The following is a 60,948-nucleotide window of genomic DNA, read 5'->3' on the forward strand; positions in this document are numbered from 1 at the left end:
CTGGCTTAACCTGCTGTCTGTTAAAAACAGTCCCACACTCCTCTGTTTAATCCTTCTGATCAGACTCTTTGATTTTGTATTGTTTTTACCTGAAGTTGTGTTTTTGACATGCTTCTGTCTGTGAAATAAAGCTCACACACACACTGCTACAGTCCTTCATACACTTAGAAACGAAGCTGCTCCTTTCCTCAGTGCTGACACATAAAGAAGAGTTGGTTTTATATCCAACACGTCTCTGTTCCAGAAAACAGCTTCAGCAGCCTCTGAGTCTGAACTTGGAGTTGGTTATAAGCCACAGGCCTGTGTGCACAGCAATGAGGAAATATAATGCAGTAAGTGAAACATGGATGTGTGGAACAGATTATCCCAAAGGTTGATTCTGTTCATCTGGACGTTCTCAGTGAAACATTTGGTCTCTCGGTCAGGTGACTCCTTTAGTCTCAGCTGACTGCAGCTTTCCAAACCTTTGTCACTGGATCACTCACTTCATCTCCAACGTGTCCCTGACACAGACAGCTGGAGCCGTTACAGCAAAATCATTGATCATCGTTTTTAGAACATTAGCTGGTGTTGGTGGGCAGGCTAGCAGTGCTAATTGTTAGCACTAGTTCTGCTGCTCTCCCTTTGTCTCTGTTATTGTTGGTCTTTAGTGAACAATAGAAAGTGTCTTCATGAGACTGTTGCCTAATGTTCAAATGTAGATAACACCACCTGCACCAACCTGTTACACAGCACAACCCTCTGGTGTAGCTTTGGCTGGAGCACATATTGGCAGCTCCAGTGACATCACCACTCCATGGTGACATCATCTCTACAGACTGTGGCTGTTACATATCCTCACCTGGTAATAATAAGACTGTCCTCAGCTGCACACAGCTCCAAGATGAACAAACTGAAGTAAATACAAATTAGAGTTACGATAGATTGAAATCTTGTAATCAGAGCTAATTCTTAGTGAAACTCTCACAACATCATATCATGATCCTGGGTTAGTGTCTCGGTCTCAGATCACAACATCAGCACAGGCTTGGCTTGGGTGAGGTATTGAGTGGTTCTTGTCCATGACAGCTGCAGGTACAGTGCCATCAGCCATGCTGCACCACATGTCTGCCCAGGAACATTAGTGTGGCTGAGTCTCAAGTAAACATTGTGCTAAAGTGGTGGGAAAGTGGCTGCAAGCTGGCTGCACTGTGTCCAATACTCTCAGTATGATATCCACAAACCTCTGAGTGTCACAGAGTGGGCCTGTGCTCAGCTCACTGTGCCCCATTCAATTCTACTTGCATAGTTTTACAAGTAAAATTAAAAGTTGCTCAATGATAAGTTATTGTAGTAACAACTAAGTCCATGGTCATTATTTGTTAATAGTAGCTTAAAGCTTCTGCACCAATCATGGAGCAGCAGGTTTAGAGCATGTGGATCTACAAAAGTAAGTCCCAGTAAGATGGGCTGAGCCTTACATACTAGAAGAAACATGTCATTCCCAGCAGATGAAGCGCCCTTTAAAGCAGGATCTCACTTTAAACCTAAAGAACTTGCTATGAGCATGCAGTGCATTCATGCTTATTATTCATACGATTGTGGGGAGCTAATAAAGTGCAACTATCACATTACATTTTATTATTAAATTGTTGTTAACAATCCCTTCACTTCTGCTTATCTAATTCATGGTTGCAGGATGGCTGACAGCTTCCATTAGGCAGGAGGTAATGTCCATTCTGGCCACAGTGCAACCCACAATGTGTAACTGACACTATTATATTGCATTATGTCACATTGTTACATCTTTTTAATAAATGATGACAGTCAGCTGAATTTGCTGCCCCCTTGGTGGAGGACATCAGGATCAGCAGCTGCTGCTCCATCACAAACACCACAGAAGAAGAACAACACTGGATCAGATTATCTGGACGTGTTTGACAGGGACAGTGTTCATGTTCATGGACATCAGGACAAAAACAGACGATGGAAACCTGCCAGATTTGAGCTAAACTGCTCGTTTCCATGTGTAGTCCCTGGGAGGTCACATGACCAACAAAGACACACAAGCTGTGTCCCAAAACGTCGGCTGCATCCTCCGGAGGCCGCATTTGAAGGCCGATGACGTCACAGCCAGGCGACCAAGGCTGTCCCGATTCCTCGACTCCTTCAAATGCGTCCTTCATTCCCCCGAGTTTGAAGGATGGGTCGGGTGTGTCCTTCGTGGCCCACCATATCCCAGAATTCATAGCGCGGCCCAGCCAAATTTCAGCTGCCAACAATGGCGGCCGCTACTAAGTTTTAAAATTTAACGAGGGAGTACTACTTACTTACAATGAATTCCTTACACTATATAATTTTCCCGTCAGTGTTGGGGAATTCTCAATGGTGCTTGGTGCCATACCCTCAGGGACTTTAATGTTATATAAAAACACTGACAGCTCAATATCTGCCTCAGTCACTCTCCCTGATCCAGCTGAGTCAGCAGTGGGAAAAATCTGCTTTTCACAGGAACTTGGTAACAGCAATAAGAGAATACGTAGTTTATTCCAAGAAGATATCATGTCTCTCCCATATATAGAATATCTTACTGGAACCGACATGTTCCAGATATCACCTGGAAGACAGTCTGGATGATCCCATAAATATCTAATTGTGAACAAGGTGAAGGAAATCTCATATAAAATTCTTCATAAATGTGACCCAGCCAGTCACTATATGGTAACATTTAAAAGAGACATAAATACTAATTGAACTTTCTGTGGGGATCATCCAGAAACTGTGGCACATCTCTTTTGGTTCCTCTACACAGAGATTCTGGAAGAATTTAGCAGTTTTGTTATTGTCCATATTTTAAGGGAGTTTTCTTTACGATGGGAAATGTTTTATTCTGTTTCTTTAAGTTCCCCAGGAAGAATGATAAATGTTTTTTATAAAATATTTGTTAATACTTTTAGCTATTTTATATCCATAAATGTAAGTTTATTAATAAAACACCATATTTCTGCCTTTTTATAAGGATATGAATTGTACATACAATCAATTTCAGACTCAACCAACAAAAAGCCTCTCAGAACAATATTTATATGTTGAATTTTTTCGCCTACTCATTTCATCATTTTTTTACTCCTGGTTCTGTATGTTCATGTTCTGTTCTTTTGTAAACTTCATCTGTTTGTATGTTGTATACTCATTGTGTTTCAATAAAGTTCGATTTAAAAAAAGGTACGTTCTAAACGAAGCTTCAGACGTCACTGATCACGTGACTCTGGCCAAACGAATCAAGCCTCGACACGGTGCTTCTGAAGCAGCGCGTTGATCTTTCTGACACACGCACCGGAGCGTCAGCTTCAAGCGGACCATCACTACGTCTCACATCTAAAGGTGTCAAGGTAACTTTGAACTGAGTTCAGTCAATCTGGAGTTTTTCCAAGTTTTCTGTTGCTCTCTGTGAGAGAAGAGCGTTAAAGGCGGGGCTCTCCAGAGTCCAGCAAAACAGGAAACCACAGCTGGGTGTGTGTAAGTGTGCAAACCAATAGAATGCATCGTGGTGGGGGGGGCATCACGGGCAAGAAAAAAATAAAATAATCGGTCGTACCCATGCTTCCCCGACGTCATGCCAGCGCATATTGGGAAATTCGTAGGCACCGATCGGTTTTCTATCAGCCGTTTGCTGGGAGTAAGGGCGCCCTCCGTTTGCGAGGTGCGCCTGCTGCTGGCGGCACAGGGAGGAGAGGGCGGGGCGGCGGGGAGTCTCTGGCTGGCTGGAGCGGCATCTAATAACCAACTCGCAAAACAAAATAAAAACAACACAACAAACAGATATTATGATACAGACTTATAATCTGCACCCATGTTTTTTCTAAATTCTATAAAGTGAGCGCGAGAGCCCTCGGTGCGCCTGCGCGCTGCTGAAGTCAAAGTAAACTTTATTGTTATCTCCGCTACAGACAGTCCAGCATATAGAGAGACGAGACGACGAGGCTGCAGTTACAGCGGTGCAAGTAAACAAACAATAAATATAAGAAGTGTAAGAAAATAAATCTACACTTTAGGACTCGGGGTAAAGGATCAATAACAATTTAAATTTATAATTTACAGTTTGATGATTTAAAGTCTCACACAACCCGTCAAAAGGGGCGGGGCCGGCTGCTTCCAAGTAGAGCACATTTCATTTATAATGATGTAAATCCAAGCCCATCATGGATTCACGATCTGAATCCTGGGTTGTGTGAAATCCCAGAAATCAACCTTAGACAAAGTGAATCTGTGAACTAAGGTGTAGGTCTGTTAGGCAGGGCTGTGCAGAGAGGTTTAAAGGGGCGGGTGCTCAAAGTTAAAAAGGGGCACATTGAACCAGGCTGAATAACAACAACACACTTTCATCAAGAGTCTAATATGGGCAACAAGGCAAAGCAAACGTAGCCGATGCTTTACCTGATGGGTACAATGTTGCTGTTGAGGGGTTGCTGTAGATAGTGCTGGAGGGCAGGCAGGGCTGGACTGGGACAAAAAATCGGCCCGGGCATTTTGACTGGAGACCGGCCCACCAAAAATGTGACGTCATTCATGGATAAAACCGCAAAGGATTCTGGGAACTTTTGGCAAGCGGTACTAGCGCATGCAGGCTTTCAATTGAACTCAGTTACACAGCGATAAAAAGAAACACAAAAAATGGCAAGAAGCTAATTAACATTAAAAATGTATTTTGTAAGAAGTAGTTGGACAGCAGAAATGGCTCAAATATTACAATTATTTTTCCACTACTAATTAATTACCGTTGAGCTCAAAGGTTATATTAATACACGGTTAACGAATGTGTACTTATGACGACGATTTGTGAGACGAACAAAGGTAAACTTACGTTTGTTTGTACGATGGTCTTTCGGTGCATTTCAAGGTCCTGCACCCATCCGTCGGTAAACTGTACCTGGGCTTGTTGCAGTGAGCTGAAGTTACTAAACTTCATGAGTGTATGCACTCACTCCAAGAACCGTATAATTATAAATCTGAGCGTGGTGAAAGTTGGGCAGCACGCTAACGTCTTTTGTCCCTCTGTGTGCTCGTAAGGGTCTGACCCTTTCACTCCTTTGATTTTTTCCTCGTATCTTTTCTTTGTCTTTTCGTCGAGTCTGTCTTTGTACGGACCGGCATTGTTCTCCGTCGTTTTGTACATTCCTTTTTTGTGCGGCAAAGAAAAATCAAGAAGGTATTGGAACCGGAGAATGAACGTTTTGCGGTGCTGCAATTGCAAATGCTTGTATTTGATGCGGTACTTGGATTGTTTTGCCAGGAGTTCCCGGCATGCAATGCGCAAAGTCACGTGGTCTGTCAATCGCTATAGGAAAAACCATAAAGCCTTTGCATGAAAACAACTGCTTTGATGTACACTGCCTTGTTGGTATATATGTATCAATCTGATAAAGTTAAACCTACACCATTCTCCCTATTCGGGATTTTAAACAGTACATAGCGGAAACAAAAAGACTGCTTGGTAGAGTTAACCTCCTGAACTATCTACAACACATGGTAGAAACCTGAAATTAAGACCAAGAACACTAGAGGTGAGACATGATCATTAATTAATATTAAAATTAATAAATGACAGATTTAGGGATATTTTCATAAAGTATTTATTTACCAAAACAATAGAAAACAGCATGGTAGCACAATATATTTTGTTAACACAGCAACCTTTAAATATGAAAGGAGACAGAGAAAGAAAGGTGAGAAAGAAGAATAAGAATAACACTTAATTGAGTTTTTGATGGCATTTTACACACAGTACTAATACAGTATCTAGAAAATATGGGAAAATACTGGCATCATATACAGTACTTACTTCTGAAGAAATTATATGGGACCCTGAAAAACAGGACACAAGTGAAAGGACAAAGAACTGTGAATGGCAATTGATGGACTTGCTCAGATGATCACAGTACTGGCATCTTTATTCCAGAAAGGAATTAGAGAAATCATATACACTAGTACTTACGTTGATGAACTTAAAAAGTTGAATGGTCTCGAACCTCTTAAACAAACAATGTATGATCAGACCCTGACAAACAGGACAGAAAGGAATAAAGATTAGATGAATATTAAAATCTATAAAGGACAGATTATGATTGAATTGTATCACCAAAGACTATTCACTCATCAATAAAAGGTCACCTACAACACTTCCACAGCAGCAACACTGAACATATCTTAAGACATGGAAACCTTTATGAAGTGAAAGGACAGACAGTGAAGGTTGAGAAAGAATTGTACTTAATAGATTTTTTCAGACGATGACAGTACTGGTATGCTTACTCTAGAAAAATGGTTGAATCATATTCCATATAGTACTTACTTAAAATGAACACACTTCAGTCCTCCTAAAATGACTGACAGCATCTGAAATGAAACAATGACAGATTAAGACTGTAAGAATATATGTTTATAAATGCCTAATACTCCAATCTCATATTTATTCTATCTATTAAGATGGACAAATTCTAAGCATTTACCAATCACTTGACTTGTTTGAAGTGAAGGTAGATACTAAATGTATTCATTTAGGCAATAACAATAAAGCTGAATCTAATATTAACAATAGATAATTAGGAATGTTTTGCTCATTTTTATTTCACCTCACCAGGTTACAAAAGGAGCTTTCTCAGCAGGTCACTCTTCTCAGCTACCCTGTCAATGACCATGTCAGAGTCCAATGACATGAGAATGTCCTTTTCAGTGGCCATCAGCATAAACATCTCCAGCTTGTTTGCAGACAGGCTGCTTCGGAGTCTGCTTTTAATGAACTTGAGTGTAGAGAATGTTCTTTCACAGGCAACCTGAGTGAGGGAGAGGGTCAGCAGGTACTTGTATGCCAGCCCAAGGAGACGATAGGCATCAGACAGCATGTTGAACCGCCTGAGTATTTGATAGCAGCACAGTGGGCAATTTTTGCAAGAACCACAGCTTTCGGTCACAATTTCACTTTCTTCGTCCCATTCTTCAGATCTGTCCTTTGCTGTTCTGGTCGTGTACTCATCTACATGTGATGTCTTAAGCCTTTCCCACTGTTCAGCAAAACGTTTCAGTTCTGACTGAAGGTTATTAACTGTAGCCCTGCTGTCAAATTTAAGTAGACAGGCGCTGAGGTTCTGAAATGCATTACTTGGAAGAGAAACTGTTCTGACCTGGCTAAACTTCCTGGGGTCCAACCATGCCAAATCGGCAAGAAGAGGGCCATGTATGACAAATCGTCTGTGGATTGCTTCAATAACTGTGTCCAGGATGATGTTGTGCACTTTCACCTCATATGATTTCTCAGCATTGATTTGCAACTCATCTTCAGGCATCTCTCCGGCCATGCCTTTTCTCCTTTTGGCTCTCTTTTTAGGTAGTTCAGCCTCCACTTCCATGTCTGTGTTGTTCTCCCTCTCCTCTAGTTTTTGATTTGTCTGTTTCACAAATGTGTCTGCAGCTGTCTTCACAGTTGGAAAGTCCCTGGCAATACTTTTGAGGCCATCTTGTGTGGCAGTCACCATATGATGGGCAGAGAGAATGTCCATCCCCTTTGACTGGAGGTACTTTGACAGAGGAGTTGTTGCTCAAACACTCTAAGAAATATCTGTGCTGTTAACACAGTTTCATGCTTCAAGAGACACTCTTTAAAGCCTCGTGCTTTGGCACAAACAGCTGGCTTTTCTTTTTCCCTCTTTTCAATGGCTTCCATCGTCAGCACTACATCAACGAAGAGGCCATCATCTGGTTTTCCAAAATGTCCAAAGATTTTCTGGAGGGCATCGTGCTTGGCCCACCACCGTGTCTCACCTATTGGACTGAGGCGTCTGTGTCTTGTGTTTTCGGTTTGTTTCTCCCACAGATTAAGCCTGTGATAGGACTCCTTGATGAACACAGCTATGTCATTAAGTAAATTAAAGAGTGATCCACTTTCAATGACACTTTGTGTTGTGTCAGCAATCACAAGATTAAGTATGTGTGCATAGCACCACACATGCACATGAGTTGGAGACTGGGCAGTCATAAGTGCTGAAAAGCCTTTGTACTGGCCCTGCATATTTGAAGCACCATCTGTTGCATTCCCAGTGCACATGGCCTTGTCTAGATTCAGATGCTCTAAAACTCCGGAAAGCAAGTTTACAAAGTACTGCCCCGTGGATGCTTCGCACCTCACTATGGAGACAAGCCTCTCCTGCACAGACTCAGTAACATACCTGATGATTACTGAACACTGATCATAACCTGTGATGTCTTGGGTTGTGTCTAGCTGAACAGAAAACATCCCAGCTTTCTGGACATCACTGGCGATGCTCTCTTGAAGGAGATGGCCAAGTGCATCAATCACTGAGTTGACAGTTGTTTTGGAGAGTAGGGTGATGAGAGATCCTCTACCTCTTGATCCACTGGTCTGATGCAACTTCTTGCTTTTTTCAATGCAGTCATTCAAATGTTCTCCAAGGCACATATCATACTTGCCTAATAACACAATCAGTTCCAGAAAGTTACCATGATCGATGGTGTTATCACCTAAAGTGTATGCAGCCTCATTCTCCACATGCCTATAGCTGAGTCCCCTCTTCCCAAGTACTTTGATCACATCCACTATACGCTCTAAAACTTGCCGTCTCTTTTTCACTTGTGCTCTGTGAGCTGACAACTGACTGCCAGCAAACAAGCTCCTGATGTTGCCTTTTGAGCACCTTAAGAAAAAAGCTTCAGCACAGGTCTGGTGTGTGTTGCTCTTTTCATGCTCCTCTGTGCGCAGATGTATATGTCGCCAGTCACTCATGCCTGTTATAAATGTGCTGGTGTCAGTCAGCCTTGCAAATGCCAGACACACAAAGCAGAACAATAAATGGCGTTCTTTGCAATAAGTAAGCCACTTCCTGTTGGTGCCATCTTTACAGCTGAACACCCTCATCACAACTGCACTGCTACTGTTCTGCTGTGGGTGGTAATCTAAGAAGGCCTGTAATATGGCAGGTTCAGGGCGAGCAAAGTAATCGATGCCCTGGCTCTCACTCTCCTGCTCTTCCATCTCTCTCTCCTGCTCTTCCATCTCTCTCTCTTGCTCTTCCATCTCTCTCTCTTGCTCTTCCATCTCTCTCTCTTGCTCTTCCATCTCTCTCTCCTGCTCTTCCATCTCTCTCTCTTGCTCTTCCATCTCTCTCTCTCTTGCTCTTCCGTCTCTCTCTCTTGCTCTTCCGTCTCTCTCTCTTGCCCTTCCGTCTCTCTCTCTTGCTCTTCCGTCTCTCTCTCTTGCTCTTCCATCTCTCTCTCTTGCTCTTCCATCTCTCTCTCTTGCACTTCCATCTCTCTCTCTTGCTCTTCCATCTCTCTCTCTTGCACTTCCATCTCTCTCTCTTGCTCCATCTCTCTCTCTTGCTCTTCAATCTCTCTCTCTTGCTCTTCCATCTCTCTCTCCTGCTCTTCCATCTCTCTCTCTTGCTCTTCCATCTCTCTCTCTTGCTCTTCCATCTCTCTCTCCTGCTCTTCCATCTCTCTCTCTTGCTCTTCCATCTCTCTCTCTCTTGCTCTTCCGTCTCTCTCTCTTGCTCTTCCGTCTCTCTCTCTTGCCCTTCCGTCTCTCTCTCCTGCTCTTCCATCTCTCTCTCTTGCTCTTCCGTCTCTCTCTCTTGCTCTTCCGTCTCTCTCTCTTGCCCTTCCGTCTCTCTCTCTTGCTCTTCCATCTCTCTCTCTTGCTCTTCCGTCTCTCTCTCTTGCTCTTCCGTCTCTCTCTCTTGCCCTTCCGTCTCTCTCTCTTGCTCTTCCATCTCTCTCTCTTGCACTTCCATCTCTCTCTCTTGCTCTTCCATCTCTCTCTCTTGCTCTTCAATCTCTCTCTCTTGCACTTCCATCTCTCTCTCTTGCTCTTCAATCTCTCTCTCTTGCACTTCCATCTCTCTCTCTTGCACTTCCATCTCTCTCTCTTGCTCTTCCATCTCTCTCTCTTGCTCTTCAATCTCTCTCTCTTGCTCTTCCATCTCTCTCTCTTGCTCTTCCATCTCTCTCTCTTGCTCTTCCATCTCTCTCTCTTGCTCTTCTGTCTCCTCTGTCACAGACTTCTCCACTTTTGATGATAAATCAGCTGGTGCAACATGGATTGGCACAATTTGTTAAGATTTTGAGAAATTTGAGAAACTAACCTTAAGCATAAAATAAAATTTACTATCAGTAACTTCATAGCACCCGCCCAGCAGTATATAAACTCCGTCATGCTAGTTACGCTGTACGAGTTATTAACCTGTGCAGTTAATAAAAGGACAGGTAATGTTTGTCGCGCTGTTGCACACACAGCACGCTCGTTTGTTTCAGTTTGTCAGTAGCAACAAGACAGCTTACCAACGTGTACGTAATAAGCTAATACTCCTGTGTGCTACACACTACAGTGTGCGCTGTACACCTACTTACTGGTTGTGTCGCATCAGTCTGTGTCTCTGAGTTAACTTGTGTTTCTCCTACAGCTCCGGACCGCAACAAATGCGCGTGCTCTTTGTGAGCTCGTTCCCGGCTCGTAACCAGCGCGTTCTGCCGTCAAGGGCGATCATTGGTTAAATGTGATCATGTGACTGATGCAAGCCAGATCCTTTTATTTAGCGAAACTGTGATTAATAGTTAAATATTATTGTTGAGGGGCACAGACAGGACTCCGCACGCACACACACATTAAAAAAATAATAATAATATTTTAAAAAAAAAAGTTGCCTCAACAAAAGGGCACCTTGGGCACCCATCAGGAAAGGGGCGGGTGCTCAAGCCCCTCTAACCCCCCCCCCTGCACGTGCCTGCTGTTAGGTTAATTGTGCTGATCCTCAGGTTGGGGGATTTGTGTTTGTACTGGAGCGCAAAATTCAATCCAATGGAAGATGGACAACAAAAGTTCAAAGCCATCAGGTGCTCAGGTTAGAAAAAAGAGAAAAGATGCAGGTAAGCAGACGTGTGATTGGATAATGGCAGGTCATCCTGAACCAGTCAGACTAAACTCCAAACAATACATTATGTTACAGATTTTAATATTAATTAGTCATTGTTACTTGTTGATTTGTCCTTTTCTCATTGTGTGACGAATTATGACGACTGTTTGGTAGCTGTTATTGTCTCTCTCTCTCTCTTCATGTGTGTTTCTCTGGTGAAACAATAGTTTTGTGTTAATGTTAGGGCTGCACGATTTTGCATAAAATGAGAATCACGATTTTTTGGCTTAGAATTGAGATCATGATTCTCTCATAACAATAAATAAACATAAAACAACAAATGTCTCACGTTTTGTTGTTGCAGCAAAATGTTGTCCTGCTTGAAATTCCGTCTCCACCGTTGCTCGACGCTGCGTGTACAGAGCAGGTAGTGCAACAATAGAAAAATAGTTGCTGGACGGCACTGTGTAGTGTTTGTCTAGGGTGTTGATCGTTTTCCTAAATCCCTCGTTTTGCACAGTGTTGATGGAGCCATATCTTTGGTCAGGTGATAAGTGATAGCCTCCGTAATGTCTTTGTGCCTGCGGGAGTTCGACGTGTATAGGGAAGCGCTGTATAAGGTTCCCGTTATTGATGTTTGGGTGGTTGACCGGGACGGATTTTCGCCTGTCACTTTCTCGTCATCCCTGACGTGCTCTCCGTGGTTTTTTCCCTGCTAATTTTAGCATCACACGGCACAGCTTCTGTATCACGTGGTATAAGGCTCCGCCCTTGTCATTTGTTGAGCAGGAAGAGTGAGCGCTTGTTTTCATGCAGAGTACGTCCCGGATCAAAATGCGGTACATTTGATCTCTGTTGTTTTTGCCTGATGATTGGTTTGAGTCTTGACAATCCACATTGCTGGCGTTGCATCTTTCAATGCCAGCAATGGCAGGTATCAGTGCTCAAAGCTTTTGTGTTTGTTTCCAACAAGTTACCCACCTCGGGAAACAAAAATGTGTTCTTTTACTTGTCAGATGAACATATGAGACACTTTGACTCTTCAGTGCAGTGTGGAGCCTAACAAAGATCTGTTTTGTGTCCCAGCTGATCAGCAGGAGGAGGAGAGTCTGACGGAGCAGCAGAGGAACATTTTCAGCTACTTGGACTCAGCTCAGCCACTACAGAGGAAACAATGAGCTCAACACAGAAGGTGACAGACAGAGCAGGACCATATGACCAAAGATATTTATCACCATATACATTTGAACATTTGCCATAACGATGTAGCTGACGATAGAATTGACACCAGATAAAATACTTTACAGCTGCACAACTTTATTAAAAAGCCATCAATGTATTTTCACTGAAACAAGCAGCTGTTGTTTATGTGCATTAAAGTTATATAAAAATGTAACAGTGCAAATGCAAATTCCTCGCTGACAGTTTAACCAAAAGGCGTTTCCAGTGGAAACTGGCCGACACATCCTGAGCATAACCATGTATAATATCCACTAAACTTCAGAAGAGGTTATACAGTCGTGGCCAAAAGGTTTGAGAATTGCATAAATATTGGAACCTGGAGAAGTTGCTGCTTAAGTTTTTATAATAGCATTTTGCCTGCACTCCAGAATGTTATGAGGAGTGATCAGATGAACTGCATCGTCCTTCTTTGCCATGAAAACGAACTTAATCCCCAAAAAGCCTTACCACTGCATTTCATTGCTGTCATCAAAGGACCTGCTGAGACCATTTCAGTGATCGTCTTCTTAACTCAGGTGAGAATGTTGGCGAGCACGAGGCTGGAGATCATCATGGCTGTATCCCGATTCAGGTTCTGCAGCTTTAAAGTCCTCAAGGGCCGCGTACTCAAAGGCCGCTAAGGCCGAAGTGCGAGGCTCGTAGGCTCGTGAAATGGGACGTCTAGCCTCCGTCGCGCTGCCCAGGTTGCCTAGCAACCATGATACTAACAGCTGGAAACGTAGTGTATAATGTAGAAAATCTCTTAACAGTTTCATACAGCTTTGTTTGACAGAAATGAAGGAGAACATATTTAGTTCATTTGTTTCTACATGAGCTCTGTGTGATTTGATGAGTATCTGAGGCTGAGACCACAGGACTGTGAAACATGATTGTTGGGCTTCATTTCTGTGCTGAACAGTCGTTTAAGATTAGCTGTAAATAACAATTAGCTGATGTTGTTCATGAGACTAAAGTCATCTCACTGTGGTAATGTAAATATAATATGGCCAATATTATAGTTATTATATTAATCACTTCACTCACAGACAAGTATCTGTGACAGTGTGTATACAGATGTATCATATATAAGAGACAAATATTGTTCTTTTAATATGTTGGTACTAAATGTGGCTCAATGCTTACATATATGTGTAAAAAGCAAATGTAGGAGCTGTGATAACTGTGTCTGATAGAATGAAGAGTCGACTGATATATGAAATATTCCTTTATTGGGTGAGAAAATCAGACCATGTCATAACTGCTGTAAGTCACACAGAATAGATATCAGAGCCTTAAACAGGCTGACTTCTGCTAAATGGGTCAAACTGGGCAGAAAGTCTACAAACACATAACATCCTTATAGAATATGATGTAACACTATAGATCAACTTAGCTCAGAATATATAAAGCATATAAACAGTTACAGCAATATGATGCAACAAACACAGCAGCTACTGATCCAAAATACTCAAAGCTTCATAGAACTGAAACCAACATTTATTTTTAGCTCCATTCTGCTGCTGATACAGACTTTAGGTTTCTGAACATTAAACTTGTTGCTGTCTTTCATAGTGTGTAACTTGAAGGCCCTGAGTACTTTCTCCCACACTGAAAACACTGGGATGATCACATTATTTGAACATTACCTAATAAGACTGATTCAGCACAGACAGTTATGTTAAACTTTCCTAGCAGTCCTTCACAAACAGGGAACAGTCTGTCTATTCTCTCCATCTGTCAGCTGCTGCTGGCTCTTCCTCCTCCTCTTCCTCACACACTGCTGAGTTTGTCCTGGTGGATCATCAGGGCTGCAAAGCCTCACAGATGATGTGCAGCAGTGGCTCCCTCAGTCTGTCCTCACTCTGGACACTTGCAGTCGTCACACATGGAAATCAAATGTGTGATAAGCTGCAGGATTCAAACACAAGTGTAACTTATAAACACATGTTCATACTTTTATTCCACAATCAGAGAGAAAGAAACAGAGAGAGAGTGCAGGACAGACAGACAGGTGACAGTCTCAGGTGTACACACTGCTACACAACAGCACCAGAGAAGCAGGATTTAGTGTTTGTGTTATTACGAGTGTAAACAAGAAGAGTTCCAGATGGTGCAGTGGACACATGTGTGACTGCTGTGATTAAAGCATCTTTCTTTCAGCTTAACGAGTGAACTGTCAGCTCGTTCAAATACACGTTAAAGTGCGTTTGGCTCGACACCACCGAACAGAGGCAGCAATATAACACAGCTAACATTAACAGTGCAGTGAATCCTGCTTGTGCCGTGATGTTCAGGACTGCAAACCGAGCAGCATCACTGACTTTCAGCTTGTTGTGTTTGTGGATATATGACTGACTTTAATTATCCACAAAATCATCACATTCTCTGTCAGATTAAGGTCGACTATTGAACGGCGTATATTTTAAAGGCTTTAAAACCAAGTTAACGCTGAAAGTACAAACATCACTAATGTCACATAACTCTGCCGACAAGGCATAGCTATGGCTATGAAATGCTCTTTGTGTATCACTTCTTCATTATGAAAGATGTCATTAATGCACTAGTAATGTCTCATCTGGAGTATTGTTCAATCATTTGGTCAGCAGCTAATGAGACAGATCTTAACAGACTTCAGTTAGTCCAGAATAAGGCGTCCAGATTAGTGTGAAGATGTTCATACTATACTAATATTGATAAAATGCATAATAACCTTTCTTGGCTTCCTGTACAGGCTAAAATATTCTATGGCTTACTTGTAGTTCTAAAGAAAGCAATTCTGTTAAACACACCACATTTATTCTGCTCAGCTGCAGTATCCAGATGAAATACATCATCATATTACACAGTTTTCAACAAGCTGCAATTTAGTAAATGCTCGAGTTAAAAGTAACGTTTTGTTAAACTGTTACATTTAGAGCAACTTTTAAGTGGAATAAGTTGCCTTAAAAAATTAGAGAATTATTCAAAACTTCAATGAAGACTTAAAAGCCGATTTACAGAGCTTTTAGTTGTTGTAAATATTGTAAGACATGATTTGTTTTTGAAATTTGTGTAATGTGCCTCAATGTTATTGATATTATTATTATTATTATTGATTGCTTATATTTGAACAATTGTGAAACCTCACTGTGGATGTAAGAGTGAAATTATGTGGATATCTTGAATCCACTTTATTGTGTAATATTTTATGTGAGTATTTGACGGAAGACGAGCAACATCTGTTGTGGAAGCTAACGGGGTTCCTTTAGAATAAACAAACATAGGATTTATTATCACTGAATAATTCTGTATAAATCTATACAAATTATAGAAATATGTAATAGGAAACAACAAAATAATCTAAATTATAAAATAATGTGTGTGTGTGTGTGTGTGTGTGTGTGTGTGTGTGTGTGTGTGCATGATTTTAGTGTTTGAACAGTCATGAATTATCTTTAACAGCAGGTTGGATGTAATGTGTTAGAACTACCAGCAGGTGGGGATAAGAGACCTTTAAGGTGTTTGGTGCCACGCTCCACCTTCAGGTTTAAAACTAGTGTTAATGGAGTTTGAAGGTTGAGTTTGTTCCACGACTGCATTTCACTCACTGCCTCTGTTTGTATCTCTGTCACTGCAGGACCAACATGGAGCCAGAAGTCAGCGCTCTCAGGAGGCCGACAAACCTCACAGAAGAAAGGGAGAGAAAAAACACACCTGTGACGAGTGTGGGAAGGGTTTTACTGTGAGGGCTAAACTAAAACAGCATCAGGTCATCCACACTGGAGAGAGACCGTTCAGCTGTGACGAGTGTGGGAAGGGTTTTACTGAGAAGGCTAAACTAAAACGGCATCAGGTCATCCACACTGGAGAGAGACCGTTCAGCTGTGACTTGTGTGGAAAGTCTTTTTCCAGGAAGGGTCACCTAAAAACACACCAACTCATCCACAGTGGAGTTAAAGCGTACAGCTGTGATCAGTGTGGCAGAGCTTTTACTCAAAGTAGGAACTTACAGAATCATCTAGTTACCCACTCTGGAATTAAGCCATACAGCTGTGACGAGTGTGGGATGGGTTTTACTGTGAGGGCTTCACTAAAACAGCATCAGGTCATCCACACTGGAGAGAGACCGTTCAGCTGTGACTTTTGTGGGAAGTCTTTTTCCTTGAAGGGTTCCCTAAAACAACACCAACTCATCCACAGTGGAGTTAAAGCGTACAGCTGTGATCAGTGTGGCAGAGCTTTTACTCACAGTAGCAACTTACAGAAGCATCTAGTTACCCACTCTGGAATTAAGCCATACAGCTGTGACGAGTGTGGGAAGGGTTTTACTGTGAGGGCTAAACTAAAACAGCATCAGGTCATCCACACTGGAGAGAGACCGTTCAGCTGTGACTTGTGTGGAAAGTCTTTTTCCTTGAAGGATTCCCTAAAAAAACACCAACTCATCCACAGTAGAGTTAAAGCATACAGCTGTGGTCAGTGTGGCAGAGCTTTTACTCACAGTAGCAGCTTACAGAGTCATCTAGTTACCCACTCTGGAATTAAGCCATACAGCTGTGACGAGTGTGGGATGGAGTTTACTCTGAAGGCATCACTAAAACAGCATCAGGTCATCCACACTGGAGAGAGACCGTTCAGCTGTGACTTGTGTGGAAAGTCTTTTTCCTTCAAGCGTTCCCTAAAACAACACCAACTCATCCACAGTGGAGTTAAAGCGTACAGCTGTGATCAGTGTGGCAGAGCTTTTACTCACAGTAGCAGCTTACAGAAGCATCTAGTTACCCACTCTGGAATTAAGCCATACAGCTGTGACATCTGTGGAAAAACTTTCAGCCAGAGAGGGTACCGAAATACACACCTACGCATTCATACCAGACATGATGTGTACTGCTGTGAACAGTGTGGCAAATACTTTACAACAGACGCACACTTACAACAACACATGTTTACCCACACTGAGGAGAGACCTTATCAATGTGACCTGTGTGAGAAGACTTTTAAATCTCCACAGCACCTGAGACGACACCAACAGATCCACACCAGAAAGAGACTCTACAAGTGCAGCTACTGTGAGGTATGTATTTATATTGTTATCTTGTCATTTTAGCCTGACTGTTTGGAACAACTCTGCTCATTAAACTGTGTTAGCATGTTAGCAATTCTACTGCATGGAAAAGCAGCTCTGAGTGATTATTCAGATTTTCCTTTCAGTTATGATTTTAGTATTACTGTAGTATTATGGTGGTAGTATTGTAGTTATTGCAGCCCAGTAAACTGAGTGTGTTAACTGAAACAGTCAAATGTAGTTGGACGTCTGCAGAGATGCTCTTTATTTCAGGCGACGTTCAGGATACAAATGTTGAAGGACTGACTTACACTGTCTTTGTGTCTTTGTTTAGAAGCAGAGCGACACAGATGGATCCAGTTCTCAACCCTGTCATCACTGTGGTGGTGGGAAAGACTTTCATTGTGACCTCTGTGGAAAAACTTTCAGTCGGCAAAAGACCCTAAAAGTACATCAACGTAGACACACTGGAGACAAACTGAAATACTGCAAAGAATGTGGGAGAAGCTTCACCACAACAAGTGAGTTAAAACAACATGAACTGATTCACAGTGGGGTTAAAAAGCACCTCTGTGATCAGTGTGGGTCATCATTCACCACTGCAGGTCAGCTTAAATCACACAAACGAGTCCACACAGGAGAGAAACCACACAAGTGCAGACACTGTGAGAGAAGCTTCTCACGGTCACATAGTCGTAACATTCATGAACGTGGACACATGGAAGGAAACTACAGCTGTGACCAGTGTGACAAGAGCTTCAGGAATCTCAGATCATACTCTGCACACAAACGATCCCACGTTACTAATAAACTGTTTCACTGTTACCAATGTGCCCAAACATTCACCTCATTGTCTGCTGTGTGCAAACATCAGCGCGATCACTCAGGGCTGAAATCACTCCCATCACTGGATCACAGTGAATCTGAAGACACAGAAAGATCCTCTGGTTTCTGTGTCAGACTCAAAAAGCTTGAGATCAGGCTCCACAGAGTTCAGATAGAATCATTTAAACTTGTGTTGAACTGAACTGGTTGCTGGTCTGAACTTCTACATAATACAGATCTACATGGGATCTTCTTTTCTGTTGTTTTACTGAGTCAGTTTTGTCCTTTTTTCTCTGTCCTGGTTTTGCTCGTCTGTAAATGATTGAAACTCAGTCAAATAGTTCATTGTTCTCCAGCAAAACGTTTTGGAAACTCATGTTTAACCTTTAAAACTCTGACATGTTTTAGCACACAAGGCTTCATCGGGGAGTTCACTCATGATTGGACCATGAGAACAAAGGTTTTTAGTTCTTTCAAAGAGAGTCTTGGAGATGTTTGATGTTTCTGTTTTTCTGAAACCACCTGAAAGAAAAACTATTTTTCTTGCTTTATGTAGTGTGGAAGTTTTTAATGTTTCTTCATCTGTGATGTTCTTGAATGTGTTCACGTGAAGATGGTACAAATAAACTGTCCTTTCAGCTTTAGCTCCTAATTTATTCATTATTTATGGATGTAGCACAGCAGCCGTCTCTTGATTAACACATGGAGGGCTCGGGATCTGATGGTGTCGTCTCCCTAATTTGCCCACTCAGTAAATCTCACTCATGGCCAAGAAATTGAAATAAACCTTGTTTCCCTGCTGGATAGTGATCCACTGTAACTCTGCTCCTCCTTCCTGTTTAGGATTTCTGTGGCTGAAGTAAAATTCCCTCCATCCATCACTTATCCCAGCTAACCCAAAGTGAAATAAAGTTTTGCTGGTCTTAAAAAAGCATTACAATAATGGGCATTACCAATGCAAACTGAATGATACAGAAGATGAAAGAAGAGACTTTGATCAGTTAATAAAGCTCATGATCTGGATTCATTGTGGCTGCTACACAGATACTTCTGGGTCACTTCTCTCAGTTAGGAACCTTCCTCACCAAACTGACTGTTGGACCACACCCCTGGTTTCATGAGAAATTGTTTCAGCCATGATTTCTCTTCCTGTATTTCAGAGTAAAGACTGAAGTGACAAATGGAAGCATGTTTAAAAAACACAATGTGAGAGAGACGTTGAGGTCCTTAGAAGTTACCCTGGGTTTTTCTGTCACCCTGCTAGATGTTACACACCTTGTTATTGGACTGATTTCTACTGCTGGACTACTCCTGCGGAGAGTAACAATACTCTTACTAATTAGCTCCCTTTCACACCTTTGGGGATATTTATTTTTGTGTTTGCAGCGCTGTGAGCCAGAACAGCGAGAGAAAAATCTGCAACAGCGACGAGCCGAATGCTTACGTGAATCGCAGCAGCTGCACATGTGCTACGCTGAATTAGAGGATATCTTTGCTCTGGATTTCTATTTCTACTTTTTCATTTCTATATGATTCTTCTTGCATCTAAACAAAGATGATTCAATTTGCTAAATGTTGATGGCTCTTCGTGCTCAGGTGTAAATGAGACGTAATATTTGCTCTTGGTTTGGTTCTCCTGTACAGAACCTTGCAGTACAACAGAAACCTAAAAACATTATTTGTAGTTGTTATTCTTAGTTATTCTGCTGCCTAAATACCACAGGGTCTGATTATGAAGTTATTGAGCTGCACATACTTTACGACCTGCTTAAGTTCGAGGTCACAGCGTCTGTAGAGCAGCTGGAACATAATGAAGTCTACAAGGTTAAAGTTTTCTCTTCAGTTATTGTTCTTTCTGCTGCTTGGTTTGATGGAGCTGAGAGCTTTTGTTTTTATTATTGTTATTATAATTATCATTAATATTTTACTCTCTAGAAGCTTTAAAATAGTGTTTGTGTTTGAAAAAATTGATTTAAGAATTGAACAGAAACATCTGTCCTTCTGAAAATCGCCCAAAGGCACGGAGACAAAGTCAAAGGATGCAACCTGTAACTTTCTCTTCCTTCATGTCAGGACCATCATCCATGATTTATATAAAATGCATATAGCAACAGTAGCACTTTAGTTTGGACTTTATGATTTCTGTAACTGGAAAATATTATTTTGTTTAAAGACAGAAGTGACCGCATAGTTGCAACATCAAAGGGAAATATTAATTAATTAGCATCAAGTATATTTGTTGCTTAAGCGTTTGCACTATAACTTAAGTAGGATTATAACTTTTAAGGAAGGAAAGATTTCAGATATTCAGTTCACTGTTTCAGTTATTTTATATGAAATTAAAACATTTACGTTGGTCAAACATGATGCTCTAAATCAAATAAAAGGTTGAAAATAAATGATGTATTTTTAAATGCTGCAACAAATGTTCACAAAAAGTAACTATAATTAAAACCAGTTAAACAAAATCAAATGTTTGAATCATGCTTAACCAAATGCCAGGCTGGAGAGCTGAACCTAAAGTATACGTAGAAAGATTTCAACATCTGAGCAGTTTTTAATGTTTTTATCACATATAAATGTCACAGCAGTGGGTCCTGGCCCAATGCTTTGTGTTTTTGGTTTTCTTTGACTCTTGTTTTTCTTGCTTTTTGTTCTTCTTATTTATCAGGCTCTCAGTAATCTTAGTTCTCCCTCCCTCAGTGTTCATTTCAGCCTGTGTTTAGTTTCTGTTCCCGTGTCCCACGTTTCATCGTTTCATGTCGAGTCAGCCCTGTCTCTCTGTTTCCTGTGTCTCCCCAGTCAGCCCCGCCTCCCTCGGGCACTCGTGTGATACAGAGTAATAAACCTGACTACATTTGCTACACTCTCTTTATTACCTGTTACTTTAAAATTCATACACTAATTATGTCTGCCCATCTCTCTAATGTGAAGGTCAAAGGTCAACATCCCAGTGACATAAGAATAATCCCAAAGGGGCAAAGGCAGCGGTTAATTTAGCACATTTAGCATTAAGGGTACAGCAAGGATATACTTTTACTTATTGTGGCAGGGGTGTGGTCTCTGGCCTGCTGCAGTGGAGGCTGGTGGCGGGACGTTGGACGGCACAGGTGAGGGTGATGGAGCTCATGACTCTCCCCTTTATAGTGACGGAGGAGACTGGCGTGGGGGAAGCGTGTAGTGGAGGAAGCCGAGGAGAGAGCTGGTTTCTGGCTACAAAGACGGCGTCAAACCAGAAAAGATTGCTCGTGGTCAAATGTCAAAGGAGCTTGCAAAGAAAAGCGTCTGGACTTCTTTAAGTTACTTGAAGACGTTTCACCTCTCATCCGAGAAGCTTCTTCAGTTCTAAGGTCAAATGGTGGAGAGTCCCAGATATAAACCTAGTGGGAGTTTCCCCCCACAGAGGGACAAAAGGACCCCCTGATGATCCTCTAATCGCCTGAGCCAAGGTGTGAAACTGGGTGTGGGCCCCAATCAGCCAGAGTTTCGGGTGAGTTCATTGTGAAACCTGGCCCCACCTTATCATGTGATTTCCTGAGGTCAGATGGCCCAGGATGTGAGTGGGCGTTAAGGCGTCTGGGAAGGATCTCAAAACTGGATTATAGATGGCAGAGAGTTGGTGTCGTAAACCCCGCCTCTGTTCAAAGATGGTCGCTCACAGTGGACATAGATGCTTCTTTCACTCCTCTTTCAAACCATCTGTCCTCTCTGTCCAAAATGTGAACATTGGCATCCTCGAAAGAGTGTCCTTTATCCTTAAGATGCAGATGGACTGCTGAGTCTTGTCCTGTGGAGGTGGCTCTTCTGTGTTGTGCCATGCGCTTGTGAAGTGGCTGTTTGGTCTCTCCAATGTAGAGGTCTGGGCATTCCTCGCTGCACTGTACAGCACACACCACATTGTTAAGTCTGTGTTTTGGCGTTTTGTCTTTCGGGTGAACCAGTTTGTGTCTGAGCGTGTTGTTGGGTCTGAAATGCACCGGGATGTCATGCTTGGAGAAAACTCTCCTGAGTTTTTCTGATACACCGGCTACATAGGGGATGACAATGTTGTTGCGTCTGTCTTTCTTATCCTCCCTCGCTGGTGTCTGATCTTCTTTTCTGTGCCTCTTTTCTGACTTTAAATTCGGCAAATAGGCTCCTTTGACTATGATGACCTGGATGACTGAGAACCTTCACAGACACTTGTGGTCAAATAATGTGTCAATCACCTGTGAATCAAACTGTGTGTGGCTCAGTTCATGTCACAGTGTTGTTTAGTATATCTTCACTTGTCTCACTCTCCTTCTGTTCTGTCCATCAGGACGATCCTCAGCGCTTACAAAGATCCTCCATCGATGTTGTAACTGTTGGCATGATGACATTGTATATAATTTGGATTATTTCTTTATCTTGTCAAGATCCATGTCATGATTTTAAATTGTTTAAGCTGTACATTACTGTTTGTTTTTTGTAGTCAACGTTTTGGTGCTTTGTGCTTTTATTTTGAAAGTCAAGTTCGCTTACAAGTTGCGCTAGTTTCCTTTTTGGGTAGAACGAAGAAAACACCAGCGCTGTTTTCTTCGTTCACCAGCGCTCGCTACACCTCCATCTACCAGAAGGTGAGTGTACTCCTTTGTGCTCAGATTAACATTTTACGTCTTAAAATACATTTTCATATATGAGCTTTCTATTATTTCATGGGCCATTTAATCAATATTAAAATTACAAGCATATCAACAAAGGTGAAGCTGGTTTTTTCCACTTGCTGTCACACAGTCATGGAGGAATACAATAAATACATAATCAGTCATAGATCCTGAACAATGACATTAAAAGAAAGTCTGTGGCTCTAAAAACTAAACAGTATAAAGACATGCTCCAAGCTGCTGTTTCTCTCCTCCTCCTCTAGGTTTTCCACTGTCGGCCATCCAGCGATGCTGGAGGGCTACCTGGCCAATGCTGGCCTACACAAAGAGGTCCCGGCTCGGAGGAGCTGAAGAAGATCCTTGCCTTCCTCGTCAGTTTCCTCTTCAGTTCCTATCCCAACAAAACCTTCTTGCACCTATTAGCTCCAAAGAGGCTATGGTGCCCGTGGAGGTCTGGACCTGAGGCCTGTGCTCATCACGTGGATAGAAAACACTCTGACACCATTCTGGAGGTCTGATGGGACTCTGACCAAAACACAGATGAAATAAAACTTGTGGCTGGAGCTTTTAAAATTACTTTTTCACCTCATAGATTAATGCTCATGATTGCATGTTAGCCAGACAGCATCTCCCCAAGGTGAAACTCTCAGGAGACATTTACTCTTAAACTGTAATCTGGTTGAGACTACTTGAGGAGATCTTAGTAGCGAGTATGTGGATTTAGTCTCTTCACCAACAGCAGACAGACCCATGCCAAGAAAGCAGACATGTTCTCAAAGAAAGCCGAGAGCAGAGATTGGAAAAAGCTCAAAAGAAAAAGCTGCAGCTTCAGACGACTATCTGCCTGTAAGGCTGAAAAAGTCCAGTTACGCTCTATTTTGGAAAAGCTCCCAGTTTTGGTAACCTGGACTTTTATTTCCCCTCTTCTGCTACAGATGTTGACTGTGACCTCAGAGGCCAACTGGACCACACAGCTGCAGCAGGAGTGAGGGAGAGGAGTCTTCATCCAGCTTCAAAGAAAACATCCAGGTAAAGTGACGTGGATCAGCGGATAAAGCCGTCTCCACTTTCAAAGGAGATCCTCTGAGAGAGAGACTCTCTGAGCCGTTTTAGCCTCAAATTATAGGACTTTATAGTACAGCAACACTTTTAAAGGACAAAAATAACATAAACTGTGACTGTAATACAAACAAAGTATTGCATGTGTTTTTAAAAGTGTTCCTCCGATGGGCAGGATATCACTATTAGACTGTCCCACCAGCCAACTTCAACAAGAGACCACAGCAGCATTCAGTGATCAGCACAGATGTTCCTCTAACACTCAGCATCTGATCCCTGTTGGTCTGTGTGCTTCTGCTTTTGCTCAGTTAGAAACCCTGCAGCAACCCGACCCAAAACTGTGTCTTCTTGTTGGCCTCAACGTTGAAGTGTCAAACGTCCAACATCTGGAAAGGAAACCACGCCAGTGTACTGTGATGTTTCACCAACATGTGGCAGACGCTGGTCCTGCCTTTCATGCTGACATCAGCAGAGAGCCCCGCCTACCTCAAAGCCTCCCCTGTCATGTATTGATCAGGATGATTATGAAGATGAGCGAGTGCAAATAAGACTGTAAAAGTCCACGAGCAGAATGTTTGGATGCTTTCTAATGATTCATGAATATCATGAGAGTGTTTGTGTGTTTTGTCTTTTCTTTGCTGACGTTTGTTACTAACAAAGACAATTTACGCTCTGTGTGTGTTTTCATCCTTACCAGCCGCACTCTAACTGCAATGAAGGAAACAAACTGTAGAAATGGTCGACTCAGTGACTTCATAAAATATTGAAGTGGTTCAGGTAGAGCCAGTTTTTAAATGACCATGAACACTGAGCGTATTGTATCTGTACAGCATGTTTTTCTATTAGACAGATTTGTAACAGAGGCCTTGCTCTCAGTAAGTTTGAAATCCTTTTCTGATTTATTTTGTAATCTCTGATCTTTGTGTATCCTGCTCAGTTTACATGCTGCCTGTAGGAGTTTCTGTCTTTGTATTTGAAGAGAATTCATTGAATATACTCAGCTGCTTCCCTTTGGTGCCTCACACATCACTGAAGTTTTTCAGTGTCCAGTTATTTGTTTTTAATAGCTGTTTGAATTCTCTGTATGTTTGACCCTGTAGACTGTTTAATGGACTGCTCGTCTTCCTGTTTGTAACCACTGCCTGTTTAGGACTAAAGATTTGGATTTTTGACTTTAACACAGCCTCTGCGTGTCGTCCCTTTGTGTCCTCGTCCTCTGTGTCACAGATGTTTCCATGATAATAACACAGCTTTCCCACAGTGGCTTGCAGCAGCATTTATTCACAGCACATTTGAGAAAGGTTCAGATTAACTCGATGAGTTTATATTCAGAATGATTCTGACAGTGGGCCACTGTGAATTGTGATCTTTCATCAGGTCAATGTTTAAGTTCAGTATTTCAAAGCAGGAGCTATGAACAGTCATCATGTTGGCATTAGAATTATTATTAATCATTATTAATAATGTCGTTACTCATGTATAACTTTGATTAGTATACATGAATTTTATCAATAGTCAAAATAATGAATAATTCATGTATAACTTTTATTGTGTTTTGCATATTAATTATATTTAAATAGAGATGTTGACCCTGTCTCTACAGTAGCATCAGTGTAACATACATTATTGGTCCAAGCTGTCATAAATGGGGAGCCTGATCCTTTATTATGAAAACATGACGAGTATTTTTCTTGTCAGTTGGGAAGAAGTTGGTCTTTTTTTCCTTCTTTTTGCTCAGTTTGTCTTTTCTTTGATAATTGAAACTCTGATCAAACCTACTCATGTTCACAGCATGTAAAAGCAGCTGACAGTCCGTGGCATTGTTGTTTGTAGAGGTGCAGTGTAGTGGGAGCATAAATCAAAAGAAAACAGTAACATTTATGTAATAAAACATCTGAATGAAAATGAACAGGCCCTTTATGAACTTCAAAGGGATCTGAAAACAAGACTTTTTAAAAGAGTATCTTGGGGTGTAGGTGGTCAAAATAGAAAACTGAGCTGAGACTCTAAGTTCAATCCATCCATTGGTTTTTACTTAGGAGGAAGAAATGTCAGGCTGGTGCAGGCTGGTTAGGAGCATGTGGTTATCTTTACCTAAATGAGTTCACTTTGTGGCTGCCAGGTTGGGCAGAAGTACCTGTCCCCTGTTAGGCTTAGCAAGGTTCTCCAGGAGTTTCTCCATGGGTAGAGCTTCTAGCTCCTCCAGCACATCTGTGGCCGTGCAGGCTGCCACTTTCTTGGTTGCTCTTTTTACCCCACTGGTGGATGAGCTGCAATGGTCTCCATTTGTCCCATATGTGTTTACTTCTTCTTCTTCTTTTGCATATTAAACACATTATTCTGTTTCTATGTATTTGCTATGATTTGCTATTTGTTAAGTAACATTGCTTCACTCACTATGCCGGGTTTGTGTGTGGAAGCATTCAGTTGCTGGCAAATCAAACATTCTGCAAATGAAGCTGAATACTCAGTTACATGTTTCTTTACATTTTATTATGTTACAGATTAAGTCATTTGTTCTTACTTTGTTTGTCTTTTCAGTCTTCATGAGGGTCAGGTGTGGGGAAACGCCCGCCCGGCATTTCCTCATTTTAAAGTCCTGCTGATGTCACACATGACATCAGCAGGTCAAACCAAGTGGAGGGGTTTGTTTGTCCATAGAGATGCTTCCTTTTGTTTGTTTTAAGGTTTAAATGGATTTGTTGAATGTGTTTCTTTTCATCAATACTGCCATTTAGTTGTGTAAATGTGCATGTTAGAAGTGTGAAGAGGTTTTGTGTTTAGAAATGTATAGAAACCAATCATTTCCTGACAGCATGTCTGATGGAAATAAGTGCAGATTATGTATGAAGTCTAACTGCACACAGTAACTGTGTTACAATAAGGACTTAACAGCGCCCTCTGCTGGAGTGTTTCAGTACTGCGTTAACTAGAATACACCACCTCCTCCTCACACCACCTGCTACAGCTCTACTCTTCTATGACTACAGTCATCCACAGCACTGATGTGAGGTCACATGGTTCATATGTAAGGAGCACAGCTGACCTCAGGTCAGTTTAATGACTGTGAGCAGCAGCTGTGTTATTGTCACTGTGACAGGGAGACACTCTCAGACACAGCGCTCATGTCAGCTTGTTCTCATGCAGGAGGATCAGGAGCTCCATGTTTGTCTTTCTGTTTGAATCATGATGTGTTTGTGCCATCAGAGTCTGTCATGAGTACTCAGGGTTTCACAGCAGCTCTTCTGGATGCTGACGAGGACTCCAACCTCATGTTTCACCTCTCTGAGCTTCTGATGTCTGTGAACACTCGTGTTTCTTCTCTGGGCTCATCTGGACAAAAACACCTTTCTGTGTTTGGCTGCAGCCTCATTCTGACTGACAGGAAGTGTGTTATCCATGAGCTGCACTTCTGTCAGGAAGTTTCCTGCTGTGTTTCCTGTCTGTGGACAAACACGAGTGTTCCAGCTGAGGACTTGGTTCCTTCCACCTGTCCATACAGGACATCACGCTGTCTGCAGCTCTGTAAATGCAGCTCCAGGTCCTTCCACGTGCTGCTCTGTATTTGTGCAGTTTGTAGTGTGTCCTGGGAAACGTAGCACACATGGTGTTCTTCTGCTGTTTCCTCCTTTCACTGAGTGTGAAACACTGACGCTGTGCTGTTGTTCACAGAGGGGAGCTGATTCTAGCTGCAGCTGGACTCTGTCATCTAACTGAATGTGTTGGTGCTGATCACGGGGCTCTGAGGGGGGAGCAGCAGGAGGACTCTGGATGCTGACGTCAGTGTATCTGTGGAAGCTCCCACAGCGTGTCTGTCATTCAATATTGTGCTGTATATTGTATCTATGCAAAGATGAACAGACTGTGTGTTCACTGGTCTCTGTGCTGCAGCTCTGATGTCATCATCACTCCCTCCTCCACCCTCAGCAGTCCCAGCATGCTGCTGTGGTGCACCCCACCCTCACTCTACACCTGAGCCACAGACCACACCCTCCACCTCAATATACACCACAGTTTTCTCTGCTGTGGAAATGAGATCAGGAGGAAATCATCATTATTATTATTTAATAAACGCTCACATTAATGTGGGCTTATTTGTTTCATATTAGAAACATTAGTTGAGTGTTTTTAGTATAAAATGGTCAAAGTCCCTCTTTTTGCTCCTCCCCTCACCTGTGGATGGACGGTGCTGTTACCGTGGTGACAGCTTGGATGTGTTTCAGTCCTGCCTGGTTATCACTGCAGGAATCTTTCACATTTATTACAGGTAATAACTCTGATTTTTGTGTGTATTATGAACCAAATGTATCCTGATACACACAGAGATGGATGAGCAGAGGTCACATGATGAAAGAACAAACATGGAGTCTTTGATTTATTTAGATATTTATTGATGAATGCAAACAAACCTGACACTGAACCATCGTCCAGCAGAACAAACCTGATCACATGACCTGCTGACCCAAACAGTGCAAAGCTCCATGGCAACAACAACAAACAGCCTCACATATGTTAACAGAGGCTGTTAGAAGCACAGAGTCTTTACAGTCTTTCTCCTGTTTGGACACAGATCTCTGCACATCTTCATCACAGTTACTCACAGACGTGCAGAGTGTGTGGATATCAAAGCTAAGTTTCCACCATGTTTGTAGTCTGTACTGGGACTCATGGAGCATCTCTCTATGAGCACTCAGTGCTTTAAACAGTGAGTCCCAGTTTAACCAGCAGCCTTCACACCACACATCACACAGACATGGAAACTTCAAACCTCAGACTGAAGACACCATCAGAAATAAACAGATTGTGATGAAGATGAAGAACTGGACCAGTTTGCTGTGGTTTCTTCTGTTCCTGTCAGAAATAAGAGTCTGGCAGCACTTTGCTCTCCTTCCACATGTTTAAGGAGGAAGTGAAGAAGAGCGAGTGAGTCGTCTTCCTCTGTGGGCCCAACATCAGGCAGCAGCCACGTATTTTTAAAAACCCAGCACACTGCTTCAGAAACACTGAGTCCAGGTGACCAGAGTCATGTGATCAGTGAGGTCTTCACTCAGGACGTCACAGCTTCAGGACCTGATTCAGAGGTTTATAAGGACGTGGATCATTGGTGCTGATGTTGTGTGAGAGCTGGTGAACCATGGGGAACATAAATAACAACCAGGCCATCAGCAGTTCTACCCCCAGCTCTAACACCTACATAATACACTATACATATAGTTATTGTTAAGGTTCAAATATTGAGGAAGGAGAGTACAAACAACCAGGTCCAGAAGAGCTTGGTCAAACAATTGATTTTAATGAACACATGCGTGGGGGGACCAGCGCCGTACGCAGACAGCGCTGATCTCCGACTAATCAAAGCATAAACAGATATTTTATACCATCGGGGTTTGAATTTAATGACGCCCCTTCAACGTCACACAGATACATACATACATACGTCAAATCAAAACCACAATGACTTTTAACACAGTTTGAAAAGAACATTATCTCTATCTTCATGGCAGATGTTTCCTGTCAACCTTTTGACTGCCGCTTCTCCAAAACCACAGACCATGCTCTGCAGTAAGATACCACTTCTGCACGCCCGCAGTTGCAAGCAAACATGATTAACCTCTCACCTATAACTGAATGTATCTACTATGTGTGTGTGTCACGACCTCACTTGGCACTCTGTGTCACCTCTCACCTACTAACGCTCGCAGTCAAACAGAGGCCACTCTCAAATGTGTCAGCAGTTTACTAAAACTATATATGTAGTATATTGAATAAATGTTTTAATCAAGAACCTCTACTAGAAGCTTAATAAAAGAATATAAAAGTATAAAAGATAATAATGAACAACCTGGTTATTCAAATAGCATCATCCAAACAGCTCCTCAGAATAAGCTGCACTTACACTCTGCTTTTAGTTTCACTTTTGCAAAAGCACGCTCTGCAAACCTGCAGTTTCCTGTCAAGACTTTGCACAGAGTGGACTCAGAATCAACAGAATCAGCCCATACACACTTAAGATTATAACAAGCATTCAAAAGCATTTAAGATCATAGATTCAACTCAACAGTTTAAAGTGGTTATAACTGCACCTGTAGTAAAGGCTAACTGGGTACCAAAATGTTTAAACATCTGAATGCAATATCAATGCTGTAGATTATATTATTAATGCAATGGTAATGATGATGATTATTAACAGTAGCAACAAAATAATTTCCCTGATCTCCACATTATATAGGTTATAGTATGTTATATATAAACGTAGCTGAAGCAGTTTCATTTGTAGCTTCACGCTGCACTTCACATGTTTGTCCACCAGATGGCAGCACAGAGGCCTGTGTTGGAAAGCTTTGAGTAATGAAGCGTTTTCAATCCAAGCTTCAGAAAGCTTCATGTGGTCATCAAGGAAGCAACCAGGAAATATCTGCTGTGTGTAAAAACAGCAACACAAGAATCCAGGATGAAGACAAGAAACTCAAAGCTCACAAAACAGGTGGAGCTAATTTTGTGACGTGTTTCTGTAAAAACACCACAGAAGTGAATCATCAAAGTTTCCATGTGAGCTGATGATGCTGCTGCAGAGTTTCTGTGAACCTCCTGTGACCCCGCCTCCTCATACAGAGACATCTGATTGCTCTTCAAACTGCATCACGTGGACACATGTGATTGTGTGTTGTAGTATTGATCCCAATGCTGGTATCAGTCCTGGATCAATAACACTGGATGGATGCGTTCAGCATGGAGCCCTGAGCTGTGTTACAGACAAACATGGAAACTGACAGGTCTGTGTCATTCACAGTCTGTAACACTTCTAAACAACAGAGGCTGACCCAAGTGCCTCAGAGCCAGGCACGCTCACATCACAGCTCTCTAAATAAGCCAGTTTCAAAATAAGAGCTGGAAGCTGTGTTTGCTTGTGTTAGCTTATTATTGTGGAGACTAACATTCAGTGATCATGTGTTCAGACTCATAATGATTACTCTCAGAAATCCTGATCTTTGTATTTACTGTGTGTTGGATCAATAACTGAGATTCATGGTATCACACAGCTGTGCTGCTGCTGATGTCAGCACATCTGGAACAATACGAGGTATCTGCTACCAGACTGAGCAGGACGTGAGACCTGTGGACTGTTTAAAGCTGTCCCTCCACAGCTCACTCAGACCTGATCCACACCTCAGTGATATTCTCTGACTTCCTCAGTAGAGACAGAAACCATTCAGATCTGGGACCATCAGCTGACTGATGATGTCACACAGACTGTGTTTTTCAGGAACAGTGATTCTGATGTGAGCCTGCTAGCTGACAGCAGACCTGATGAAAGCACATGTTCACATCTGTGAGGACAGACTGGACTCTTTGACTGCACCTTGGTTCTCCTCAGAGGTCTGTACAGGAGCATGTCCACCCCCACTGAAGATCTCAGTCACTGTGAAACATAGAAAGCTGCTTGTGTGGCCTCTGCCTCACATGTAGATACAGCTACAGGTTTCTCTGTCAGTCAGACTGAAACAGTGTCCTGATGCTGCATCATTCAGCTCTGTGCCCCAGTCAGCATCACTGGGAGCTACCAGTGTTTCTGCCCTTTTCCTGTAACACTACACTCAGCACAGGCTCAGCTGGTATCCAGTGTTGGACTTTGGCTTCAGCTGCTGTGATAGATCCTCTAACATAGATCAGCTCTGCTACATGTTGTTAGATAAGTGCAGCTGCTGTCATGTCCTGATGTTTCTCTGGCTCAGCAGCTTCTCCATCAGAGGTTCACATGGAGCTGATCCAGTATCTCCAGTAACTGTGTTCTGTGCCTCACTGGTTCATCCTTCTGTCTGTGTGACGTCAGTCAGATGTTGAAGTTCAACTCTGTAATCTTCACTGTGTCACAGAGTTCAGTGAGTCCCGTTATTCACAGTATCAATCAGATCATCAGAGAACAGCTGATCAGCAATCAGTGGTGCCAACAGCGCCTCCTGTGGTGAGAGGATGCAATAATGCAATGTAGCATTTTTCCACTCAACACTTGCAGTCATGGAAACTGTCTGTTGGATCTGTGTGACGTTGCTTTCTTGGTTAGAGTTCCTCACAAATGTCCAGATGATTCTTCTAATGAGGCGTCGACCATGTTTGCAGCTCTTTGGAAGAAAACGTCGCCCTTTGCCATCCTTACTTTTCTTTGACTTCTTCAAATGCAGCTGAACTCCAGCTGGTATTTTCTTGGACTTTGCAGCTGTTTCTGGTCATCAGTTCATTCCTGCAAACCTCTGAAGCTGAACAACAATGATGCTGCATTGCTGGCTGATCCCAAAAGGTTGATTCTGTTCATCTGGACGTTTTCAGAAACGTTTGCTCACTGATCAGGTGACTTCTTCAGTCTCAGCTGACTGCAGCTTTACAAGCTTACAAACAGCACATTTGCACAATGACTGAAAGCAGCAGCACCTGATATATATGATACTAATATAATACATATACATATATAATCCATACTAATGATGAAGGAACTGAGCTCACAGTCCATTGTTCATTCAGTGAACTACTCAGTTTATTTTGGGCCTCAGAAATGCTCACTCTGTTTGTACATCACTGTCAGCAATAGACTCATTCTGCTGTGTGGACAGGAACACATGTGACATCACTTCCTGTTTGTTTGTGACTGAAGAGGAAGAAGTTTACAAGGAATCATTTAGAAGAGTTTCAAACATCAACTGATTGAATCCATGAATCTGAAAACGTGTTTGTGAGTGAAAGAGACAGACATGTACAGACTGAACTATCTGTTCAACAGTCAGAGTGTTTCTGTAACAGGAGACACTCTTTACACTCCACTCAGCACAGGGACACTGAGTCACCAGACCAGACCATAAACCCAGGATAAAGAGTTTGAGTGAATGTGGTGTTGATGGTGTGGAGGTGGATCAGAGTGTCAGAGGAGACTCTGTAGAAGGACAGAGTGCCAGCAGGACAGTCCACATACACTGCTGCTCTGTTAGAGACAGAGAAGGAGGAGGAGGAGATGGATGTTTGTCTGTTATTGTGCCAGACACAAACAGGACCATCATCAGAGCAGACCAGACTCCAGGACTGATCATTGTATCCAAACACACAGTCATCTCTGCCTCCTTTCCTTCCGATGCTTCTGTAACTCACTGATATATAAACGTCTCCTCTCCACTCGACCTCCCAGTAACAGCGACCAGTCAGACCATTTCTACACAGCAGCTGTTTCCAGTAATCAAATCTGTCTGGATGATCAGGATATGACTGAACCTCCTCCACATGTGTCACCTTCCTGTTGTTGTCAGACAGTTGGAGCTTTGTGTTCACTGTGTTTGTGTCGATTGTGAGTTGACAGGAATCTGATGGAGAGAACAAACACAATCCAGCTGCAGTTATTGATCCATCATCTGTTCATTGATTGACACTTTGATGATGACTCCTGACATGATGAAGATGGTTGAATGTGTGCTGCTTTGTTTTCATGAATCCCATTAAAAACACACTTACACTTCCTCAGACCTGGTCTCAACCATCGGACTCCAGCAGGCTCCACCCTGAAAGGAGGAGGGGGGTCAGAGCAGCACAGTCAGCATGCACACATGGACATTACATGGCTCTCACACACACACTGTTACACACTGAGCTCAAAGCTCGGCTCCACTGTTTTATTCAAAGAAATCTACATTTATTTATCAGCACATTTAAAAACAGCTTGAGCCAAAGTGCTGCACAGAGTAGAGAGAAAATAGGAAACATACACAGTAATGACTATAAAGACTGGTCAGGATTGAAAGCTACAGAGTACAAATGTGTTTCCAACCGGCTTTTAAAAATGTCCAGTGTTGGTGACGACCTGATGTGAAGGGCGACTGTTCCAGAGTTTGGCTGCAGCCATCGATAAAGCTCACCTCTGTTTTTACGTCTAGTTCTGGTCAGAAGCTGCTTATCTGCAGACCTGAGGGCTCCACTTGGATTCTTTTGTTAAAGAGAGATAAGATGGAGCCAATCCATTCACAGATTTAAAGACAACCAGATCTGGAAGTGGATTCTACCACGTACTGGTAACCAGTGGAAAAAGCTGGTGATGGGTCGTCTAGCACAGACCCACCGCTGGAACCAGACAATTGATGAGGGAGAGAACTGTGACAGCGCCGTTCCTTCACTTGACCTCAGTCGCTCTCGTCTGCTCCCTCGTAACACTGCTCTTTATTGAGCTTACATGAATATGCACAAGTTCATTATGACGTCTTACACAGGTATGAACAAAGAGTACCAGTCTGTGCATAGTGTGTGTGTGTGTGTGTGTGTGTGTGTGTGTGTGTGTGTGTGTGTGTGTGTCTGTGTCTGTGTGTGTGTGCATAGTGTGTGTGTGTGTGTGTGTGTGTGTGTGTGTGTGTGTGTGCATAGTGTGTCTGTGTGTCTGTGTGTGTGTGTGTGTCTGTGTGTCTGTGTGTGTGTCTGTGTGTGTGTGTCTGTGTGTGTGTCTGTGTGTGTGTGTGTCTGTGTGTGTGTGTCTGTGTGTGTGTGTCTGTGTGTGTGTGTCTGTGTGTGTCTGTGTGTGTGTGTGCATAGTGTGTGTGTGTGTGCATAGTGTGTGTGTCTGTGTGTGTGTGTGTGTGTGTGTGTGTGTGTGTGTGTGTGTCTGTGTGTTCCAGATGTGACCCTGTGACCCCAAAGCTGGTGCTAAGAGTCCAGCGGTCCCCCTAACAAAGGGCTCTTATACTTAACCAGACACAGAGTAGGTGTCCTCCTACACCAGGGGTCTCAAACTCGCGGCCCGCGGGCCAATTGCGGCCCGCAGGACGATAGTTTTTGGCCCCACCTTAACATGAAAATGTAATGTTAGTTTGATAATGTATGACACTTTACAGTGTTGTGGGCGGAGCTGAATTAACCCACCAATCAGGGTGGGATATGGATCTCAGGGGACACCAGCCGGGCTTGATGCAAGCAGGGAAACATTTCTCAATGAGTCAAAGTTCCAGCAGCGTTGCCCTGGAGTGTTTCTTTCTTTCCTGTGCCTGGCTGGCTTCCTCCTTTCTATTGGGCAAACGCCGACATTCGCCCCAGCGCGCTGCGTTCACAACACTTCAAAAAAAGTTGTTTTTTTAAGTTGCTGCCCAGCGGGACATTATACGTATATAGATTTATACACACGTCAGTGGGATTTAAAGCTATTTTTCCACAGAGAGAGATCTCATATTAACTCTCACAGTGATGCGTAGGCGGCGGGATAAAAGAAAAGTCATGAACTCAATGCAGCCCAATTTAGTCTGCAGTCACATAGCGACACCTGTTCATCGGCAACAACAGTCCCCGGTAACCCGGACTAATTATAGGGTCGCACCGTAATTTGTGGCTCCATGTTTTTATTTGCATCACTGCGTTTGCATTGCAGCAAACATGAACATTACATATATTTCAATATAATGTAAAAGCAGTCAAAACAACTAACATCAGAAACAGCTGATGTTATTTGTTATATGTCACGGTGTCATTTCCGCTTCTTTCTCCTGTAACAACAGCCCAGCGCCGTGAGCAGTCGCCTTTTTTGCGCTCGCTATCCCTGCACTTTCTACCATCTGCAAACGCCACGGTGTTCGTGTCGTCATGAAAGACATGAACATCGAGCGTAAAAACAAAGGAGACTGCTACCGGCTTTTTATCTGCCGATCGCCGTGCTACGGTTGCAAGAAAAAGAAGCAGAAATGACGTTCTCTACGCGTTGAGACGTTCCCCGTCCGTCGGCTAAACGCTTGATTGAAACTTCAATGCGACAGTGACACCAAGTAGAATTATAAATGTCACATAGCCCCAAACATGTCTTTTTCAAAGCCTGCGGTGAAGAGAAAGGTTGGTGATGAGCACCGACAATTTCAGGAAAAGTGGGAAATGCAATATTTCTTTGTTGAGCACAGGGGCACCCCGACCTGTCTTATTTGCACAGAGAAAGTTGCGCTGCACAAGGAATACAATTTGAAACGTCATTACACAACTAGACATGCTGAGCTGGATGCAAAATACCAGGGAGACGAGAGAGCGAACCGGGTTGCCAGTCTTAAAACAGATCTACTGAGGCAGCAAGATTTCTCCAAGAAAGCAACCAAAGAGAATAATGCAGCAGTCGGAGCCACGTGGTTAGTGAGATGATTGCTAAAGCAGGGAAGCCATTCACAGAAGGTGCATTTGTCTAAAAGTGCATATTGCAGGCTGCAAATATAGTCTGTCCGGGAAAGAAAGGTCAGTTTAGCAACATCAGCCTTTCTGCCAACACCGCAGCAGATCGCATTTCTGACCTGTCAAGTGACATTTATGACCAACTGTGTGAGAAAGCCAAATGTTTCAGTGTATACTCAGTCGCTCTTGATGAGACCACAGACATCACCGACACTGCCCAGCTCCCAATGTATGTCCGTGGTGTTGATGACAGTTTTGAAGTGATGGAGGAGCTGCTCACAGTAATTCCAATGCATGGCCAGACCACCGCTCAGCAGATATTTACAAGCTGTGTGATGCCATTGAGAATGTTGGTTTGCCATGGAAGAGGTTTGTTGGAATAACAACAGATGGAGCGCCATCAATGACAGGGAGGAAACATGGACTGGTGGCACAAAACAAACTGGAAGAGGAAGGCGTGGAGGAGGCCATTGCTCTGCACTGCATCATCCATCAGCAGGTCCTTTGCAGCAAATGCCTGAAGTTTGACAATGTGATGTCTATTGCACAGAGAAAGTTGCGCTGCACAAGGAATACAATTTGAAACGTCATTACACAACTAGACATGCTGAGCTGGATGCAAAATACCAGGGAGACGAGAGAGCGAACCGGGTTGCCAGTCTTAAAACAGATCTACTGAGGCAGCAAGATTTCTCCAAGAAAGCAACCAAAGAGAATAATGCAGCAGTCGGAGCCACGTGGTTAGTGAGATGATTGCTAAAGCAGGGAAGCCATTCACAGAAGGTGCATTTGTCTAAAAGTGCATATTGCAGGCTGCAAATATAGTCTGTCCGGGAAAGAAAGGTCAGTTTAGCAACATCAGCCTTTCTGCCAACACCGCAGCAGATCGCATTTCTGACCTGTCAAGTGACATTTATGACCAACTGTGTGAGAAAGCCAAATGTTTCAGTGTATACTCAGTCGCTCTTGATGAGACCACAGACATCACCGACACTGCCCAGCTCCCAATGTATGTCCGTGGTGTTGATGACAGTTTTGAAGTGATGGAGGAGCTGCTCACAGTAATTCCAATGCATGGCCAGACCACCGCTCAGCAGATATTTACAAGCTGTGTGATGCCATTGAGAATGTTGGTTTGCCATGGAAGAGGTTTGTTGGAATAACAACAGATGGAGCGCCATCAATGACAGGGAGGAAACATGGACTGGTGGCACAAAACAAACTGGAAGAGGAAGGCGTGGAGGAGGCCATTGCTCTGCACTGCATCATCCATCAGCAGGTCCTTTGCAGCAAATGCCTGAAGTTTGACAATGTGATGTCTATTGTTGTGAAATGCATCAACCAAATCAGATCCAGGGGCTTAAAGCACCGAAGGTTCTGAGCTTTTTTAGAGGAAATGGAGTCAGAATATGGGGATGTGCTCGACTTCACTGAGGTACGTTGGCTCAGCAGGGGAAATGTATTAAAGAGACTTTTTGAGTTGAGAGCAGAAGTGAAGCCTTCATGGAGAAGGATGGAGTTAGTGTTCCTGTGCTAACTGATCCCAAATGGCTCATGGACTCAGCTTTTCTTGTTGATATGACACATGAGCTTAATGTACTGAACAAGACGTTACAAGGCCAGGAGCAACTTGTCAGTGCTGCCTATGACAACGTGAGAGCATTCTCCACAAAACTGGCGCTCTGGAAAGCTCAGCTCTCTCAGACAAACCTTTGCCATTTCCTAGCATGCAAGGCACTCGTGGATGCAGGCACACCATTCAGTGCTGGCGAGTATGTTGATGTCATTTTGAGGCTACAGGAGGAATTTGATCACAGATTTGCTGACTTCAAGACACACAGAGCCACCTTTCACATTTTTGCGGACCCCTTCTCCTTTGATGTGCAAGATGCCCCTTCTGTGCTTCAAATGGAGCTCATTGAGCTGCAGTGCAACTCTGAACTCAAAGCAAAGTTCAGGGAGGTGAGTGGAAAAGCAGACAAGCTTGGACAATTTTTGAGAGGATTGAGCCCTAGTTTCCCTCGGCTTTCCCGAATGTTCAAGCGGACCATGTGCCTTTTTGGTAGCACATACTTGTGCCAAAAGCTCTTCTCCACTTTGAACTTCAATAAGTCCAAGTACAGGTCCAGACTTACGGATGATCATCTTCAAGACATACTGAGGGTCGCAACTGCTTCCTCCTTCAGGCCAAATCTGGCTCGGCTATGCGAGAGGAAACGCTGCCAGGTCTCTAGCAGCAAGGAGTAGGCAAGAGAAGCCATGTTCAGAAGAACAGTTCATTTTCTCCAGTGTTCCATTCATGTTCAGAAGAAGGTTATAGAACTGTTAATACAGACATTTCAATCTAAATACAGCAGATATAGAAGACTGAAAGATACACACAAGTTCACTGACTAAAAATATCTTATTATTATTTTATTTATGTATTACAGATTGATTTATTTTCTTTTTAATTCTTAATTTGTTTATTTATTTTTCATATTTTGTGTTAAAAAATAAAGAGATTTGAGAAGATTGGAATTTTTTAACCATGCCTTTCTTGTGGAAAACCTAATGCGGCCCAGCCTCACCCAGACTCTGCCTGCAGCGGCCCCCAGCTAAATTGAGTTTGAGACCCCTGTCCTACACCATAAATCAGTAAGAGAGGGTACGACCTCTCTCATGGCCCCAAGTGGTGTGTGCATGCCAGAGCACTCTGGAAGGCACACAGAGTCTTTACAGACTACTGAGGATCAAACCTCTATCATCATGCAATCGATTATACAACTCTAAGCATATATGAGTAAATATTTCTAAGCATAAATGACAATCAACAATATAAACCTTACAGCTGGTTTTAATAACAGAATTCATTTGTTTCTCAAATGAGAAAGAGCTATTGAGAAACACTCCTAAATCTTTAGTTCTGAACTTTTCCAGTGGGCCAAGGTCGACATTATCTGCTAATGCTAAATAGGCTGCCGTTATTAACTAATGCTAATTTGATGTGAATTGGCATTATGCACTAATGCTAACACTTTTTAACAATGTGAGTAGCTAATGCTAACACTATTTCCCTTAACTTCATAACAATGTGAACGGCTAATGCTAACACTCTTTTTCCTAGCATTACAACATCTGAGCTGCTAATGCTGAGTAGTCCGCCATTAGCACCTACGTCTAATTTAAGGCAAATACGCATTAGAACCTAATGCTCATATCGTTTTCCTTTGCTTTATAGCAATGTGAGCAGCTACTGCTAAATAGCATTAGCTAATAACAGCAGTCTAATTTAATGCAAGTTAGCATCATTTGTATTATGACGATGTGAGAAGTTAATGCTAAGTATGCTGCCATTAGTGGCTAATTCTAATTAGGGGTGAATAATTATTACAAGCTAATGCTAATATCGTTTTCTCTTCCCTTTTAACAATGTGAGCAGCTAGTGCTAGGTAGGCTGAAGCTAGCCGCTAATGCTAAAGCTAAAGATAATTTGATGTGAATTAGCATTACATTAGTGAAGAGTTAATGCTAAGTAGACTGCCATTAGCAGGTAATGCAAATGTTAGGTGAATAGGAATTGGCAGCTAATGCTAATACCATATTTTCTTGCTTTAACCCTTTAAAACTGGTCAGAGTGGGCACACTCCGTTTTGTGCAACTATTTTTAAATCCCGGTAGCACTGTAATCACGTGAGCTAGCGCAATAATTTTTTTTGCATATGAAACCTGAGGAGTTGTACTTACATCTTATGCCATCAGCTTGTCCTAGGTTACAGTTTCCTTCCACATATGCTTAGGACTCATATTGCACTGCTGGAAATAGTTTATTTTGATGCATATGCTGTTATTTTGCAAATTTGCAGTATAATATTTATTTTCGTTTTTCCTGCAGTATATAAAAATTGGTGTATTTCAAAAATAAAACTATGAAGGCACTCAAAATAAATTTCCTGTGGTGGGAAACTATTTTGTGCAACTTTTTTGTATTTACAGTTTTGAGGGATAAGCCTCTTAAATTTCTCTAACTAGAAATATATGTTAAAAAAACAAAAACGATTTTCAATTTTTTTGTAGTTTATTGCACTTTTTTGCAATTTATGTAATTACTATGTACTTAATACATACATATTATTAAAATTTAGGCTGTAATGGTTGTACTGATGTATAGTAACTTGAAATGCTCCCAAAAACGGCTCTACAGCATGTAAAAATATAATATAAGCTCTGGCGGACTTGGTTCTATGGTAGGTCTTAAAGGGTTAAATCAATATCAGTAGCTAATCCGATTGCTCAGTCTGACGTCAGGTGAAGTCATTTTTATGCATTTAAGAGCTGCGTTGAATTCAACATTACAAACTGAACATTAGAACTATCCTCTTCTCCAGGATTTTCCTGATTTAACATTTCAATATGATTCATTTTTGTTCTCTACACCTGCTGTCATCACTTCAATTATTCCCACTGTGGATTTGATCATATTGTTTGCCCAGCATCTCTACATTTTCCCATCCATACTACCTGTAGCTCATTAACACTATTAATACTGGAAACTGCTGTTGAAGCCTGATGGTGACACTTTCTGGTGAAGAAGTGAATTGCAGTAACAGGACTGGCTGGCTTATGATACACTGGACATTTCCAGCGCTTTGTTTTCTCTGCTCACAGACAACACAGATACACGCATGTATATACAGCCCACGTCCAGCTATGCATGCACTCCTGCTGCTCCATTTCTATAGAGAATAAACAACGTAACACAATCATTCTCCATTGTTTTCAACTCAACCAGCTGCATTTAATGAAGGAGTTTGAATTTACTTTACAAAAACTGCTGTTGTTTCCTGTCTGCATTCATGTTCTTAACAGTACTCCACACATTCTTAACTGGTGTAGTTCTTCCTAAAGTACTGCAGTATTCCTGCCAGTACATCCTCTTAGTTTTCCTAACTGTTTCCTCTGATGCTCGTTGCTATTCTTTCCTCAATGCAAATTCATGCTAAGCTCCTTCATATCCATCCCTGTTTCTAAACCTGTAATAATTCCTTTAATGTGTCTTTGGCCTAATTATGAGTCTGTCCACATGTTTTTAGTTCCCCACTTGCCCCAGTATCCTACTGGCCAATGTACAATCCATGGAGAACAAGCTCGATGACCTAAGAGCAAGGGTCACCTTCCAACGTGACATGAGGGACTGCAACATTCTGTGCTTCACGGAGACATGGCTGACCCCCACCGTGCCGGACCAGGCCGTAACTCCGTCGGATTCATTCTTTGTGCTCCGCGCGGACAGAACGGCAAAGTCGAACAAAACCAAAGGTGGAGGAGTGTGTTTCATGGTAAACAGAAAGTGGTGTGATGCCAGGAGCATTTCTACTCTCTCCAGCGGCTGCTCGCCACATCTGGAGTTCCTGAGCATTAAGTGCCGCCCTTTCTATCTGCCCCGTGAGTTCACCTCAGTCATCGCCACGGTGGTCTACATCCCACTCCAAGCGGACACAGGTATGGCTTTGTCCGAATTACATGATGTGCTAAGCTCGCTTCAAAACAAGGACCCGAGCGCAGCCCTCATTGTAGCAGGAGACTTTAACAAAGCGAACCTCAGACAAGTCATGCCAAACTTTTACCAGCATGTCTCGTGTCCAACGAGAGGGGATCGGATTTTGGATCACTGCTACACGCCATACAAGCAGGGCTACAAAGCTGTCTCACACCCGGCTTTTGGGAAGTCTGACCACAACGCCATCTTCCTCATTCCCCAGTATAAACAAAGCATACGGAGGGAAGACGTGACCACGAGGGAGGTGAAACGGTGGACTGCCCAATCAGAAGCTACGCTACAGGACGCACTCAACGACGTCGACTGGGACATGTTCAGAGCATGCGCAGTCGACATCAACGAGTTTACGGAAGTAGCAGTATGCTTCGTCAATATGCTAGCGGAGGAGATTATCCCCACTGTGAGAGTCACCACATTCCCAAACCAGAAACCGTGGATGGACAGATCGATCCGCACTGCAGAAAACGCCAGGACCGCCTCCTACAACGCGGGTCTCGCCACTGGCGATATGAGCGCCTACAAAGCGGCCTCATACGGCGTGCGGCGCGCGGTGAGAGATGCCAAACGCCGGTACCGGGAACGTGTGGAGTCCCGCTTCCACCAGGGAGTATGTGGCACGGACTATGCACCATTACGGACTACAAAGCCAGGGACACTGCGCCGATCAACGCTGACTCTGCATTCACCAACGAGCTGAATCGGTTCTACGCCCGTTTCGAGGTTAGCCAGGCGGCTAATGCTATCTACCGCCTGACTACCGAGGACAGTGACGTCATCAGCGAGAGACCGGTGACCAGCATCGCGGAGAATGACGTCCGAGCGGCACTGAGGAGAGTGAACACAAGGAAAGCGGCGGGGCCAGACGGCATCACCGGCCGTCTGCTGCGCTGCTGTGCTGACCAGCTAGCAGGTGTGTTCACTTACATCTTCAACGTGTCCCTGGTGAAGTCTGTGGTCCCCACATGCTTCAAAAGATCCACCATCATCCCTGTGCCCAAGAACAGCAAACCCTCATCCCTGAACGATTACCGGCCAGTTGCACTGACCTCGGTAGTAATGAAGGTGTTTGAGAGGCTGCTGAAGAACTTCATCTCCTCCTCCATCCCAGACACCATAGATCCGCTGCAGTTCGCCTACAGATCCAACAGATCCACAGAGGATGCCATCGCCCACGTCCTACACACCACACTCAGCCACGTGGACAAGAAACAGGGTAACTATGTGCGAATGCTGTTTGTTGATTACAGTTCAGCGTTTAACACAATAGTGCCCTGCAGACTGTTCACAAAGCTCAGGGATCTGGGACTTAACAGCCGTCTGTGTGCATGGGTGTTGGACTTCCTCACTGGCAGAACTCAGGTGGTGAGAGTGGGCAGGTGCTTCTCCAACAGCATCACCATCAACACAGGAGCACCTCAGGGATGTGTCCTCTCGCCACTGCTCTACTCCCTCTACACTTCAGACTGTGTGGCCACCCATGGCTCCAACACCATTGTGAAGTTTGCTGACGACACATTGGTGTTGGGTGCCATCTCCAACAACGATGAGGCGGCCTACATGGATGAAGTGAAGAATCTGGCATCGTGGTGCCAGGACAACCACCTCCAGCTGAACATCAGCAAGACAAAGGAGCTGGTGGTGGACTTCAGAAGGGGTCAGCACAGAGACTACAAGCCCATTATCATCAATGGAGCCCCAGTGGAGAGGGTGCAGTCCTTCAAGTATCTTGGTGTCCACATCTCCTCAGACCTGACATGGGCTGCCCACATTCAGGTCCAGACCAAAAAGGCTAGGCAGCGCCTGTATCACCTACGACAACTGAGGAAGTTCAGGGTCTCTCCAAAGATCCTCAGGATTTTCTATACAGGCGCTGTGGAGAGCATCCTCACAGAGAACATGACATCGTGGTTCGGGAACAGCTGTGTGAAGGACCAAAAAGCTCTCCAGAGAGTGATCCGTACAGCAGAACGCTGCTGCAGGATTGCTCTCCCCCCGCTTCAGGACACCTACACCAGGAGATGCCGGACTAGAACATCTGTGCCGAGTATAACCTGGAAGTCCCGAGGTCAAAATGGGAGATGCCCCCAAGGGTGGTGGAGAATGACCGAGCTAAGATCCTGTGGGACTTCCAGATACAGACGGACAAAATGGTGGTGGCTAACCAACCGGACATAGTGGTGGTAGACAAACAGAAGAAGACGGCCATAGTGATCGATGTAGTGGTTCCGAATGACAGCAATATCAGGAAGAAGGAACACGAGAAGCTGGAGAAATACCAAGGGCTCAGAGAAGAGCTCGAGAGGATGTGGAGGGTGAAGGTAATGGTGGTCCCCGTGGTAATCGGAGCACTAGGTGCGGTGACTCCGAAGCTAGACGAGTGGCTCCAGCAGATCCCGGGAATAACATCGGAGATCTCTGTCCAGAAGAGCGCAGTCCTGGGAACAGCTAAGACACTGCGCAGGACCCTCAAGCTCCCAGGCCTCTGGTAGAGGACCCGAGCTTGAAGGATAAACCGCCCGCAGGGGCGTGCTGGGTGTTTTTATATATATATATATATATATATATGTATAAAATGTTCTTCCTCTACACCCCCCCCCCCAATTTTTGCACATGTCGAGGAGCGTGTCAGGCTACATTTCACTGTGTGTTATACTTGTATAACTATGCATGTGACAAATAAAGAGCCTTGAACCTTGAACTATCCCCAGAACACCAGAGTATTCATCTCCTGGCCTCTTTACATTTTCTCCAATCATCCCTGTTTCTAGAGTCTCGCCCCATCTGCAGGCAGTCCAAAAGAAACTGCCTCTGCCATTTTCTTCTTCTTAATCTTTGATTTTTCTCTTCACTTTCTCCATTGGGTCTTCTTAGACGCACTTTCCAGAAAGCAGCAACATTTTTTGTGCCCCATTTTTCAAATTGTGCATCTTACTTCAGCTTAATATGTTTCCTGTTTTGTTTTTACACAGGTCATGTAAAAGAAATCCTACCAGAGACTCGACAAAGCTGAACTGAAAGACAGCACGGGCAATAAATCACAGCAGCACAGAACTTAAGCACACATATATAAGGTGATTTAACAAATCATGCCTGTTGTAAATGAGTAAGCCATTTATCGACCTGACTCAGGTTTTAAAATCATCATCAGAAAAGACTGAATCCTGACCTGAGAATCCCAAGTGTACACTTTGGACTCTCCACTGCAGAAAACAGAAGCTTCAGTCCTGAATCCTGCAGGTTGTTGTTACCCAGATCCAGCTCTGTCAGACGGGAGGACTGGGAGCTCAGGACTGAGGACAGAGCTTCACAGCTTCTGTCTGACAGGTTACAGCCACTCAGTCTGAAGAAATGATGACAAGAAGACATGAAACACTTGTGTTAAAGTATATTCATGGTGCCATGAGGAGCTACTATATTTACAATACTTCAACACTGTTTCAGGACATGCTGGAATCCTTATTGCCTCATGTTACAAAAAACAAATGTGGCAGTTTACTGTGACTTGCATGGATTCATTAAAAAAACAAAACATACGACATTCTCGCCTGAAAATATGTTAAAAGTTTATTTTGTGACCCAGAAAGAGTAATAAGAGCAATATTAAAACTAAGTAGCTGCAGCCATTGTTGGAAACTGGAATTGGCTGGGCCACGCTATGAATTCTGGGATATGGTTTTTCTATTTTGTTTTCCTGGTGGAAAATCAGGAGAATTCCAGGAGAATGGTGGCTCCGGGAGATTTTCGGGAGGGGCACTGAAATTCAGGATTCTCCCGGAAAAATCGGGAGGGTTGGCATGTATGTTTCCAGGACATGCTGGAATCCTTATTGCCTCATGTTACAAAAGACAAATGTGGCAGTTTACTGTGACTTGCATGGATTCATTAAAAAAACAAAACATACACACAATGTTAATTTTTTCCAAATGAAATTGATTAAATGATGTTAATTGATGAAAAAAAAATCGATATTGCTTGATCTGACCTCAGCGTTTCCAGTTTGCAGTATTGACTCTTTATCCCAGCAGACAGAAGCTTCACTCCTGAATCCTGCAGGTTGTTGTTACCCAGGTCCAGCTCTGTCAGATGGGAGGACTGGGAGCTCAGGACTGAGGACAGAGCTTCACAGCTTCTGTCTGACAGGTTACAACCACTCAGTCTGAAATCAAGGTGGAAGGGAGACAAGATCAACCAAACAAATCAGAGCTTTATTGCTTTTTTGTTGTTTTTAAGCAGAAATCAGTGAGGTGCTGGTAGATTCTGTTCTTTTGGTTTATTACCCAACAACACACACATACACTAATATTTGTGACTTTTGTAATAGTAGCATTTACAATGCAAAGCAACAGCTATCACAGATTGAAGGGGCCTGAATAAAACTACAATGCAGGGATTTTTAAGATGACCTGTTCTTCCAATTTCCAACAACAGATTTCTCCAACCTTACAGTTAAAAATAATTCTTTATCTCATACTGAATCTTGGTGCACCTCCCCCAGTTTATTAAAATGGAGTGGTACTGAAGTTGCTGTAAGTGATGTGTGATGCCACTGATTTCCTTTCTGATCCAATACAAAGTAAAATTCAGGCTGGTATCTGCGATACTGATGAAAACTATTCCTTCAGAATCAATACAAGACATCATAAGAAAATATGTTTTGTATAACATAAAAAGCCTGAATTTTAAAATATTCAGTTAATAATCAAAAACAGATGTGACTGAAAATAATAAAACTGAGAAACATTTTATGGCCATTGCTACGGGCCATTCGATCCTTTTACAACCATTGCAAGAGCTTGGTTGGCATAGCCGGCAATACGTTGGATAGTAATAAGTCCGGTGGGTGATGGGCTCCACCAGGGCTGCCCTTTGTCACCGATTCTGTTCATAAATTTTATGTTTAAAGGCTGTATCAAAAGCTCATTCAAGTTACAATATTGTGGTCAAAAGTTCTCCTTTTTTCTTTTATACTATACAACTACGCTGGTTCTTGGTTTTAGGACATGGATCTGTCATAGAAGAAATCTATGACCACTTTTAATCAACATTTTAAAAATAAACATGATCACAGATTTACTCACAGAGCTTTGTTGGAGGCTTTGACCACTGGCAGCAGCCTCAGAAGAGCCTCCTCTGAAGCAGAGTATTTCTTCAGGTCAAACACATCCAGATCTTCTGATGACAGTAAGATGAAGACCAGAGCTGACCACTGAGCAGGGGACAGTTCATCTGTGGAGAGACGTCCTGATCTCAGGGACTGTTGGATCTCCTCCACTAGAGAACGATCATTCAGTTCATTCAGACAGTGGAACAGATTGATGCTTTTCTCTGCAGACAGATTCTCACTGAGCTTCTTCTTGATGTGCTGAACTGTTTTCTTATTGGTCTGTGAGCTACTTCCTGTCTGTGTCAGCAGACCTCGTAGGAGACTCTGATTGGTCTGCAGTGAAAGACCCAGGAGGAAGCGGAGGAACAAGTCCAGGTGTCCATTTGGACTCTGTAAGGCCTTGTTCACAGCACTCTGGTGGAGAGATTGAAGTTTTGGTTTGTTAAATAATTTAGATTTCTTGGAGGTTGTTTGTTTGTCTTCCAGCAGATTGAGTCCAGAGTTGATGAAGGTCAGATGGACATGAAGAGCAGCCAGAAACTCCTGAACACTCAGATGGATGAAGCAGAACACCTTGTCCTGGTACAGTCCTCTCTCCTCTTTAAAGATCTGTGTGAACACTCCTGAGTACACTGAGGCTGCTCTGATATCGATGCCACACTCTGTCAGGTCTGATTCATAGAAGATCAGGTTTCCTTTCTGCAGCTGATCAAAAGCCAGTTTTCCCAGTGACTCCATCATCTTCCTGCTCTCTGGACTCCAGTGTGGATCTGTCTCAGCTCCTCCATCATACTTGACCTTCTTCACTTTGGCCTGAACCACCAGGAAGTGGATGTACATCTCAGTCAGGGTCTTGGGCAGCTGTCCTCCCTCTCTGGTTTCCAGCACATCCTCCAGAACTGTAGCAGTGATCCAGCAGAAGACTGGGATGTGGCACATGATGTGGAGGCTTCGTGATGTCTTGATGTGGGAGATGATCCTGCTGGCCTGCTCCTCATCTCTGAATCTCTTCCTGAAGTACTCCTCCTTCTGTGGGTCAGTGAACCCTCTGACCTCTGTCACCATGCCAACACAGTCAGGAGGGATCTGATTGGCTGCTGCAGGTCGTGTGGTTATCCAGAGGCGAGCAGAGGGAAGCAGTTTCCCCCTGATGAGGTTTATCAGCAGCACATCCACTGAGGTGGACTTTCTAGGGTCAGTTAGGATTGTAGTTTTGTGGAAGTCCAGAGGAAGTCGACACTCATCCAGACCATCAAAGATGAACACAACCTGGAAGTCTTCAAAGCTGCAGATTCCTGCTTCTTTGGTTTCAGTAAAGAAGTGATGAACAAGTCCCACCAAGCTGAACTTTTCCTCTTTCAGCACATTCAGCTCTCTGAAAGTGAATGGAAATATGAACTGGATGTCCTGGTTGGCTTTGTCTTCAGCCCAGTCCAGGCTGTATTTCTGTGTTAAGACTGTTTTCCCAATGCCAGCCACTCCCTTTGTCAGCACTGTTCTGATTGGTTCATCTCTTCCAGGTGAGGCTTTAAAGATGTCTTCTTGTCTGATGGTTGTTTCTGGTCTGTCTGGTTTCCTGGATGCTGTTTCAATCTGTCTGACCTCATGTTCATCATTGACCTCTGCAGTCCCTCCCTCTGTGATGTAGAGCTCTGTGTAGATCTGATTAAGGAGGGTTGGGCTTCCTGCTTTAGCGATGCCCTCAAACACACACTCAAACTTCTTCTTCAGGGTGGATTTAAGGTTACGATGACAAACTGGAGCTTGAAGCTCTGAATGAGAAGAAAAATAAACACTCAATTCCAAAAAGAACTAATCTTTAAAACACGTTGCTCCATCTTCCATCTCTGGGAAATGTCTCATTTATCCAGCAGCTTAAATCTTTAGATAAATCCTCTTACGTCTCTGCAGACGGTCAGCCAGCTCCTCCTGCTTCATTCTCCTCAGGAAGTCCACTGTGATCTTCACAAATGCCTCTCTGCTGCTGCTCCTCTGACTCTCAAAGCATTCTGGGTAATCTGGACTCAGAACCTTCTGGATCTTCTTCAGCTCGTTCTTCACAAAAGTGATGATGTTGTCCTCCAGCAGCTGGAACAGAATATTTATGAATGAGCCAATCAGACTGAAATCATGGAGCCAAACATCAGATCCATGTTGGACACACTGACGATCCACTGGTCTACAAAGAGCAGCATGGAGATGACTGTGAACAGAACAGATGTAACAGTAGTTGTTGTACATGTACAGACCATAAATATGGAGTCCAGCTGTGTTTGATGCTGCTGGGCAGACTGACCACTGGGAACCTCTGAGCTCTGCTGCTCCACTCTGTGGAGGAACCATGAAGGATTAGATCCACACAGGATAAAGATCCAGGAGTTTCTGCTCAAATAACTTCATCTGAATCAAGTCTGTCAAGTTTTAAACTCTCAGATTGTGAACATATCAGTAATTTTCAGTCTGTTTTCATGGACGTCCTTTCAGTGGTGATGTCAGGGATGATTTTGAAGAAGCTCATCAAACTGAACCATCAGCAGATCACTGCTCCAAAACCAGAACATGATCCGAGTCTCCCTCCACCACCAGAACACCAGCTTTACTAACGTGGTAGATCAGTGTAGTACAGATCAATAACTGATGAGTCATTTGATCAAAATCACTGAGTGCTTCACGTCTGACCCTCTGATGCTTCTGTAGACATTTTGCATATTTAATGAATGTCTGACAGTTTTACATTCATTCTATGAACACAGTGGAAATGTTGTGTTATAGTCTCCATGTTGTTTCCAGCATCATAAATTCTTAAGTTCAGAAAATTAGATTCTTTCTTCACAGCTGAAAAACAACAACATTTATTCTCTATTGAAATCTGCATCGTCCACTCCAAAGGTCACAATCTGAAGGTAACATCTGGTTTTGTTCCCTGTGGTTAACTCTGAGCATCAGTATGGTGGGATTTATCCACTACATCCACACCACTGTGGTTCAGTGTTGTCCTGATGGAGTAACAGCAGCCAGTATGATCCAGGCTTTAGCTGCTGGGTCTCTGTGTGACCTCTCAGACTGTTTAACAGATCAGACACAAAGAGAATCAGAGCAGCTCTGTTCTTTAAAGACAAACATGAACCCACTCAGGTCACACTTTCCCCACAGATATGAGCATCACTGTCCTCAAACAGCAAATGACCAAGTCGAACATTTGGATCTTTTCTCTTTCATTGTTTTCTTTTTAATGAATCTTTGTAACAATCTGAGGATGTTTCAGGTCATATTTATCCAGGAAACACAAACATGTAAAGGAGTCATCACAGCTCTCTGACCTCGTTGCTCCAGGTTCACCACTGAAGTGTGGATTTTGACCTTTGGACCGGTCACTCCTCACAGACGGACAGCTGGACCCTGCAGACTGTGACCTCTGACCTCTGCAGACACAAACATGATTGAAGCAGCTGTGATCACACAGACTGCAGATAATGCAGCTGTTTCCTGTCAGTAACATCCTCTTAGATTAGAGTTCAGCTTTTTACAGGAAAACTGGACAAAACTGATTTTTGTTACAAACTCATTTTCATTTCCTCTCAGCTCACAAACACAGTCAGACAATCAACCAGAGTCAACACTGATTATAATGTCAGTGCAGAATTATTTCTGTTACTCAGTGAGTTCAGCTCTCTGACCTCGTTGCTCCAGGTTCACCACTGAAGGCTGGATTTAGATCTTTGGACCGGTCACTCCTCACAGACGGACAGCTGGACCCTGCAGACTCTGCTCTGTCCTCCTCTTCCTCCATCATCATCTTCAGTCAGTCTGAGAGGTAAACCACAAACACTCAGTGAGTTCACATTAACAGGAGGAACTGAGTTACAGTCGCTGACCTCTGACCTGTCATGTGACCATGAAACCAGGTCAATATGTCTGTAGGTTCAGTCATCCAGGTCATGTGATCTAAGGAGCTTGGAGAGAAAAGAGACGTCTTTAAGTTTCTGGAAGACGTTTCATCTGAGAAGCTTCTTCAGCTCTAAAACCAAACGGTGGAGAGTCCCAGATATTTAAACCTGAGAGGGAAAGAAAGCATGTCGCTGACCCACCACTGATGTTATTTCAAGGAGGAAACTGAGAGCCTTTGCACCAGGAGCACAAACATCAGCTCCAGCAATGATCCACTGATGTGTTTTTATTCCATGTATGAATGTTGTTATTGACAGAGATGACGTTTGTGTGTCAGTGATGCAGTGACTGTTGTTGTTACCTGTACAGGCTGGTTAGACTCTATGAAACAGATCATACAGATCTCTGCATGTTAGAAGAGACTATTAAAGGTCATGAATGAGACAAAGGCAGGGAGGCGTCCTTTACAGCTAAACAGCAGAGTGAGAGAACAGCCAGCACCTCTACATTTATCACATTATACAGCACATGTATGATACTGACAGGGATGAGAAGAATTTAGTGATTCTGATCCCATCATTGATATTACTTATTGATTCTCAGTAGCTCTGCTCTGACAGTCACCACCATCACTGAGCAGCATATCAAAGACATTTGTGCACATTAACTGCATGTTGTGGCTCAAATGTTTGTGCATGTTGGAGGCATTTCCTCTTTGTTGTGATCAGTGTTGGTCATTACTCAAAACAGTCATTATTACACATATTACACAGAACACTTTGATTAAAAGTAATGGAGTACGTTACTTCATTACTCCTCATAACATTACTTTGATGTTACTGTGTAAAATGAACAAATGAGCATGTAACAACATGAAGCTGAGGTACAGCCCCACACACCAACACAGATCCTGATGAGGTCACGTGATGTTTCTCTGAGTGTTTATGAACACAAATCAAAGATGAAACAGCACAAAGACACTTCAAAGTGATTCTACTGTAGAAACATGAACAGGTAGAAACCTGCAGCCTGACTGCTCATCACTTTGTTACCTGTTCAAGTTCAGCAGCAGCAGCTCACTTTATCACGGTGCTGGTCTGGGGTCAGTGTTTACTCAGCTTTACGTCACTCTGGGTTCTTGGCTAGCCTAGCTTTAGCTTAGTGTTAGCTTAGCGTTAGCTTAGCGTTAGCATGCTGTGTGCTAGCTCAGCGTCAGAGCTCTGCAGGTGTCTCGTGTGTAAATATTAATCACAGTGACAGTAAAGGAGGTAAAGGGCTGTGACGTCATCACGTACGCTGCGTCCTCTGTGGGCTCTGAGTGAACTCAAAGTACAAACTACAAGTACACAAACACGAACGTAGCTCAGAGTGGCGGACACACTCGGCCTCGTTGGTCCAGCTGTGAGTCCGTTACCGTGAACTATGGAGCGGCAGATTTGTGCTGAACTAAGCTGCACACAGCTGATGTTAGCCAGGAAACATTACACACTGACTTTAATGGAGAGACCGGAAATACAAACACACACAGTTTGTTGTGTGAAGAAATCAAACACGAGCTGAACAAACAGTAAAGTTCCTAAAGACAAACTGTTAAAGGAGGAAACAAAGCAAACTTACAGTTTCTTCACACACCAACAACAAGCTCCACTCCACACCTGGACACTAAACACGGACACACAGGTGAGCTGCTTCCTGGAAGGAGGCGGGGCTCCACCTGAAACTCAGCACAGGTGGGAGGGGCTCAGCTCTGTGTGTGCTGATGTGTTAACTTTAAAAATATGCCGTCTGACTGCTCAGACTGAGTCAGAGTAAAGTTCACATGCTGACGTGTGGAGACATGAAACCTTGTTGTAGCTGCAGGTGTGAACACACTGATCCCAGATCAGCTCTGCTGTATTTGTAACATGAACATTTCTGCTGCAAAGCTTCAAATGTTCAGCATGTTTCTCTGTTTCCAGTCTATAGATCCAGTCACACTTTCTACCTTCACCTGTGCAGTAAAGACTGAGAGCAGAGCTGAAAGCAAGCGTCCAATCAGGGAGCAGCATCAACACCTGAGCTTCATTCAGACTCTGTTATTGAAGATGTTGTTGGTACAAAGTTCATCTGCTGCTCACATGAATCCATGAAAGATTTATTTCACTGAATGTTTCTTCAAAGCTCATTTCAACCTGTTGAAGTCATGAATGAAAGTGCAGACTGAGAGTGGATCACATGATGTTTGAGGTGTGTCATGTGACATGTTCAGTATTGTCACACATGTCTAGATTGTCCCTGATATCATAACTGCTCAAACACTGATGATTATATTTGAAGAATTATTCCTGATGGCAGCAAAGTTTGAATGGAGCTCTCTGTCTGTGCTGATTTGTCGCCCTCTGGAGGTCAAAGCACAAACTGCATGATGTCACTGTAACCACCACAGAGACAGGAAGTGTTTTTATGACTGAAACACTGAAATGATGCTAACGGCTGTCGTTAGGCTCACTGACAGCAGTGCTGATGTGTTCATGTCAAACACTGGCTCAGGTCAGACTCCTTCATCCTTCTCCAGCGTGAAGCCGCCCTCAGACCCACAGGAGCTCTGACCTTTGACCTCCTGACCCTAACCATTTTAGTCTTGTTGCATCTTTAAATGCAAATCCTGTGAAATGCTCAGGGGCGGCTCTAGAGAAATTTTCTTAGGGTTGCAAAATCAAAGCCAACAGGTTCGCTTCATTTGCAAAAAGCAGATATGAGTTTCTGAGGCCACAGTCTTCTGTGGCAGAAGGGGAATCAGGGGAAGCCCTGGAGGAGTCCACCACCCACCAGAAACAGGTCTGAGCTCTCACTGCAGTTGTAAAGGGGCTACACAGCCCACGTGAGGCTGAGGGATGCAGCCTTCTGTCAGACTGTCACTAACACAGAGAAACACCCGTGTACACTCATACTCATGGGCACATACACCAATCAACCTAACCCCACTAACTGCTCGTCTTTGGACTGTGGGAGCCAGAGAACCCAGAGAGGACCCAGACATGGGGAGAGCATGCAAACAGCTTAGATGTTGGATTTGAACCCAGAACCTTCTTGCTGTCAGGAAACAGTGCCAACCACTTTTCCACTGTGCTGCCTGTTTGACTCTGATACACCCATTTTTGAGCTCTTAAAAACAGCCCTCCACACAACAGAGACAAACCATAAAGGACTTTGTGGCTTGTAGCAACCAAAGAAAGTTTAAGGTGCAAAATAAAGAGGTTGAAAGGAAAGTAATAAAGATGTAATTATAACAGTAATGTTGGCTGTGTATCACGTGTGGCATGTCATTGTGGGGCTGGCCTCTGTTGGGATTGAGAATATGTGATGGCGGGGGCAGGGTTGGTTACTGGGGTTTATCCTGATCTCCTGTTTAGTGGAACTGTGCTCCTTTGAATCCACAGCACTAACCTGGCACACACACATAAAATGCATCATTGCTACAGAGCACAGCAGGACTCATTATGAGTGGTGGGGCAGGCTGGATGGTGTTGAGGAGTCGTATCGCAGTGACATTGGCTCCCCTGCTTCACTCTCTCCTGCCCCACTAATGCAACTCACTAATCCCTCTGTCCCCTTTAGGTGGGGCTCACGCTGACAAGATAAAATAAGCTGCACGACTGGTGGGTGGGGGCTGTGCTGTCAGCCCCCCTGGGTCTGCTCCTCTGTGATCCTCAGTGGGCCAGTATGCCTCTCCTGGTAGCTCCATGGGGGATGGTGTGGTGGGTTGGTGGGTGCCATGGCGACTATGTGCGGACTTCACATTTTTGTCTGCTGTGACAGCTCCTTGATCTGGGCGGGGCCAGTGGGGTGTGGGTAGGTCCTTTGTGGGGCTTTGGACGTTGCCTGAATATTGTCAGGCAGCTGGGTGCTGTGCCTCGACCCTTTCTTCCTTTGCATTTGTGGTTTGGTGCCATAAATGCACAACATAGAAGAGCCACCTCGACGGGACAACACTCAGCGGTTCATCTGTCTCTCTTCCACAGCATGTCCTTATCCTGTCTTCCTTCTCTCACCCCAACCAATCACAGCAGATGGCCCCGCCCCTCCCTGAGCCTGGTTCTGCTGGAGGTTTCTTCCTGTTAAAAGGGAGTTTTTCCTTCCCACTGTCGCCAAAGTGCTGCTCACAGGGGGTCATATTGTTGGGTTTTTCTCTGTATGTATTATTGTACGAGCTACCTTACAGTATAAAGCACCTTGAGACGACTGCTGTTGTGATTTGGTGCTGTGTAAATAAAACTGAATTGAATTAAGAAACAACTCTTAGATTCCTCACATGATTCTCCTGTATTCCTACTGGACGCCAAGGTAATATAACATGGAAGTGTGTCACAGTGCCTGGTGGCCACATGTTACCCATAAACTGTCAACCTGACCGTGCTGTAGCTACGTCCAAAGACTAGTTAAAGATTAAAGCTTTTTGGGGGGTTAAATCTGACATAAATAAAGAAAGAATAACATTAAAGTCGATTCTTTTGATCACTGTAGTTCTACTTTGAGGATATGACGTGTAAAAACCCTCAGTTGTGGCTGGTGGATCTCACATTCCTGGTCTTTGTAATTCCAGTTCAATGAAGCCTCATTTTCACCTTTTTCCAGGTAAATTTTCCCAACTGTTCTAATGTCCATGCTGTGGCATTGTCCCATCATTTGTATTTCCTGTTAATGGATTTTTAATATGGTCTGGGAAATTACTATATATGAGTAACTTCCTGTTGTATTGCAGCTTAAGGCCATTGTCACTGAAATAAAGCCCGAGTTGTAATAGTTTGCATCCAGAACGAGGAAAACGAAGAAACCCAAACACTGCTCAGTGGATGAGTCCGTCCTGGAATAAATACCAGGACAAAACTAAAAAGAAGAGCTTGTTTCCTCGAAGCAACAACAGAAAGCTCTTTGTCTCTACAGATGTTTCTGGGAAACACGTTAACAATATTTAAACATTTGTTCTTAATAAACGTTTTTACTTAATGATGCTTTATGATATTTCTATCTGACCTAATGCAGCAGCGTATCCACATGAACTCTGCAGTGTTTCTACCCAGAGGCCACCGTGGTCCTTCTTTACTAATGCTGAGGGTTTTCTCCCAGCCGTGATAGCCTTTGACAGGTAAACTGAGTCATTCCAGCCCAGTGCAAAAATAACCTCCCTGTCTGCTCTTAACTTCACGCATCGATGCTAAAACGTTGCATAACTGAACCTGCAGACTGTGATCCTGTAGCTGTCGAGGAGAGGGCTTGATGCCGTCCATCTTCTGCTCAATTAACAACGCCTGCAACCTTTTGAGCCTTGGTCCTGCTACAGTCACAAATATAACATCATCACTCTTTATTTGATCCACTACACTGCTGTCATTTGTCTGTTATGGCCCCACAAGGTCACTGAATTCTGTCATTCTTCTCCAATCCATGGTTTTCAGTCACTGGTGGGCAACATTACTCTACCACGACTGCAAACAGTGGACAGTTGGTAGGTAGTCCTGCAGGACGCCTGTCTCGAGCCAAGGCTACTTGGAACATCTCTCCATGGAGGAACAATGAAGACATGAAGAGAAACTATAAATCTTTGGGACTTGTGCTCCAACAGCTTTGTTTAAAGGCCTGAAAGTGGCGACGTCTCTCCCAGAGCTCCAGCTCAGTGACATCTATGTGTGCCTTGTATGCTTCAGCTGACGCTGCTGCCAGGATGAAAGCTGTCAAACCGAGCACAGCTACATGTTCCACCTGGATGGGTAAATAATGTGTTTGAGGTGAGAACAATCAGGAAAGCTCGCCAGCGGCTTTACTTCCTGAGGAGGCTGAGGAAGTTTGGCATGAACGCCAACATCACCTCAAATTTCTACAGGTGTGCAGTCGAGAGCTTGCTGACGAGCTGCATCACAGTTTGGTACGAAGCTGCTCTGCCAGCAGCCGTAAATCACTACAGAGGGTGAAGGCAGCAGAGCACATCACTGGCACGAGGCTTCCTGCCATTCAGGACATTTATCTCCAGCGGTGCCTCCATAAAGCACACAGCATCATCAAGGACCACAGCCACCCAGCACATCAGCTGTTCTCCTTGTTACCATCGTTACAGGAGTCTGTCTGCTCGGACTACAAGACTCAAAAACTGTTTCTACCACCAAGCCATACGACACCTCAACCACAACACTTAAACACACACAACACAGCACTCAGAAGCTACCTGCAGCTTCACAAGTACTCTGTTTAATCTGCACTGGTCACTCCACTTTATTGTCATTGATATTTATATTTAAAAGTGCAATACTGAAATTTTCTGCTGCTCATTCCTGTGCAATGTCCCATCTGCCCTCCCGTCATATTTCTCTTCAAGATTTTCTTATTTAATCACTAGTGTACATATATTTATAGATACAAATATATTTAGTCATCTTTTCTCTTTTACCATGTCTCTCTAATATTTGCTCCTTACTATTTTTCTATTTTCTTTATTATTTTATTTTATTATATTTTCTCCTACTGTATCAAGCTGCCGAGTGACTGCTGCTCGTCAAACACATTTCATTGCAATGTTGACCCTGTGCTAACTTGCATATGACAAATAAAACTGAAAACTGAAAAGAAGAAACTGGTCGTTGTTAAAGGAAAGGTAATCTCCACATAAGCAGCTTAGATGACCTTCCACGTGTAAATCTTACAATGTGTTGACTTGGACATGAACAGTGTAGGACCAGAAAAGTCCCAGCAGTGTTAATTTGTCACATTAATGTAAAATGAAGTCTTTTTCTGATGTTGGGTTAATCGTTCCTACAGTTTAAATGAGCCGTCACTGATGTTCACATGTGGCAGCCATACTCTACGGCTTCTGTAAATAAACACTGATTACTGAATCCAGTTTTGGCTACATTAAACTCAAAGACGTTCAAAGGATGGCTGGAAAGCTACAGACTGCAGTACTGTTTGGCACCAGTAGCAAAGTATGTCTGTTGTGGAGTTGTAGACATGTAACTTGAACATGTTTGTAACTTTTTACTAGCATTTTGTTTACTATGTTTCAGATCTATGGCACTAAATGGGGGACTGACCACGTTTTTGACCTTGACTGGACTTACTGGGTCCAGTAAAGATATCATAGCCAAAGGTGGCTCTGCTTCCAGTTCTGGCTTATAGGAAGATCTCTGAAGGTTGGGTGTAATCCTCTCCTGACTTTGGATCACTCTCTTAGATCTAAACCTCCAGCTCTGGACTCGCCATCCTCAAAGACTGCTCCATAAGAACACAGGCATGTGTGAACAGCCCACTCCTCCTTTGGTCAATGGCACACACTTTTAGACGATGTGTATTCAGCATCTGGCAAGAGTGGAATCAACTGGGGCTCTTTCTAAATTGGCGTCACCATTGATTGTGGTGGTGGCAGCAGCTCATTCTGCTGGCTCTGTGTAACAGGGTCATAAATCACATTGTTATAATGTGTTCTAAACCCCCAAACTGCTCCTTTTATACCTGACTTTTAGGACCTCCAAGCCTGTAGTTGTGTTCATTATCAGTTAGAGCCCCTCCTCGTTCTTTTCTTCTTCTTCGGTGCAATCCTATAAATACAGTGTACCCCTTTTGCCTCTCCCCTTTTCTACAATCCCCCTGTGGGAGAGGTGGGTGTCATTTCTTTCCAACACTTTAAAACACACATATAATGCATATTTAGCCACCTGGATGTTTCTGGTTGCAATTTTAGTTCGATTATTGTCATTATTAAGCCTGTTTTTGTTAGATGTTATAAGTGTGTCGTATGTGTGTATCATAAATGTGTTTTAGGCGCCATAAATGCTAGCATGAATATATACTCCTTGCTAGCTTGGGAGCTGTGGTGGGTTGAACTAACCCTCTTCCCCACTGTTTGTATTTGGTCGTAGGAGCTGGAGTGGGCAAATTATTTACTGGGAGGTCTTTCTTTCTTTTACCTTTTTTATCAGACACAACGCAGAATCACACCGGTTACATCTGCAGCTCATCCATCACCTGTTCTTCCCATCACTTAATGTTTTTGCTGCAAGACGTTGGAGTGAGTGCCATCTATTTTGCTGTTGTTTGGAGGCATTTTAGTTCAGTGAGAGACAGGAGGTCACGCAACAAACTGCTCAAATGAGTGGAAGCCGCTGCCCTCTGCTCGTCAGCTGGGAAACCTGGATCTCCCTTGTTGTGTTAACAGACCTCTCTGCATTGAATCATACCTGTTATTAACCTCTGTCTCTCTTCTACAGCATGTCTTTATCCTGTTTTTCTTCTCTCACCCCAACCAATCACAGCAGATGGCCCCGCCCCTCCCTGAGCCTGGTTCTGTCGGAGGTTTCTTCCTGTTAAAAGGGAGTTTTTCCTTCCCACTGTCGCCAAAGTGCTGCTCATAGGGGGTCATATGATTGTTGGGTTCTTCTCTGTATCTATGAAGCGCCTTGAGGCGACTTTTGTTGTGATTTGGCGCTATATAAATAAAATTTAATTGAATTGTCAGGGTCAAAGTTCAGAGGAAAGTTTGTTCAGCAAATGAATGACAATAAATCATACATGTTTGCTGATTCACAGATTGACAGCCTGGAGGAACAGGGCTGTGTCGTTCCTGTGATGCGATTCAGCTTTATTTTAGTATTCATTTATTTTATTAGCTTTATTTCAGCCACTCAAACAAAACAACATTATATTATATTTAATATATATTAAATATGTGCCAACTGATTCAGTACGTTTCATGTAGAAATATCTGTGGCAACTTTTTGTTGCAGCAATGATCTCAAAACACAAGGGGGGTGGGGGGGGGGGGGGGGGCTAAGATGAATGTCTGCTGTGAGGACAGGGGGTGTGCATGTGCTCAAGTCACGTGACACGTCATTTACGCAACATTTGGTCGATTTCAAAGTTACAGTGAGATAAAATCATGTTATGGATTGCACTCAGTATATTGTGCCGACATGGTGAGATTGTGTCTGTCGAGCCGAGGAGAGCGTCGCAGTGCCAAAAGCTGTAAAATGAACTATCAGGCTGGAGTGTGCTGCCACAGCACAGAGCAGTCACAGAGTCCTGCAGGCAGAAGAGGAGTGATCGTGTTAGCCACCTTACAAAACAAAAAGACATGAAGGGAAAAGCAGAGCGCAGAGTGTGGCAGAAGAAGACAGACTGGGCCAAGTCCTGCATGTGCGAGAGCGAGCGAGACCCGGGACAACGTCATCCGCCTCGCCTGGACTAGTCCGCCGGCCGGAGGAGGGACAGTGGCTGCACTGTGCAGCCGAAGAGTCACTTTGATCGCGCAGGAAACGAGCGACGCAACCGGTCCACCGTCCGTGCAAACTGCGCCAGGCAGCGTATTGCACGCTGGAGGACACCGAGGAAAGTCACAGTAGGAGCGGTGCTTAGTGAGAGGTGATGTCGGGGGGACATGGCTTCTTCTCCGGTCACCCCAGCATCGCTTGAAGGAGAAACACCTTCACCCACCGGGAACGAGGAGCCCGCGACCACCCGACAGGTACGACACGCCTCCGAGACCCTCTGCGCGCCCGGTAACGTTGTAACGTTTTACCGAAGTTCATTCGCAAACACACCAGCTTAAGATGGACCCGAGAATCAGCACACGGGAGCACTGGTGTCTGACTCAGCAGAAACGGCTCGACGTGCGTGTAATGTTAGGTGGAGCGCTCGTGAAGCAGAGTCAGTGCGCTCCTATGCTCTGTGCAAACGTGTTGTAATGCTCCAATCAAATCAGTTCTGTGAGATGTGAATGTTAATAGTTCTGTTAAAGTGACTGAGTAGATTAGCTAGTGTAACACAAGCACTCTGAGCAACTCTGTGTAGCTAACAGAGGCATTCATACGGTTGATCATGATATCCTTTTGGCACGATTGGAACAAGTAGTAGGCCTCAAAGGAAATGTTTTATCTTGGTTTAAATCATATTTTTCTGAGAGGTCGTTCTCCGTCACGATGGGAAAATATTCCTCTTCTTCTGCCCGTTTTCGCTGTGGTGTGCCCCAGGGCTCGGTACTGGGTCCTGTGTTGTTTTCTCTGTATATGTTGCCCTTGAGCTCCATTTTTGAAAAACACAATGTCTCTTTTCACTGTTATGCTGATGATATTCAAATCTACCTTCACCTGACTGGGGATGCTCTATTCTCACCACATCCTCTGTTTGACTGTCTGAGTGATGTCAAAGACTGGTTATCACGTAACTTTCTTACTTTAAATGGAAAGAAGACAGAAATTATTGTTTTTGACCGAAATATGCCTCTGGGACAATTGACTGGCACATTTGGGCCTGTTGCTAACTACCTTACTGATACTGCCAGGAATCTTGGAGTTTTCATGGACAGTTCCTTCAAACTTGACAAACAGGTCTCTACTGTGGTGAAAACTAGCTTTCATCAACTACGCCTAATTTCTAAGGCTAAACCCTACATACCACACAAAGATATGGAGAAACTCATTCATGCTTTCATTATGTCAAGACTGGACTATTGTAACTCACTCTACTTGGGTCTACAATCTTCTCTTCTGCAGCATTTGCAGCTGGTCCAGAATGCCGCAGCACGTCTCTTGACCGGCACTAGAAAGTTTGACTCTATC

The 60,948-nt window shown here is 43.4% G+C and overlaps 4 protein-coding genes across 6 annotated transcripts; 1 reads left to right on the forward strand and 3 right to left on the reverse strand.

The window, feature by feature from the left end:
• Positions 1 to 5,603: 5,603 nt before the first annotated feature.
• Positions 5,604 to 7,755, reverse strand: LOC146679617 (uncharacterized). 3 transcript variants are annotated; one of them, XR_014918533.1, is made up of 4 exons: positions 6,617 to 7,755; positions 6,332 to 6,375; positions 5,975 to 6,201; positions 5,604 to 5,844 (listed from the first exon to the last, which is right to left on the reverse strand). XR_014918533.1 is itself a non-coding variant. In XM_085450234.1 (2 exons), the coding sequence occupies exon 1, from the start codon at positions 7,533 to 7,535 to the stop codon at positions 6,621 to 6,623; it is 915 nt and encodes a 304-aa protein (XP_085306360.1). In that variant the 5' UTR covers positions 7,536 to 7,755; the 3' UTR covers positions 5,941 to 6,375; positions 6,617 to 6,620. The 3 variants fall into 3 exon arrangements, 1 of the variants encoding a protein (XP_085306360.1); XR_014918532.1 differs by having other exon boundaries at positions 5,975 to 6,375; XM_085450234.1 differs by lacking the exon at positions 5,604 to 5,844 and having other exon boundaries at positions 5,941 to 6,375.
• An 8,780-nt stretch (positions 7,756 to 16,535) lies between these two features.
• On the forward strand, positions 16,536 to 18,635 carry LOC146679618 (uncharacterized). The gene is made up of 2 exons (XM_085450230.1): positions 16,536 to 17,175; positions 17,501 to 18,635. Exons 1-2 carry the CDS (start codon positions 16,672 to 16,674, stop codon positions 18,191 to 18,193), a joined length of 1,197 nt encoding a protein of 398 aa, XP_085306356.1. The 5' UTR covers positions 16,536 to 16,671; the 3' UTR covers positions 18,194 to 18,635.
• Positions 18,636 to 28,049: 9,414 nt separating this feature from the next.
• On the reverse strand, positions 28,050 to 44,829 carry LOC146679619 (stonustoxin subunit beta-like). Its single transcript, XM_085450238.1, has 3 exons — positions 44,543 to 44,829; positions 33,168 to 33,214; positions 28,050 to 33,019 (listed from the first exon to the last, which is right to left on the reverse strand). The coding sequence occupies exons 1-3, from the start codon at positions 44,740 to 44,742 to the stop codon at positions 32,490 to 32,492; spliced, it is 777 nt and encodes a 258-aa protein (XP_085306364.1). The 5' UTR covers positions 44,743 to 44,829; the 3' UTR covers positions 28,050 to 32,489.
• Positions 44,830 to 46,450: 1,621 nt separating this feature from the next.
• Positions 46,451 to 50,855, reverse strand: LOC146679620 (protein NLRC3-like). The gene is made up of 5 exons (XM_085450253.1): positions 50,158 to 50,855; positions 49,801 to 49,902; positions 48,730 to 48,808; positions 48,382 to 48,568; positions 46,451 to 48,252 (listed from the first exon to the last, which is right to left on the reverse strand). Exons 1-5 carry the CDS (start codon positions 50,274 to 50,276, stop codon positions 46,451 to 46,453), a joined length of 2,289 nt encoding a protein of 762 aa, XP_085306379.1. The 5' UTR covers positions 50,277 to 50,855.
• Between the last annotated feature and the right edge of the window lie 10,093 nt (positions 50,856 to 60,948).

This window comes from Copadichromis virginalis, unplaced genomic scaffold, assembly GCF_057382275.1.
Source record: "Copadichromis virginalis isolate Kocher_CV1m ecotype Utaka unplaced genomic scaffold, C_Virginalis_male_GT1.1 unmapped_scaffold_1, whole genome shotgun sequence".
In the NCBI taxonomy this organism is placed as follows: Eukaryota; Metazoa; Chordata; class Actinopteri; order Cichliformes; family Cichlidae; genus Copadichromis; species Copadichromis virginalis.

What these genes read in the sequence shown, in the direction of transcription:
- LOC146679620 (XM_085450253.1), bottom strand. Translation starts at nt 50,276, where the DNA reads ATGATGATGGAGGAAGAGGAGGACAGAGCAGAGTCTGCAGGGTCCAGC. An exon ending in GGTGAACCTGGAGCAACGAG is followed by an intron (nt 49,903 to 50,157) that starts GTCAGAGAGCTG and finishes TTGTGTCTGCAG; the next exon opens with AGGTCAGAGGTCACAGTCTG. An exon ending in GGCTGACCGTCTGCAGAGAC is followed by an intron (nt 48,253 to 48,381) that starts GTAAGAGGATTT and finishes CTTCTCATTCAG; the next exon opens with AGCTTCAAGCTCCAGTTTGT.
- LOC146679617 (XM_085450234.1), bottom strand. Translation starts at nt 7,535, where the DNA reads ATGGACATTCTCTCTGCCCATCATATGGTGACTGCCACACAAGATGGC.
- LOC146679618 (XM_085450230.1), top strand. Translation starts at nt 16,672, where the DNA reads ATGGAGTTTACTCTGAAGGCATCACTAAAACAGCATCAGGTCATCCAC. An exon ending in ACAAGTGCAGCTACTGTGAG is followed by an intron (nt 17,176 to 17,500) that starts GTATGTATTTAT and finishes GTCTTTGTTTAG; the next exon opens with AAGCAGAGCGACACAGATGG.
- LOC146679619 (XM_085450238.1), bottom strand. Translation starts at nt 44,742, where the DNA reads ATGTCTTCTTGTCATCATTTCTTCAGACTGAGTGGCTGTAACCTGTCA. An exon ending in TGTACACTTGGGATTCTCAG is followed by an intron (nt 33,215 to 44,542) that starts GTCAGGATTCAG and finishes TCCTCCTTTCAG; the next exon opens with GGTGGAGCCTGCTGGAGTCC. An exon ending in GAGACCAGGTCTGAGGAAGT is followed by an intron (nt 33,020 to 33,167) that starts GTAAGTGTGTTT and finishes TCTCTCCATCAG; the next exon opens with ATTCCTGTCAACTCACAATC.